Source organism: Oncorhynchus gorbuscha, linkage group LG16, assembly GCF_021184085.1.
Source record: "Oncorhynchus gorbuscha isolate QuinsamMale2020 ecotype Even-year linkage group LG16, OgorEven_v1.0, whole genome shotgun sequence".
NCBI lineage: Eukaryota > Metazoa > Chordata > Actinopteri > Salmoniformes > Salmonidae > Oncorhynchus > Oncorhynchus gorbuscha.
Genome location: NC_060188.1, coordinates 51,834,688 through 51,906,776, shown reverse-complemented (window position 1 = coordinate 51,906,776; position 72,089 = coordinate 51,834,688). Strand labels below are relative to the sequence as shown.

The following is a 72,089-nucleotide window of genomic DNA, read 5'->3' as shown; positions in this document are numbered from 1 at the left end:
CATTTAACATGCACGGCACATACACAAATTACTGATGATTGGCTGAGAGAAACTGATGATAAAAGGATTGTGGGAGCTGTTTTGTTAGACTTCAGTGCAGCTTTTGATGATGTGAATGTATGTGTTATGGCTTTACACCCCCTGCTATATTGTGGATAAAGACTTACCTATTTAACAGAACACAGAGGGCTTTCTTGAAATGGAGCCTCTCCAACATAATCCAGGTATTCAGGCATTCACAAGGGCAGCTGTCTATGCTCCTTACTTTTTTATATCTTTACTAATGACCTGCCACTGGCTTTGAGTAAAGCGTGTAAAGTAAAGTGTGTCTATGTATACGGATGACTCAACATTATACACGTTAGCTACTACAGCGAGTGAAATCACTGCAACAATTATCAAAGAGCTGCACTCAGCTTCAGAATGGAAAGTAAGGAATAAGTTATTCCTAAATATTTCAAAAACTTCACTAAACCCTAAACCTCAGCTAAATCTTGCAATTTATGATGTGGAAATTAAACATGTTGAGGTGACTAAACTACTTGGAGTAACCCTGGATTGTAAACTGTCATGGTCAAAACATATTGATGCAACAGTAACTAAGATAATAAAGCGCTCCTCTGCCTTCTTAAGTTCTTACGGATTGTGGTCCCTGTACAGGGACCAAAATCAGCGGCAATTTCAGAGCGCAACCTGTAGTACTCGATAAAACTCAAACTTTCATTAAAACACACATGCAAGGTACTCAATTAAAGCTACACTCGTTGTGAATCTAGCCGACATGTCAGAGTTGTAAAATGCTTTTCGGCGAAAGCATGAGAAGCTATTATCTGATAGCATGCACCCCCCCAAAATACCTGAACGAGACCTAAAAAAAAGAATTAGCGGTAGCCGGCGCTACACAAAACGCAGAAATAAAATATAAAACATTCATTACCTTTGACAAGCTTCTTTGTTGGCACTCCTATATGTCCAATAAACATCACAATTGGGTCTTTTTCCCGATTAAATCCGTCATTGTGTACCCAAAATGTCCATTTATGAAGGCCGTCTGATCCAGGAAAATTCACCTTTACAAGACGCAACGTCACTTTTTAAAATTAAAAAAGTTGCCTATGAACTTTTACAAATCACTTCAAACTACTTTTGTAAACCAACTTTAGGTATTAATAAACGTTAATAATCGATCAAATTGATCACGGGGCGATCTGTATTCGATAGCAGCAAGTCTTGAAATCATCGTCCATTTTTTCACTTTCATAACTTCCTCAGTGGACCCCAAGACAGGAAGTGCCTATACGTCATCCCACCAAGGATAAACATGCAATGAAATGCCAGTACTGGCAACATCATGTGGAAGCTGTAGGCATTGTAAACGGGACCACATCTATTTTCTACCGCAATAGACAATACATAGACTGGCGGATGAATATTGTTTTTGTGTTTTTGGTGAACAGTTTTCCCTGGGATTTTTACTCCTAAACACATTCTGTTATAGCCACAGACATGATTTAACCAGTTTTAGAGACTTTAGAGAGTTTTCTATACACACATACTTATCATATGCATATACTATATTCCTGGCATGAGTAGCAGGACGTTGAAATGTTGCATGATTTTTAACAAAAAGCTGCGAAGAGCTGCGAAAATTTGCATCATCCCTAACACAGAGAGGTAACATGTCAATTTCTCATGGCTCAATGGCTTTAATGTTGCTGGACCCCAGGTAGAGTAAAAGGTAAAAATACAAATACTGTGTATAGTGTTAAATGTAACCCTGCCTTAAAGAATCTTACAGAACTCCTAATTGCAGAAGAGCACTGTAATCAGATGAACAAATGTGTTTATGACATGCAATTACAACTTTTCTACATTGAAACCAGTCTTGTTTATTTTTCAAATTCCACTGCTTTACATTGTGTTTGTATAAAGTTAAATGCATGTTTAAAGGCATTGTAACCATTCTTTGCATAAAGCTCAGCTCTGCTCTAGTAGTTCCCTAAACTACAGAGTACGTTGTCCATCGAAGTTGTTGTCTCTGGCTCTTTCAATATCAGATGTAGATGAATAATTACAAGGTTTGTGGAAGTTTGAAATCCACCTTAGGCCAGGAGTGTTTCCTGGTTCAGCTGCGGGTAGTGTGGGCGGACTGGAGCAATGAGGTCACACAAAAAACAAAAACAAAATAATAATAATAGCCTGCAATTACACAGAAGAACTTCTTGTGTAATTGCGGGCTATTCTTTGGGTGCTGAAAGCAAATGTTTTTGGTAGCATTTTATGTGACGTCAGAGTTCCAGTCCTCCCACACTGTCGCCGCTGAACTCCATCGTAAATTGTGGAGTCCAGTTTAGTCGGCTAGGAAAAACCCAGCCCTATAGTCATAGTTTCCCTTTTCATCTGTGCTATCTATAATAATAACATTTTGTCAAATCTCACCATTTTGTGATGTGAAGAAACCTTTCTTTCTAGAAGCATAACAAACAAAAAATGTTTAAGCAGCCGAAACGTACCCTTAACATGTGAATGTAACTACGCACCTAAGTAAAGACAGCAAGGATACGTTGTGTATGTATGGTACATGTTCTTCATGTGCTCTTTAAAACAAATGTTTAAAAAAGATTAAAATGGATAAGAATCCTACCCTATCTCCTAACACCACTTACAGCGCATTCAGAAAGTATTCTAACCCCTTCCCTTTTCCCACATTTTGTTACATTACAGCCTTATTATAAAATTGAATTTAAAAAATGTTTAATGATTGTTGGGGATGAATCAGAATTAGTTGGGTAACATAGATAAGATGTTTTATTTTCATAATATGCTTGTGAGATACTTGTCATTAGAATACATCTCTTTGGACTATTGGGTTGGCAGTTTGCAGTTATCCCTTCTCAGCTAGGGCTCAGTTACTTGGGGCCCAGAGAGGGGAGAGGTCAGGTTAGTCTTATCTGTGAATGTGTCTGTAACTATTCCTAAACCATGTGAAGGGATGGCGTGATTAATGGGAAACCAGTTAGTTGGCTCCACAATGTCTGTACACCAGTCACTCCCTACTTTTCCCATTTGGGGGAAGAGTATGGCAGTATCTGGAACCATTGTATGTCCCCTCTGATGTTGCCCTTCTCTTGACCTAGTATAAGACCTAGAGGCTCACTCTCATCCGTGAGCTTGTCCAGGAGGGGGTGTATTTGAGATGGGAGTATCTAGAATTGACAATTGATATATGCCATTGGATGAGGTAATGTTTTGGTAATAGGAAGTACCAAGAACGAGAAGTAGAACCTCGTCTAAGAGAGCAAACTGAATGATAATTTATAGCTAATGCTATCTGGCTATGGGATACTCCTCTTTCAAGTAAAAGACCCTTTGTGAAGTTCCTATTATCGGTGGTTCGTCATTGTGAGTTGAGAGGGGTGTATCTTGGCTATAAAAGATGAAGTATTCTTTTGTAAGCACTCTCGGAATTCATTTATAGACATTGATCTGAGAGTCAAAGGGCTATGGTGAAGCTCATATTATTTAAAGATGAAGTTTAAAGTATAACTCTGACTTGTGTGTGGTTTGTAAACTCTCCTTTCACTTAGTAATAAAGGAAATTACCACGACATGATCAATCTATGCACAATATCCCATAATGACAATGCGAAAACAGGTTTTTATAACGTTTTGCAAATCTATTAAAAACAAGCAAACATAAATAACTTATTTAAATAAATATTCAGACACTTTGCTATGAGACTCGAAATTGAGCTCAGGAGTATCCTGTTTCCATTGATCATCCTTGAGATGTTTTTACCGCTTCAATGGAATCCACATGTGGTAAATTCAATTGATTGGACATGATTTGGAAAGGCACACACCTGTCCATGTAAGGTCCCACATTTGACAGCTCATGTCTGAGCAAAAACCAAGCCATGAGGTGGAAGGAATTGTTCGCAGAGAGCCGAAACAGGATTGTGTCGAAGCACAGACCTGGGGAAGGGTACCAAAACATTTCTGCAGCATTGAATGTCTCCAAGAACACAGTGGCCTCCATCATTTGTAAAAGGAAGAAGTTTGAAACCACGAAGACTCCTCCTAGAACTGTCTGCCCGGCCAAACTGACCAATCAGAGAAGGGCCATGGTCAGGGAGGTGAACAAGAACCTGATGGTCACACTGACAGAGTTCCAGAGTTCCTCTGTGGAGATGGGAGAACTTTCTCTGCAGCACTCCACCAATCAGGCCTTTAAGGTAGAGTGGCCAGACGGAAGCCACTCCTTAGTAAAAGGCACATGACAGCCCACACCTAAAGGACTCTCGTACCATGAGAATCAAGCAAACCTGGCACCATCCCTAAGTTTAAGCGTTGTGGTAGCAGCATCATACTGTGGGGATGTTTTTCAGTACAGAGAGATTCTTGATGAAAACCTGCTCCAGGGGGCTCAGGACCTCAGACTGGGGTAAAGGTTCACCTGCTAACAGGACAATGACGTTAAGCACACAGCCAAGACAATGCAGGAGTGGCTTCGGGACAAGTCTCTGAATGTCCTTGAGTGGCCCAGCCAGAGCCCGGACTTGAACCCGATCTAACATCTCTGGAGAGACCTGAAGATAGCTCCCCATCCAACCTGACAGAGCTTGAGAGGATCTGCAGAGAATAATGGGAAAACCTCCCCAAATACAGATGTGCCAAGCTTGTAGCGTCATACCCAAGAAGACTCGAAGCTGTAATCGCTGCCAAAGGTACTTCAACAAAGTACTAAGTAAAGGGTCTGACAGCCAAGACAAATTGTTTCCTGTGCAAACATTTCTAAAAAACTGTTTTTGCTTTGTCATTATGGGGTATTGTGTGTAGATTGATGAGGGGAAAAAAACAATTTAATCAATTTTAGAATAAGGCTGTAAAGTAAAGAAATGTGGAAAAAGTCAAGGGGTCTGAATACTTTCCGAATGCACTGTATGTCACGCCCTGATCTGTTTCACCTGTCTTTGTGATCGTCTCCACCCAACTCTGGGTGTCGCCCATCTTCCCCATTGTTTCCTGTGTATTTATACCGGTGTTCTCTGTTTGTTGCCAGTTTGTCTTGTTTGTCAAGCTTACTAGCGTTTGTCCTGTCAGCTACTGTCTTTTCACAGCCTCTTTTTTTTCTCACCCTCTTAGTTTTTGACCCTTGCCTGTCCTGTCCCTGAACCCGCCCGCCTGCCATCCTGTACCTTTGCCCTTATCTGGATTTCCCAACCTCTTTGGCCTCACCAACGCCCCTGCTGTGTTCCAGGCTCTAGTGAATTATGTTCTCCGTGACATGTTGAAACGTTTCGTCTTCATCTACATTGATGACATCCTCATCTTCTCCCGCTCTACTCAAGAACACGTGCTCCACATCCACAGGTTATTCAATGCCTTCTGGAGAATCAGCTGTGTGTGAAGGCGGAGAAGTGCGAGTTCAATCGCTCCACCATCCCCTTTCTGGGTTACATCATCTCTACTGGGAGTATCCAGATGTATCCCGGGGAGGTGAGAGCAGTGACGGATTGGCCTCAGCCTAAGGGTGCAAATTTCTATCACCGCTTTATCTGGGGTTACAGCACCATGGCTTCCCCATGTCAGCACTCAACTCGCCCAAGGTTCCATTCACGTGGTCCCCAGCTGCTGACCGGGCGTTAACGTTGCTTCACCACAGGTCCCATCCTGGAGCAATAGGGGTAAGCAATAAAGGTTAGGCAATAAATAGGCCATAGAGGCGAAATAATTGCAATGTATCATTAACACTGGAGTGATAGATGTGCAGAGGATGTTGTCCAAGTAGAGATACTGGGGTGCAAGAGGGTAAGTAATAATATGGGGTAGTTGGGTGTGCTATTTACAGATTGTCTGTATACAGATACAGTGATCGGCATGCTGCTCTGACAGCTGATGCTAAAAGTTAGAGAGGGAGATATAAGACTCCAGCTTCAGTGATTTTTGCAATACGTTCCAGTCATTGGCAGCAGAGTACTGGAAGGAAAGGCGGCCAAAGTAAGTGTTGGTTTGGGGATGACCAGTGAAATATACCTGCTGGAGCACGTGCTATGGGTGGGTGTTGCTATGGTGACCAGTGAGCTGAGATAAGGGCTTTACCTATAAGGTTGTAACATAACAAAATGTGGAAAAAGTCAATGGGTCTGAATACTTTCTGAATGCACTTTATGTTCATGTCCTGTTGTACTCCTCTGTTAACTCTAAAGAGATCCACAGAACATTTTAATATTTAATTGCAATAAACAATGTACACCAGGGTGGCCCACGGGTGGTTTTATTTGGCCCCCCAAGTTTTCGGAGAAAAACCTTTTTATACAGTATACTGAACACAAATATAAACGCAACATGCAACAATTAACGATTTTAATGAGTTACAGTTCATATAAAGAAATCAGTCAATTGCAATAAATTCATTTGGCCTTAATCTATCGATATAAAATGACTCGGCAGGATAGCAGCCATGGGTGGGCCTTGAAGCGCAAAGGCCCACCCACTTGGGAGCCAGGCCCACCCACTTGGGAGCCAGGCCCACCCACTTGGGAGCCAGGCCCACCCATTTGGGAGCCAGGCCCACTAGAATTAGTTTTTCCCAACAAAAGGGCTTTATTACAGACAGAAATACTACTCAGTTTCATCAGCTGTCCGGGTGGCTGGTGTCAGACGATCCCGCACGTGAAGAAGCCGGATGTGGAGGTCCTGGGCTGGCATGGTTAAACGTGGTCTGCGGTTGTGAGGCCGGTTGGACATACTGCTAAATTCTCTAAAACGAAGTTGGAGGCAGTATGGTAGAGAAATGAACATTAAATTATCTGGCAACAGCTCTGGTGGACATTCCTGCAGTCAGCATGCCAATTGCACGCTCCTTCAAAACGTGAGACATCTGTGGCATTTTGCTGTGTGACAAAACTGAACATTTTAGAGTGACCTTTTATAACACTAACTGTGATGTCATTTATGCACAAAATTTGAGTGGCCTTTTCTTGTCCCTAGCACAAGGTGTACCTGTGTAATGATCATGCTGTTTAATCAGCTTCTTGATATGCCACACCTGTCTGGTGGATGGATTATGGATTATCTTGGCAAAGGATACATGTTCACTAACAGGGATGTAATTTATGCAAAAAAATTGAGAGAAATAAGCTTTTTGTGAGTATGGAACAATTCTTGGATCTTTTATTTCAGCTCATGAAACATGGGACCAAGACTTTACATGTTGCGTTTCGATTTTTTTTTAGTGTATAAATATATTTTTGTTGTTGAATTGTCATTGTTGGACATAAGACTGTAAAAACACCAGGAAATCAGCTCCAAGTGATTTTAAATTTGGAAATCTCTTCAAGTATTCGCAAGCATAATATAGACATGATTGTATAGAAATAATATTAATAAATAATTGATTTTCTACCAACTGAGGTACTCAAAGTGCTTTATATAGTAGGGGGAAACTCACCTCAGCCACTATTAATGTTTAGCACCCATCTCAGTGACGCACAGTGGCCATTTTGTGCCAGAACACCCACCCCACATCAGCTATCAGGTGAAGAGTGATATATGCCAATTAGGAATAAAGGGGATGATTATGTGGCCATGATGGAATGTGGCCAGGTTGGTAATTTAGCCATGACTGGAGTGAACACCCCTACTCTTACAATAAGTGCCATGAGATTTTGAATGACCGCAGAGAGTCAGGACACCCATTTTAGCGTCCCACCCTTAAGTCGGCACCCTACGCATGGCAATGTCACCAAATGTAATCAAGGTTTGAAATTATGTTTTAGTCAAATACTACATCTGTTTAGGCTTCTTGCGGTCAATTTCAATCTAAAAATATTTGTTTTATTGTGTTCCGGCCCCCCGACCATCCGCTCAAGAAAATAATTGCCCCTTCGGCTGAATCTAGTTGATGATCCCTGATGTACACTCTGTATCCTTTCAAGTAGTTCTCTGCTGCAACGTTGCACAGCAATCCTATTGCTCAATGTTGACAGGACATTAGCATGAACTTAGAGACGTTATGTCTGAAGGAGAGAACATTTAGTACTTCTCAGTAAAATAATCACGTGAGGTCTGTTGGGGAATCATCAGAATTAGTTGGTAACATAGGGAAGATGTTTTATATTCATCATATGTTTCTAAGTTACTTCTCATCAGAATGTTTATTTTTGTATAATACTGTGACCGGGTTTGCAGTCATCTGTTCTCTGTCAAGACTAAGTTACTTGGGCCGCAGAGAGGGGAGAGGTCAAGCGTGTATCTCTTGGCTCCACAATGTCTGTGTGCCAGTCAATGTGTTTCTGTGATCTTGTCAAGACAGGGTGGATGTTATATATGCCTGTTCATATGAGGATTGGTTTATGGTTCTGAGTTTGAGAAAAGAAACATAGTTTAGGAGACAAAGCTGAACGATAAATTCTGGCTATGTGTGTTTTTGATATAAAGGATCTCAGTTGCAATGTTTAAGGAACTCTCAGAGAATTCATTAATAGACACTGAATTGATCTGAGAGTGCCACGGTTGTGATGGAGCTCATATAATTAAAGATGGACTTTATGATAACTCTGACTTGTGTGTGGTTTGATCTCATGATCTGGTAAATACAGGAAATTTCCACGACAGGTCTCGTGGTTGTTTATGCCTCCCTGCATGATAAATAAACATATTGATCCACACCATCTAAGAAGATTACGTCACCCCCCTTCAGTTAGCTTCTTTCCCAGTTTTCCTAACCACAACCATAGGAATAAAGTTGTCATTAGCTCCTGGCAATTGACAACTTCACTTCCCACCATGTTTCCATCTATCCCAATGTCACAGTTTGAAGAGAGGCGATACAAGTCTCTCTTCACCTGAACTGCACTGTGTCCCTTTTTAGAGAGTTTGCTTCGAGTGATGGAAGAAGCCTTCATCATATTGTAGGCAGCCAGAGAGTGTGCTGTTATTGTAATATCGTTGCTGTCGGATGAAAATTGTAACTACATTTTGGCAATTTTAATTTTCTTGCATGTATTGAAAGCAGTAACGCCCCTCAATGTACTCAACATTTCATGGCTCTAAGATTTTTTTGGGGTCAAAACAGCTTCTGAAGTTTCATAACTGTGTTTATTAAATTCCGGTGTTTATTAAATTCCGGGGGGGGGGGGTTGGGGGGTTTCTATTTCCTGAAAAGTTTATTTTTGGGAGATAAGGTTCATCCGACAGCAACAATGTACCATTTAGAACTTCATCCAAAGCAACTTACAGTCATACATATGAGTGGTCTGGGAAACAAACCCAATATCTTGGTGTTGTTGCATGCACCATTCTCTTCCAACTGAGCTACAGAGGACCACCAATACATGTGTTGTGTTCAGCTGCAGTCACAGTGACTCACCCTGGGGGCCTTCCTGGCTTCTGTTTGGCTGTCACAGTGATTTATCTGGCACTGATAAAACATATGGAGGAAATGACAGGAGGAATCAGTCCCCGACAATATGCCTCTCCCTTCCTCATGATTTAAATCATTTTGAGTCAGAGTAAATGCATCCCTTTCAACTGGTCAGTCACTCCGTGGTGGGAATGTCCTCAAAGACGAACTGCAGCTGTAGAAGATGGAAGAGGGGAAGGAAATGAATATAGATTAACTTGGCACATTATTCTGTCTCCTATTGGGGAACCAGACCATGACCACACCAATGACTAATGATTCTAAACATCTATTGGGATGTTTTCCTGTAAAATATGAAGGCAGGTTATGATCATGATATTATTACAATCATTAGAGTCATGTGGTTGTAACAGAGACATACTGTATTAAAACAAATTACACTTTCAATTAGAGTGTTGGGTTAGGCTCACCCTAGTTAACCCTAAACGTAGACTTGTAAAACATTGCACTCATAGCAGTAGCACTAACCCTAACCCTTATCTTGGCATAACCCTAACCCTACAGGGTGACTGGTAGCCTAGTTAGAGTGTTGAGCCTGTAACCAAAAGATCACTGGTTCAAATATCTGGGTTGACAAGGTGACAAATCTGTTGATGTGCCCTTGAGCAAGGCACTTAATGCTGATTTGCTCCAGGGGTACTGTAGTACTAAGGCTGACCCTGTAAAACAACACATTTCACTACACTTGTCTGGTGTATGTGACAATAAAACATATTTGTATGTCCTCAGCTCACCTTGTAAATAACTAACTGGGGCCATTTAGCAGACTTGTATTCCCTTCGTAACCCCATAGCAATATCTGACTTGAATATAATTTTGTATATATAAGACTTACATGTTTGCACTGGAAAGCAACCAAATGTCGCATTATGGTATATTGTAATTACTTTGCCACCATGGCCTATTTACTGCCTTAACTCCCTTAACTCCCTTATCTTACCTCATTTGCACTCTCTGTATACACACTTTTTGTTTTCTTTTGTTCTACTGTATTATTGACTGTTTTGTTTATTCCAAGTGTAACTCTGTTGTACGTGTCGAATTGCTGTGCTTTATCTTGGCCAGGTCGCAGATTTATGGAAACACTCATGTATTACGGAGGCAATCAATACAGTGTGTGTGAAGTAAAGGTGTGTTTGTGCACTGCTGCACTACACTGAGTGTACAAAACATTGGGAACACATCTTTCCAGACTGACCAGGTGAATCCAAGTGAAAGCGATGATCCCTTATTGATGGCACTTGCTAAATCCACTTCAGTGTAGATGAAGGGGAGGAGACAGTCTACCCTTTAGCTCAGTGCGGGTGTTGCCTGTAATCCATGGCTTCTGGTGGGGATATGTACGTGTGTACAGTCATTGTGGGGACGATGTCCTCAAAGCACTTATTGATGAAGCCAGAGACTGATGTGGTGTATTCCTCAATGTCATCAGAAGAATCCCGGAACATGTTCCAGTCTGTGATAGCAAAACAGTCCTGTAGATTAGCATCTGCTTCATCTGACCACTTTTTTATAGACCGAGTCCCTGGTTCTTCCTGCTACACACCGGCTGAGGCCTCCCAGGCAGCTCTGATTCAGACACCCAGACCCGACATTAATCCCAACACAATTGTATTTCTTTTCTTTTTTAGACACTCCCTGATCCTCATTCTGTAACAATGTATGCTGAAAGTAATGAAGCAAATTCAGGGAGTGAATACATTTACTAAATAAAAGAACAAAACAAGAAACATGAACAGCGCACCAGCATAGAACAGGAACAGTGACAACTGGGGAAGAAACCAAAGGGAGTGACAAAGTGCAGGTAATCAAGGAGGTGATGGAGTCCAGGTGAATGTCATTATGCGCCTAACGCCGGTGCCAGGTGTGCTCCCTAACGAGCAGCCTGGTGACAGAGAGGAAGCACATGTGACAATCGCTTAAGTTGTCACTAAATATTATTTTAATGTTATTGAGATTTGTGAGCGTATTTATCTGCATTTGGTTCCTATGAAATTACCATGTATGTTTCCGAGGTAAACAGTTGGGTTGGGCATCTCCGGCGCGGCCCACGCTTGGATTGCGTCCTACCTGACAGGTCGCTCCTACCAGGTGGCGTGGCGAGAATCTGTCTCCTCACCACGCGCTCTCACCACTGGTGTCCCCCAGGGCTCTGTTCTAGGCCCTCTCCTATTCTCGCTATACACCAAGTCACTTGGCTCTGTCATTACCTCACATGGTCTCTCCTATCATTGCTATGCAGACGACACACAACTAATCTTCTCCTTTCCCCCTTCTGACGACCAGGTGGCGAATCGCATCTCTGCATGTCTGGCAGACATATCAGTGTGGATGACGGATCACCACCTCAAGCTGAACCTCGGCAAGACGGAGCTGCTCTTCCTCCCGGGGAAGGACTGCCCGTTCCATGATCTCGCCATCACGGTTGACAACTCCATTGTGTCCTCCTCCCAGAGCGCTAAGAACCTTGGTGTGATCCTGGACAACACCCTGTCGTTCTCAACCAACATCAAGGCGGTGGCCCGTTCCTGTAGGTTCATGCTCTACAACATCTGCAGAGTACGACCCTGCCTCACACAGGAAGCGGCGCAGGTCCTAATCCAGGCACTTGTCATCTCCCGTCTGGATTACTGCAACTCGCTGTTGGCTGGGCTCCCTGCCTGTGCCATTAAACCCCTTCAACTCATCCAGAACGCCGCAGCCCGTCTGGTGTTCAACCTTCCCAAGTTCTCTCACGTCACCCCGCTCCTCCGTTCTCTCCACTGGCTTCCAGTTGAAGCTCGCATCCGCTACAAGACCATGGTGCTTGCCTACGGAGCTGTGAGGGGAACGGCACCTCAGTACCTCCAGGCTCTGATCAGGCCCTACACCCAAACAAGGGCACTGCGTTCATCCACCTCTGGCCTGCTCACCTCCCTACCACTGAGGAAGTACAGCTCCCGCTCAGCCCAGTCAAAACTGTTCGCTGCTCTGGCCCCCCAATGGTGGAACAAACTCCCTCACGACGCCAGGACAGCGGAGTCAATCACCACCTTCCGGAGACACCTGAAACCCCACCTCTTTAAGGAATACCTAGGATAGGATAAGTATTCCCCCCTTTAAGATTTAGATGCACTATTGTAAAGTGACTGTTCCACTGGATGTCATAAGGTGAATGCACCAATTTGTAAGTCGCTCTGGATAAGAGCGTCTGCTAAATGACTTAAATGTAAATGTAAACATCCTTGTTAATCATCCAATCCTTACATCCTCAACCTTGCCATCATTAGTCATCTTCAACGATTCAACTGAAATCATAGACCGGGCAACAGTTACAGCAAGACAGTCTTTTTACCACCACAATTTTGATCAGTTTTTTCATGGTCCTTCTGCACCGGATCGGGCTATCATGGTGGAAAGAATCACAATGCAGGAAAACAATAACATCTGGACGGGGATGAGCAAGGCCAAGGAGAAACACAAGGCCTCCACTTCACCTGTCTGACTACCATGTTCAAACTCCATGGCTCCAGCTTTAGCCCTCAACCAATCCAACCCCTTCAATAAAGGCCAGAAGAGTATGAACCAGATCAAATGGAGCCCCAGGCTCAAGCTGAGGCCTACTCCTATATCACCACAATTCAAGAGCTAACCACAGCAAAGGTCAGCATGTAGCAGGAAATGGAGCATCTAAAACAAACTGTTTATGCAATGGCAGAGCCATTGGCAGAGTGAGGGTTCAATAACTATGAGTCTGACAGTGGTCCTCTTTCTCAATGCACTAGCATTTCACACATTTGTGCAGCAGCAGCTAACCCTTGAGCTTCAGCATTGGCCAATCAGGGAGAGGGTACTCTTCCCCTCCCTACAGGTCCATATTACCAACCCCTCAGTCTGAACATCAACATCCTCACAAGCTCCATCCCTACCAGCTCCTCTCAAGGCATTCATTCAGCTTTGCCCCAGCCCCAATGTGCAGATTCTCCACTCAAATGTAACCAAGTCTGTGCCTCATATCCAGTCTAAGCCACCTCTTCAGACTAAACCTCCTGTCCAGCCTGCTCTGAGTACTCAGTAATGTGTGACCAGCCGCCCGTGGACTCGCCAGCCGCCCGTGGACTCGCCAGCCGCCCGTGGACTCGCCAGCCGCCCGTGGACTCGCCAGCCGCCCGTGGACTCGCCAGCCGCCCGTGGACTCGCCAGCCGCCCGTGGACTCGCCAGCCGCCCGTGGACTCAGAATCAAGAGCACTAGCAGTTCTAGCCTTCTGATGTGTACCGGCCTTCTATGCCCTATTGACCTCCTGTGGACCATCATGAACTCTCAACCAACTGTGCAGTTTCACCAACAACCACAATACTACCCAGAGCCTCCTCAAGTCTATTCCAACCAATACCAGCCTCCTCCACACAGTCACAGAGGTTTACTCTACCCTGTTCTATGCAACACTTGCACCAAGTCAGCCTCGTTACCCAGCACGCCAGCCTCAAAACGTCACCACTTCTCAAACCCAGAAGGTTCTGTATCCCAGAAAGACCTCCAGTGAACCCCCCAGTGTGCTACCCTACAGCATCCTATCAGGCCCTTCAGCAGTATGATATACCCCAACCAGCTTTTCCAGTTTCACAAGCCTTCGACGTGCCTACTGCTCGCTACTACCAACCGTCCGACCAACGGCTAGTCCCAGTAGTACCAATTTACAGCCCTGAAGTGGCGCCACAGAGACCCACGTGATAATCCTGGGTAGAGGGACCTACCTTCCAACTTAGTTCATGGCCCTGGCTTATGCTAATGACCCCCAGTCATACTCTTCAGCACTAGCTACACTGGACCAGAAGTATGGCCATCACCTGACCGAATACAAACAGTGCAGGTATTCCCTCCGCAAGGCTATCAAACAAGCTAAGCGTCAGTACAGAGACAAAGTAGAATCTCAATTCAACGGCTCAGACACAAGATGTATGTGGCAGGATCTACAGTCAATCACGGACAACAACAAGAAAACCAGCCCAGTCACGGACCAGGATGTCTTGCTCCCAGGCAGACTAAACTTTTTTGCCCGCTTTGAGGACAATACAGTGCCACTGACACGGCCTGCAACGAAAACATGCGGACTCTCCTTCACTGCAGCCGAGGTGAGTAAGACATTTAAACGTGTTAACCCCCGCAAGGCTGCAGGCCCAGACGGCATCCCCAGCCGCGACCTCAGAGCATGCGCAGACCAGCTGGCCGGTGTGTTTACGGACATATTCAATCAATCCCTACACCAGTCTGCTGTCCCCACATGCTTCAAGAGGACCACCATTGTTCCTGTTCCCAAGAAAGCTAAGGTAACTGAGCTAAACGACTACCGCCCCGTAGCACTCACTTCCGTCATCATGAAGTGCTTTGAGAGACTAGTCAAGGACCATATCACCTCCACCCTACCTGACACCCTAGACCCACTCCAGTTTGGTTACCGCCTAAATAGGTCCACAGACGATGCAATCTCAACCACACTACACACTGCCCTAACCCATCTGGACAAGAGGAATACCTATGTAAGAATACTGTTCATCGACTACAGCTCGGCATTCAACATCATAGTACCCTCCAAGCTCGTCATCAAGCTCGAAACCCTGGGTCTCGACCCCGCCCTGTGCAACTGGGTACTGGACTTCCTGACGGGTCACCCCCAGGTGGTGAGGCTAGGCAACAACATCTCCACCCCGCTGATCCTCAACACTGGGGCCCCACAAGGGTGCGTTCTGAGCCCTCTCCTGTACTCCCTGTTCACCCATGACTGCGTGGCCACGCACGCCTCCAACTCAATCATCAAGTTTGCGGATGACACAACAGTGGTAGGCTTGATTACCAACAACGACGAGACTGCCTACAGGGAGGAGGTGAGGGCCCTCGGAGTGTGGTGTCAGGAAAATAACCTCGCACTCAACGTCAACAAAACTAAGGAGATCATTGTGGACTTCAGGAAACAGCAGAGGGAACACCCCCCTATCCACATCGATGGAACAGAACAGTAGTGGAGAGGTTAGTAAGTTTTAAGTTCCTCGGCATACACATCACAGACAAACTGAATTGGTCCACTCACACAGACAGCATCGTGAAGAAGGCGCAGCAGCGCCTCTTCAACCTCAGGAGGCTGAAGAAATTAGGCTTGTCACCAAAAGCACACAAACTTCTACAGATGCACAATCGAGAGCATCCTGGCGGGCTGTATCACCAACAGGTATGGCAACTGCTCCGCCCACAACCGTAAGGCTCTCCAGAGGGTAGTGAGGTCTGCACAACGCATCACTGGGGGCAAACTACCTGCCCTCCAGGACACCTACACCACCCGATGTTACAGGAAGGCCATAAAGATCATCAAGGACAACAACCACCCGAGCCACTGCCTGTTCACCCCGCTATCATCCAGAAGGCGAGGTCAGTACAGGTGCATCAAAGCTGGGACCGAGAGACTGAAAAACAGCTTCTATCTCAAGGCCATCAGACTGTTAAACAGCCACCACTAACATTGAGTGGCTGCTGCCAACACACTGGCACCGACTCAACTCCAGCCACTTTAATAATGGGAATTGATGGGAAATGATGTAAAATATATCACTAGCCACTTTAAACAATGCTACCTAATATAATGTTACATACCCTACATTATTCAGCTCATATGCATACATATATACTGTACTCTATATCATCTACTGCATCCTTATGTAATATATGTATCACTAGCCACTTTAACTATGCCACTTTGTTTACATACTCATCTCATATGTATATACTGTACTCAATACCATCTACTGTATCTTGCCTATGCTGCTCTGTACCATCACTCATTCACATATCTTTATGTACATATTCTTTATCCCCTTACACTGTGTATAAGACAGTAGTTTTGGAGTTGTTAGTTAGATTACTTGTTGGTTATTACTGCATTGTCGGAACTAGAAGCACAAGCATTTCGCTACACTCGCATTAACATCTGCTAACCATGTGTATGTGACAAATAAGATTTGATTTGATTTGATAATGAAGTTGGTCAATGCTGACTACATTACAAACACAAAAAGATCAAGTAGATGACGTTACCAAAGAATCCTGGTATATCCCGCATCATCTCGTCAAACACAATGGCAAGCACCGAATGGTATTCAATTGCTCATTCCTGTACCAATGAACACCTACCTGGACCCATCCTGGGACCATCTTTGATCGGTGTTCTCCTCAGATTCCACCAGAACGGCATCGCCATCAGTGACAACATCAAGTCTGTTTCACCAGGTACGACTGCTTTCCAAAGACCGCTCTCTCCTGTATATGGGTGGCAAGTCTTACCCTTTGGCACCACATGCAGTCCATGTTGTGCCACATATGCATTGCAGAAACATGTAGACATCCAATTATGTAGATAATTGTCTAGAGCCTTCCCACCTTCCAGGATGGTCTTCCGAATACAGCACAGGCCAGCAACCCGGCCATCTGTGGTTGATCACCTACCTCCTGAAGCACAATCTGAAAGTGCTGGACTCTGGTTGAGTCATGACTGAACAGAACCATGAGAGAGTAACCTGGGCCTGAGTTGGCACTTTCCATCGGAAAGTCAGTACGACCCACCGGGGTTCATGTGGATGAATAACAGAAAGTGAGATGACCCAATCCCCCACCCCCAGAGAGCACTATACATCAGGCCTGGACTGAGTGTGAAGGTGAGCAGCTGCCTGATGCTATAGAGCCCCACAGTGGAGGTGTCATAATATCCATAAATCCTAGCGATCAAATAGGGAAATGGTTCCAATAGTTTTCTCACCATTCATTTTTCTCATAGGGGATTTTAGAAACCCTGAAACCAGGGGTGGGTAATTCCAATCCGAGGGCCTGATTGGTGTCACAGTTTTAACCCCAGCCCCAGCTAACACACCTGACTCCAATAATCACCTAATCATGCTCTTCAGTTCAGAATGCAATTTGATTAATCAGCTGTGTTTGCTAGGGATGGAGAAAACGTGTGACACCAATCAGGCCCTCAAGGACTGAAGTTGCCACCCCTGCCTTAATGGGCTGTGTTTCGTGTAGGTTTATCCTGGCATGACGTTTTGATTACAATGTAAATCTCTCATGGACAAGTTGAATTATCAATATATCCGACTCTATTTAGTCTGATTGGAAAATGCTAATTAGCATCAAAGTAGACATCATGCAAAACTACAAATCCCTGCAAGCTCCTGCAAGTCATCTTTAGCTGACAGCTTTGCTAATAGTTAGTGTCAATTGAGAACTTGCACAAGACAGTTCACAGAATTGTTCATTTAAAGAAATGCAACCAATTTACATTTAGCTAAGATTAGATAGTTAATCCAGAGATTCTTACCTTTCCCTCGATTCGGCAGTCTCGTCCAGATCATTATGGTATTTACAGTTCTTTATGATAGCCACATTAGCAGCTAATTTGCGTTTTGTTTTTGGTGGGGGTAAATACAGGCGAATATATTGATAAGTCACATTGTCCTTGAGAGATTTGCACGGCAGGGTAAACCTACACGTGTTTCTAAAATCCCCTGTGGGAAAAACAGAAAAAAACAATTGGAACCATTTCCCTGTTTGACTGCTAAGTTTTATGGGTATTATGACTCACACTATGGTACTCTATAGCCCCAGTGAACATTCCACAGAGTCCCTTTCCAGAGTTGCATGTGTTCCGTGATACGTCAGAGCAAGCTTATTGGTCAGTGGCATACCTCAGGATGGAAACCCAGCAGCCACAAGTCCAGGTCTTCTTTATCATGGCTCGCTCAAGAGTAGCTCCTAAACATCCTATCCATTCCTTGCCATGGACTGTGCACTGCCCTTACAGGTGCCCAGCTGGCCAAACTGTTACAGACCGAGATCACCTTATCTGTGGACAGGACAGTTCGGTGGTTAGACTCCACTACAGTGTTGACTTGGGTGCACTCAGAGTCCTGTCGATACAGTCTTTGTTGCCAACCGTGTAACTGCAACCCTGGACCACACATCACCTCGGGACTGGAGGTATGTCGACACACAGAACAACCCAGCAGATGACATCACCAAAGGAGTCTGGCTGAGTTGTCTACTCCGCACAGGTGGAATCATGGCTCTCATTCCCTTCACCTACCCCCTCATCAGTGGCCAAAGACTTCCTCTGTAGCACCACATCAGCAACTATCAGAGTTGAGGAAACCACTGTTCTGTGGACTCACCCAAGCCCCCAGGAAGCTGTGTCTCCTCTGCCTGACACCACTCACTTCAGTACCTAGAAGGAACTGACTGATTGCCCTACCAGCCATGGAGGATGAAGATGGAAATTGCAATTCTTAGGAGAGAAATATGTTGCCATATTTGGAGGTCGGCTGTGGTCGAATTGTCCCTACCCTGACCGACAGTCCCCTCACCTTATCACCATCCCCACTCAATCAAGACCCCCCTAGCTCTGCCAGCCAGTACATACAATAATTATACCACCAGATACAAGTAGGCTACTACAGAAATTATTGGCTTAGTCTTCTTCAATTATGTTCGCCTCCACACTTCGACGCAGACTCCCAGTGATTGTGGTGTTGCACCTTTGAGTATTTGTGGCTGTCTGTTTTTATTTGTCTGCGTCTCATCCGTGCTTGCGTCATTGCTGGCTCTGTTAGATTTGTAGCCAGCTGGCTGTGGTGGTAACATATGTGCCAAAACGTTGATCTGGAGGTCTAGCTGTTAGCAAGTTCGGGAGGAGAGAGAGAGAAAGGTGTGTCCATCCCTCATAAAGGGAGCCAAACAGGTGTGCCCATTCAGGTACTCCAAGGCAACCTAACGTGATTTGGGCTCACACACAAATGGGCGGGTTAATAGCATGAGATTGACACATCCTATACAAATCACATTTGCCACATATGACATGGGGACATAGTGGATTTGGGGACTCAGAGTGTAAAACAAAACATGAAAATAGCTTGGTTTTCATTCAATTGGCAACACATTTTCATCCAAATATTCTCAAATCTGTATAAAGAAAATATAATTTTCCCACTATTGGTGTGCTTCCACCAAACTGACTTGTTGTGGATAAAAATCAGTGCGTGATGACGTAATGCACACAAAATGTACTTATTCAGTTTTCATGTACAGAATAAAAATCTAAAGTTCAATGTGTTTACTCTACTGATAACTCTACTGTTTTGTTACAAAGATTGCTGCATTAAATAGCAAATGTGCCAAAAACAGCTTGCAAATACATTGTGGGTAGGCTAGTCTACATGATGAGATTACTATGGATGAGAGCGAGAATATATGTCAAACGGCAGTCAATCATCGATCATCAAATCACCAGAATCGAACCCTCGATATTTATTGGAAAGGAGCATCAAGATCACCATGCACTTTCACCACCCTGTGAAGTTGATCAATTATTTCATCTGTAGCCTACTAAACTACATGGTTTCACGAGTCGTAGTGGGAGGACCACACACCTTATCATGACGTGACACCAAGTTTACTTCGATATGATAATTATTATATCAATATTTGCGCATAAAGGCGTTTGCCACTTCTCGCATAATTCATTTTACAAACACAAAAAGATCACACCTGTCGAACGAACAAATAATCTGTCAGCATTTATACCTAAAATTCCTGTTTCCATCACTGCTGTCATGACTTGTTTTTTATACGGTTTGACTTTGCTCACATAAAAACAGTGGCTGGAAACATGGTTAGTGAGCACCTATTTAGATGGAAATAAAAGAGACCAGTCATACCCAGGTGACTATTTAGGAGAAACATTTTGGTATGAACCATGTCCCTTACCCGGCTGTGAATATCCCATCCGATTCACTGCACGAGTACTTCAATTTCTGGGGTTTAGCCTAACACTTTCACACCATGAGGTGATGTGGGTGTTCTATCTTCTACCCGAAATGGGCACATACTCACAGACACGCAAACAGGATGTTAGGAGTCAGATTGGGATGAGGAGGAAGGGGTAGGAAGGGGTGCCAACCAATGCGTCAAATCTTCGCATTATTCCAAATTACACTGACCTTTTTGCTCCCTTTCCTCCTGTTCTATCTAATCTCCTTGTTAGGCTCTACTGGTTCTGGTAATGGCCTCATAAGCCTCTAGGGCTAGATATAAACCCACCCAATAAGAATGAACTTTAACCACTCAATCTTAAATTAATCTATTTGCCACATACTGTGTCACCTGAATGATTATTCTATGGGTACAGGAACAAAGGGGTGTAGAACATTCTTATCATGAATGAACGAGGGAAACATGAAGGGAATTAAGTATTTTGTATAAAATGTATTTGATTCTGTCACTCAGCTGCAAGTGGTGGACACACATTGGTTGAATCACTGTTGTTTCCATGTACTTGACTAACATGGCATTACATTATTACATGACAAATGACATTTTGAAGTACCAGACAGGAGACGCCTCTCAAACATACCTACCCAGTGCATCTGGGTCTGTACAAGCTTTGTACTTCAAAGAGCATCGCTGTGAATAAATACCTTATGTACAGTACCAGTCAAATAACGTTGGACACACCTACCCATTCAAGGGTTTTTCTTTATTTTTACTATTTTCTACATTGTAGAATAATGGTGAAGACATCAAAACTATGAAATAACTCATAGGGAATCATGTATCATCATAATATATATATATATATTTTTGGGTGTGAATTTTTACCCCTTTTTCCTCTGAATTTCGTGGTATCCAATTGTTAGTAGCTACTATCTTGTCTCATCGCTACAACTCCCATATGGGCTCGGGAGCCACGAGCACAGTCAGTGTAGTCAGCTCAGCTATCCCCATTGAGACCGTGTCTGTGCCTCGACCTTGGTTGGGCAAAACTAAACATGGCGGTGTTCGCCTTAGCAATCTCACTAGGATAAAGACCATCTCCATTCCTGTCATTATTGAAAGAGATCATGATACCTCACATCTCAAAATAGGGCTACTTAATGTTAGATCCCTTACTTCAAAGGCAATTGTAGTCAATGAACTAATCACTGATCATAATCTTGATGTGATTGGCCTGACTGAAACATGGCTTAAGCCTGATGAATTTACTGTGTTAAATGAGGCCTCACCTCCTGGCTACACTAGTGACCATATCCCCTGTGCATCCCGCAAAGGCGGAGGTGTTGCTAACATTTACGATAGCAAATTTCAATTTACAAAAACAAAAATGACTTTTTCGTCTTTTGAGCTTCTAGTCATGAAATCTATGCAGCCTACTCAATCACTTTTTATAGCTACTGTTTATAGGCCTCCTGGGCCATATACAGCGTTCCTCACTGAGTGCCCTGAATTCCTATCGGACCTTGTATTATAGCAGTTAATATTCTAATCTTTGGTGACTTTAATATTCACATGGAAAAGTCCACAGACCCACTCCAAAATGCTTTCGGAGCCATCATCGACTCAGTGGGTTTTGTCCAACATGTCTCTGGACCCACTCACTGTCACAGTCATACGCTGGACCTAGTTTTGTCCCATGGAATAAATGTTGTGGATCTTAATGTTTTTTCTCATAATCCTGGACTATCGGACCACCATTTTATTACGTTTGCAATTGCAACAAATAATCTGCTCAGACCCCAACCAAGGAACATCAAAAGTCGTGCTATAAATTCACAGACAACACAAAGATTCCTTGATGTCCTTCCAGATTCCCTCTGTCTACCCAAGGACGCCAGAGGACAAAAATCAGTTAACCACCTAACTGAGGAACTCAATTTAACCTTGCGCAATACCCTAGATGCAGTTGCACCCCTAAAAACTAAAAACATTTCTCATAAGAAACTAGCTCCCTGGTACACAGAAAATACCCGAGCTCTGAAGCAAGCTTCCAGAAAATTGGAACGGAAATGGCGCCACACCAAACTGGAAGTCTTCCGACTAGCTTGGAAAGACAGTACCGTGCAGTACCGAAGAGCCCTTACTGCTGCTCGATCATCCTATTTTTCTAACTTAATTGAGGAAAATAAGAACAATCCGAAATTCCTTTTTGATACTGTCGCAAAGCTAACTAAAAAGCAGCATTCCCCAAGAGAGGATGACTTTCACTTTAGCAGTGATAAATTCATGAACTTCTTTGAGGAAAAGATTATGATTAATTAGAAAGCAAATTACGGACTCCTCTTTAAATCTGTGTATTCCTTCGAAGCTCAGTTGTCCTGAGTCTGCACAACTCTGCCAGGACCTAGGATCAAGAGAGACGCTCAAGTGTTTTAGTATTATATCTCTTGACACAATGATGAAAGTAATCATGGCCTCTAAACCTTCAAGCTACATACTGGACCCTATTCCAACTAAACTACTGAAAGAGCTGCTTCCTGTGCTTGGCCCTCCTATGTTGAACATAATAAACGGCTCTCTATCCACCGGATGTGTACCAAACTCACGAAAAGTGGCAGTAATAAAGCCTCTCTTGAAAAAGCCAAACCTTGACCCAGAAAATATAAAAAACTATCGGCCTATATCGAATCTTCCATTCCTCTCAAAAATTTTAGAAAAGTCTGTTGCGCAGCAACTCACTGCCTTCCTGAAGACAAACAATGTATACGAAATGCTTCAGTCTGGTTTTAGACCCCATCATAGCACTGAGACGGCACTTGTGAAGGTGGTAAATTACATTTTAATGGCATCGGACCGAGGCTCTGCATCTGTCCTCGTGCTCCTAGACCTTAGTGCTGCTTTTGATACCATTGATCACCACATTCTTTTGGAGAGATTGTAAACCCAAATTGGTCTACACGGACAAGTTCTGGCCTGGTTTAGATCTTATCTGTCGGAAAAATATCAGTTTGTCTCTGTGAATGGTTTGTCCTCTGACAAATCAACTGTACATTTCGGTGTTCCTCAAGGTTCCGTTTTAGGACCACTATTATTTTCACTATATATTTTACCTCTTGGGGATGTTATTCGAAAACATAATGTTAACTTTCACTGCTATGCGGATGACACACAGCTGTACATTTCAATGAAACATGGTGAAGCCCCAAAATTGCCCTTGCTAGAAGCATGTGTTTCAGACATAAGGAAGTGGATGGCTGCAAACTTTCTACTTTTAAACTCGGACAAAACAGAGATGCTTGTTCTAGGTCCCACGAAACAAAGAGATCTTCTGTTGAATCTGACAATTAATCTTAATGGTTGTACAGTCGTCTCAAATAAAACTGTGAAGGACCTCGGCGTTACTCTGGACCCTGATCTCTCTTTTGAGGAACATATCAAGACCATTTCAAGGACAGCTTTTTTCCATCTACGTAACATTGCAAAAATCAGAAACTTTCTGTCCAAAAATGATGCAGAAAAATTAATCCATGCTTTTGTGACTTCTAGGTTAGACTACTGCAATGCTCTACTTTCCGGCTACCCGGATAAAACACTAAATAAACTTCAGTTAGTGCTAAATACGGCTGCTATAATCCTGACTAGAACCAACCAATTTGATCATATTACTCCAGTGCTAGCCTCTCTACACTGGCTTCCTGTCAAAGCAAGGGCTGATTTCAAGGTTTTTCTGCTAACCTATAAAGCATTATATGGGCTTGCTCCTACCTATCTCTCTGATTTGGTCCTGTCGTACATACCTACACGTACGCTACGGTCACAAGACGCAGGCCTCCTAATTGTCCCTAGAATTTCTAAGCAAACAGCTGGAGGCAGGGCTTTCTCCTATAGAGCTCAATTTTTATAGAATGGACTGCCTACCCATGTCAGAGACGCAAACTCGGTTTCAACCTTTAAGTCTTTACTGAAGACTCATTTCTTCAGTGGGTCATATGATTGAGTGTAGTCTGGCCCAGGAGTGGGAAGGTGAACGGAAAAGCTCTGGAGCAACGAACTGCCCTTGCTTTCTCTGCCTGGCCGGTCCCCCTCTTTCATTTACATTTACATCTTTCCACTGGGATTCTCTACCTGTAACCCTATTACAGGGGCTGAGTCACTGGCTTGCTGGGGCTCTCTCATGCCGTCCCTGTCTGGGTTGCCCCCCTTGGGTTGTGCCATGGCGGAGATCTTTGTGGGCTATACTCAGCCTTGTCTCAGGATGGTAAGTTGGTGGTTGAAGATATCCCTCTAGTGGTGTGGGGGCTGTGCTTTCGCAAAGTGGGTGGGGTTATATCCTTCCTGTTTGGCCCTGTCCGGGGGTGTCCTCGGATGGGGCCACAGTGTCTCCTGACCCCTCCTGTCTCAGCCTCCAGTATTTATGCTGCAGTAGTTTGTGTCGGGGGGCTAGGGTTAGTTTGTTATATCTGGAGTACTTCTCCTGTCCTATTCGGTGTCCTGTGTGAATCTAAGTGTGCGTTCCCTAATTCTCTCCTTCTCTCTTTCTTTCTCTCTCTCGGAGGACCTGAGCCCTAGGACCATGCCCCAGGACTACCTGACATGATGACTCCTTGCTGTCCCCAGTCCACCTGGCTGTGCTGCTGCTCCAGTTTCAACTGTTCTGCCTTATTATTATTCGACCATGCTGGTCATTTATGAACATTTGAACATCTTGGCCATGTTCTGTTATAATCTCCACCCGGCACAGCCAGAAGAGAACTGGCCACCCCACATATGCTCTCTCTAATCCTCTCTTTCTTTCTCTCTCTCGGAGGACCTGAGCCCTAGGACCATGCCCCAGGACTACCTGACATGATGACTCCTTGCTGTCCCCAGTCGACCTGGCTGTGCTGCTGCTCCAGTTTCAACTGTTCTGCCTTATTATTATTCGACCATGCTGGTCATTTATGAACATTTGAACATATTGTCCATGTTCTGTTATAATCTCCACCCGGCACAGCCAGAAGAGGACTGGCCACCCCACATAGCCTGGTTCCTCTCTAGGGTTCTTTCTAGGTTTTGGCCTTTCTTGGGAGTTTTTCCTAGCCACCATGCTTCTACAACTGCATTGCTTGCTGTTTGGGATTTTAGGCTGGGTTTCTGTACAGCACTTTGAGATATCAGCTGATGTACGAAGGGCTATATAAATACATTTGATTTGATTTGATTCGATTCACACCATCTCCTCTGAACAGTTCATGTTGAGATCTGTCTGTTACTTGAACTCTGTGAAGCATTTATTTGGGATGCATTTTCTGAGGCTGGTAACTCTAATGAACTTATCCTCTGCAGCAGAGGTAACTCTGGGTCTTCCTTTCCTTTTGGGGGTTCTCATGAGAGCCAGTTTCATCATAGTGCTTGATGGTTTTTGTGACTGCACTTGAGAAACTTTCAAAGTTCTTGACATTTTCTGGATTGACTGACCTTCATGTATTAAAGTAATGATGGACTGTCATTTCTCTTTGCTTATTTTAGGTGTTGTTGCCATAATATGGACTTGGACTTTTACCAAATAGGGCTATCTTCTGTATACCAACCCCACCTTGTCACAACACAACTGATTGGCTCAAACGCATTTAGAAGGAATGAAATTAACTTTTAACAAGGCACACCTGTTAATTGAAATGCATTCCAGGTGACTACCTCATGAAACTGGTTGAGAGAATGCCAAGAGTGGGCAAAGCTGTCATTGAGACAAAGGGTGGCTTCTTTGAAGAATATCAAATATATAATATATTTTGATTTGTTTGACACTTTTTTGATTACTACATGAGTCAGTAAAAACTAAAACCAGTTAGTGGACCACTGCCCAAGGCATGCCAACAGTTACAGCAACACACAACAAAGTGCTAATGTCTGGCTGGAATTCTATGTCATCCATTACAGGATGATGATGCCATCACAATCTCACCCAGCCTGTATTAAACAGCCCTTTACACATGCCCTTAATATACTCTACTCATGAGAACTTCTGGATCATTATTCCATTGAACCTTTATTTGACAGCAACGACAGGGTTTGTCCTACTGAGAGATCATCTCTTTCTGAGGAGAGACCTGGAGCTGTAATGAGAGACATTACAGCTCCCTTTTCCTCCAGCACTGGGTTGATGTGATGAGGCACTTCCTTGGTTGGCTGTTCTCTACACTGTGTCACATTTATCACAAGGATGGATACTGATGTTTTGACACCTTGCGCATTCCCTCAGCAGGAAGGCAGAGATCACCAACTCAGAGGGCATCACAGTCTCACAGTCTCCTTGGGTTAGAAGACAGTATATAGCAGACATTGAATATCTGTTGATACACCATTAAGGGTTAATTTGTAAAATTATTCATACACACACATTGCCAGGACATCTCCACATCCCACAAGTCACTTCTTTCCTCAATCTTTTCAAATCCACAATATAAATAGCAGGCAACCTTTATAATGACTAGGAGTGGTGGGTGGTTGTTGTAGTTCCACAGAGAAAATGGATTTAAAAGCGTGGTTTCCATGGTGTGCCAGCAATCACCCTCGCCTTCTATCTCCCCATGTCTTTCCTGTTTCTTTTCACCCAGTATCACCTCTATCAATGTCTTTAAAATTAGTCCCCAGAAACCTGGCATTGACTAAATAATGACACTGCACAGACAGCATCCTATCCCATCATGGCAGCTGTATACAGCCTCTCTCCATATGCAAGCTAGTATCTATCAGTGAGGGGGCTTTGCTGAAATAGCGGATGACAGACTTTCTATGCAGGAGGCCTATATGTATTGTCTTATACTGCCATTGTCTTCAAGAAAATTGCTTGTCATCTCACAGTGCTGATTGGCAATATAATTATGTGGCACAGCATGCCGCTTGAGATAGTGTGAGTGAGGCAATGGCATAACTATCCTCTGAGAATCACTCTGGGGCTATACAACACATCGATGAGAGATTCCATGATAGTAAGAAATGTGTAACACAGTGAGAAAGAGAGGGAGTCTAAGCTAAACTTGATCTAATCTAATTTAATAGCTAGAACACAATAGCATTATTTGAGGAATGACTGCAATTTGCATGCCCCATATTCACTTAAACACATGGCACCCATTAAAAGGTATCCTATCCCATAAAACATGTTTTCCAGTTAATGTATTCCTGCAAGGACTTACAGTGCACTGCACACCAGAGATGCGTAGCTATTTTGTGTAAAGTTCCATATTACATCTCAAAAACATTTGGATATCACGCTTTCTTTCCAATCTTGGCAAATAAAGAAAAATTGCATTATTACAAGCAGGCCAGCTTGGCTAGAGTAAATCATTGATTTCCATCTGTGACAAAGCAGAGATCCGATGGAGGCACTTATGCTTTTGTTCTGTTACAACCTGCATTTAAATGGATTCAATTTAGATTTTGTGTCACTGGCCTACACACAATAACCCATAATGTCAATGTGGAATGATGTTTTAGAAATTCTTACTAATTAATAAAAAATGTAAAGCTGAAATGTCTTGAGTCAATAAGTATTCGACCCCTTTTGTTTTGGAAAGCCTAAATAAGTTCAGCAGAAAACATTTGCTTAACAATTGACATAATAAGTTACAAGTACTCACTCTGTGTGCAATGATAGTGTTTAACATGATTTTTGAATGACTACCTCATCTCTGTACCACATACATGCAGTTGTACATACATACAGTAAGGTCTCTCAGTCGAGCAGTGAGTTTTAAACACAAATTATTTTTTATTTTTTTATTTCACCTTTATTTAACCAGGTCGGCCAGTTGAGAACAAGTTCTCATTTACAACTGTGACCTGGCCAAGATAAAGCAAAGCAGTTTGACACATACAATGACACAGAGTTACACATGGAGTAAAACAAACATGCAGTCAATAATACAGTATAAACAAGTCTATATACGATGTGAGCAAATGAGGAGAGATAAGGGAGATAAAGGCAAAAAAAAGGCCATGGTGGCAAAGTAAATACAATATAGCAAGTAAAACACTGGAATGGTAGATTTGCAGTGGAAGAATGTGCAAGTAGAAATAAAAATAATGGGGTGCAAAGGAGCAAAATAAATAAATAAATAAAATAAATACAGTAGGGAAAGAGGTAGTTGTTTGGGCTAAATTATAGGTGGGCTATGTACATGTGCAGTAATCTGTGAGCTGCTGACAGTTGGTGCTTAAAGTTAGTGAGGGAGATAAGTGTTTCCAGTTTCAGAGATTTTTGTAGTTCGTTCCAGTCATTGGGAGCAGAGAACTGGAAGGAGAGGCGGCCAAAGAAAGAATTGGTTTTAGGGGTGACCAGAGAGATATACCTGCTGGAGCGCGTGCTACAGGTGGGCGATGCTATGCTGACCAGTGAGCTGAGATAAGGGGGGACTTTACCTAGCAGGGTCTTGTAGATGACATGGAGCCAGTGGGTTTGGCGACGAGTATGAAGCGAGGGCCAGCCAACGAGAGCATACAGGTCGCAATGGTGGGTAGTATATGGGGCTTTGGTGACAAAACGGATTGCACTGTGATAGACTGCATCCAATTTGTTGAGTAGGGTATTGGAGGCTATTTGGTAAATTACATCGCCGAAGTCGAGGATTGGTAGGATGGTCAGTTTTACAAGGGTATGGTTGGCAGCCTGAGTGAATGATGCTTTGTTGCGAAATAGGAAGCCAATTCTAGATTTAACTTTGGATTGGAGATGTTTGATGTGGGTCTGGAAGGAGAGTTTACAGTCTAACCAGACACCTAGGTATTTGTAGTTGTCCATGTATTCTAAGTCAGAGCCGTCCAGAGTAGTGATGTTGGGCAGGCGGGCAGGTGCAGGCAGCGATCGGTTGAAGAGCATGCATTTAGTTCTACTTGTATTTAAGAGAAATTGGAGGCCACGGAAGGAGAGTTGTATGGCATTGAAGCTTGCCTGGAGGGTTGTTAACACAGTGTCCAAAGAAGGTATGCTTGCCATCCGCAATGACTAGGAAGTGTTTTAGGCCAAAAATAAATGCAATAGAGCTGAGCTAAGCACAGGCAACAATCCTAGAGGAAAACTTGCTTCGGTTTGCTTTCCAACTGGGAGACAAATTCACCTTTCAGCAGGATGATAACCTAAAATACAAGGCCAAATATACACTGGAGTTGCTTACCAAGATGACATTGAATGTTCCTGAGTGACTTAGTTACAGTTTTGACTTAAATTGTCTTGAAAAGGGCTGTCTAGCAATTGTGAAGACAGACACTGGGAGATGAGAAGCTTGTACAGGGAGTGAGCATTTTATAAAAAACGGACAAGAAACAAACAAGGGCAGCATCTGGACAGGGGAAAACATAACATCAATAATGCTGACACAGAGATCAAACTGAGGAACAGACAGATATAGGAGGGACAATCAACAACGTAATGGAGTCCAGGTGAGTCAAAAGACGTGCTGGTGCGCATAACGATGGTGACAGGTGTGCATTATGATGGGCAGCTTAGCACCCTCAAGCGCCAGGGAGGGGGAGAAGGAGCATGCGTGACAGCAATGGTCAACAACCAACTTGACAGAGCTTGAAGAATTTTACTTACAGCTGTAATCGCTGCCAACGTTGATTCTAACGTGTTGACTCTAATGTTGACTCTAACGTTGATTCTAACGTGTGAATACTTATGTAAATGAGATATTTCTGTATTTAATTTCCAATAAATTAGCAACATTATTAAAAACATGCTTTCACTTTGTTATTATGGGGTATTGTGTGTATATATTTTGAATTCAGGTTGCATGAATACTTTCTGAAGGTACTTGTTCCTCAGCAGGACTTCACCTCCATCCCCAAATCTGGCCCAGTCATCTGGATAAGGAGCAACCCTCCTGGAAACACCTTCTCTTTCCTCACCCCCAAGTCAGTCAGACCCTTATCTCTCAATGAAGCTGGTCTTGCTGTGTAAACAAGTGATATGTGGTGATGCTGGGCAAGCACTGGCTATTATCAAAGCCAGATTTAATCACAAATAAACCATGATGAATCCCAAGTTCACCATACAACAGATCACTCCAACAACCAGAGTGACATAGGCTATTAACAGAAATTGGCAAATAATTTTAGCCAAATGTAAATAGCAATGTAGTCAAGATACACAAGCAATAGCCTCCAATGGGTGTATATTTCATATCATCTGTCAAATTGACACACTACTCAACTCAACTGCATCCACAGTTATAACTGATAGGTGGCACTAAAATATATGGACACATTTAATCCAAATAACTGTGACTCGTTTCAGGAAACTAGGTGTATGTCGCACGTCATTACTTCACAGGAGAGCTATTTGAATGTAAACTTTTTATTTTTATCAAAATGCGTTTGTCACGCCCTGACCTTAGTTAGCTTTGTTTTCTTTATTATTTTTGTTAGGTCAGGGTGTGACAAGGGTGGTTGGTTTAGTCTTTGTATTGTCTAGGTGTTTTTGTCCTGTCTATGGTTTTTGTAATTCTATGGGGTTTTAGTATGTCTAGGTATATGTAGGTCTATGGTGGCCTGAATTGTTTCCCAATCCTCGTATTGGCCGGGCTACAATGGGCATCCAGCCAGGAAGGAGGGTGCCGGCTCAGCGCTCCTGGTCTCCAGTATACCTCTTTCCAAATCAAATCAAATCAAATTTTATTTGTCACATACACATGGTTAGCAGATGTTATTGCGAGTGTAGCGAAATGCTTGTGCTTCTAGTTCCGACAATGCAGTGATAACCAACAAGTAATCTAACTAACAATTCCAAAACTACTGTCTTATACACAGTGTAAGGGGATAAGGAACATGTACATAAGGATATATGAATGAGTGATGGTACAGAGCAGCATACAGTAGATGGTATCGAGTACAGTATATACATATGAGATGAGTATGTAGACAAAGTAAACAAAGTGGCATAGTTAAAGTGGCTAGTGATACATGTGTTACATAAGGATGCAGTCGATGTTGTAGAGTACAGTATATACATATGTATATGAGATGAATAATGTAGGGAGCCTAACATTATATAAGGTAGCATTGTTTAAAGTGGCTAGTGATATATTTACATCATTTCCCATCAATTCCCATTATTAAAATGGCTGGAGTTGGGTCAGTGTCAATGACAGTGTGTTGGCAGCAGCCACTCAATGTTAGTGGTGGCTATTTAACAGTCTGATGGCCTTGAGATAGAAGCTGTTTTTCAGTCTCTCGGTCCCAGCTTTGATGCACCTGTACTGACCTCGCCTTCTGGATGATAGCGGGGTGAACAGGCAGTGGTTAGGGTGGTTGATGTCCTTGATGATCTTTATGGCCTTCCTGTAACAACGGGTGGTGTAGGTGTCCTGGAGGGCAGGTAGTTTGCCCCCGGTGATGCGTTGTGCAGTCCTCACTACCCTCTGGAGAGCCTTACGGTTGAGGGCGGAGCAGTTGCCGTACCAGGCGGTGATACAGCCCACCAGGATGCTCTCGATTGTGCATCTGTAAAGTTTGTGAGTGCTTTTGGTGACAAGCCGAATTTCTTCAGCCTCCTGAGGTTGAATAGGTGCTGCTGCGCCTTCTTCAGACGCTGTCAGTGTTGGACCAATTCAGTTTGTCTGTGATGTGTATGCCGAGGAACTTAAAACTAGCTACCCTCTCCACTACTGTTCCATCGATGTGGATAGGGGGTGTTCCCTCTGCTGTTTCCTGAAGTCCACAATCATCTCCTTAGTTTTGTTGACGTTGAGTGTGAGGTTATTTTCCTGACACCACACTCCAAGGGCCCTCACCTCCTCCCTGTAGGCCGTCTCGTCGTTGTTGGTAATCAAGCCTACCACTGTTGTGTCGTAACAAACTTGATGATTGAGTTGGAGGCGTGCGTGGCCACGCAGTCGTGGGTGAACAGGGAGTACAGGAGAGGGCTCAGAACAACACCCATGTGGGGCCCCGTGTTGAGGATCAGCGGGGAGGAGATGTTGTTGCCTACCCTCACCACCTGGGGGCGGCCCGTCAGGAAGTCCAGTACCCAGTTGCACAGGGCGGGGTCGAGACCCAGGGTCTCGAGCTTGATGACGAGCCAACTTGGAGGGTACTATGGTGTTGAATGCCGAGCTGTAGTCGATGAACAGCATTCTCACATAGGTATTCCTCTTGTCCAGGTGGGTTAGGGCAGTGTGCAGTGTGGTTGAGATTGCATCATCTGTGGACCTATTTGGGCGGTAAGCAAATTGGAGTGGGTCTAGGGTGTCAGGTAGGGTGGAGGTGATATGGTCCTTGACTAGTCTCTCAAAGCACTTCATGATGACGGAAGTGAGTGCTACGGGCGGCAAGTCGTTTAGCTCAGTTACCTTAGCTTTCTTGGGAACAGGAACAATGGTGGCCCTCTTGAAGCATGTGGGAACAGCAGACTGGTATAGGGATTGATTGAATATGTCCGTAAACACACCGGCCAGCTGGTCTGCGCATGCTCGGAGGGCGCGGCTGGGGATGCCGTCTGGGCCTGCAGCCTTGCGAGGGTTAACACGTTTAAATGTCTTAATCACCTCGGCTGCAGTGAAGGAGAGACTGCATGTTTCCGTTGCAGGCCGTGTCAGTGGCACTGTATTGTCCTCAAAGCGGGCAAAAAGTTATTTAGTCTGCCTGGGAGCAAGACATCCTGGTCCGTGACTGGGCTGGATTTCATCTTGTAGTCCGTGATTGACTGTAGACCCTGCCACATGCCTCTTGTGTCTGAGCCATTGAATTGAGATTCCACTTTGTCTCTGTACTGACGCTTAGCTTGTTTGATAGCCTTACGGAGGGAATAGCTGCACTGTTTGTATTCAGTCATGTTGCCAGACACCTTGCCCTGATTAAAAGCAGTGGTTTATTCCAGTTTCACGCGAATGCTGCCATCAATCCACGGTTTCTGGTTAGGGAATGTTTTTATCGTTGCTATGGGAACGACATCTTCGGGAACGTTCTAATGAACTCGCACACCGAATCAGCGTATTCGTCAATATTCCCATCTGACGCAATACGAAACATGTCCCAGTCCACGTGATGGAAGCAGTCTTGGAGTGTAGAGTCAGCTTGGTCTGACCAGCGTTGGACAGACCTCAGCGTGGGAGCCTCTTGTTTTAATTTCTGCCTGTAGGCAGGGATCAGCAAAATGGAGTCGTGGTCAGCTTTTCCGCCCAAAGGGGGCGGGGCAGGGCCTTATATGCGTCGCGGAAGTTAGAGTAACAGTGATCCAAGGTTTTACCACCCCTGGTTGCGCAATCGATATGCTGATAAAATTTAGGGAGTCTTGTTTTCAGATTGGCTTTGTTAAAATCCCCAGCTACAATGAATGCAGCCTCCGGATAAATGTTTTCCAGTTTGCAAAGAGTTAAATAAAGTTATTCAGAGCCATCGATGTGTCTGCTTGGGGGAATATACGGCTGTGATTATAATCGAAGAGAATTCTCTGGAAGATAATGCGGTCTACATTTGATTGTGAGGAATTCTAAATCAGGTGAACAGAAGGATTTGAGTTCCTGTATGTTTCCTTCATCACACCATGTCCCGTTAGTCATGAGGCATACGCCCCCTCCACTCTTCTTACCAGAGAGATGTTTGTTTCTGTCGGCGCGATGCGTGGAGAAACCCGTTGGCTGTACCGCCCTGGATAGCGTTTTCCTAGTAAGCCATGTCTCCGTAAAGCAGAGAACGTTGCAGTCTCTGATATCCCTCTGGAATGCCACCCTTGCTCGGATTTCATCAACCTTGTTGTCGAGAGACTGGACATTGGCAAGAAGAATACTGGGAAGTGGTGCGCGATGTGCCCTTTTTCGGAGTCTGACCAGAACACCGCCGCGTTTCCCTCTTTTTCGGAGTCGTTTCCTTGGGTCGCTGCATGCGATCCATTCCGTTGTCCTGTTTGTAAGGCAGAACACAGGATCCGCGTCGCGGAAAACATATTCTTGGTCGTACTGATGGTGAGTTGACGCTGATCTTATATTCAGTAGTTCTTCTCGACTGTATGTAATGAAACCTAAGATGACCTGGGGTACTAATGTAAGAAATAACACGTAAAAAAACAAAAAACTGCATAGTTTCCTAGGAACGCGAAGCGAGGCGGCCATCTCAGTCGGCGCCGGAAGTATAAGACCAGGATATCCTGCGCCGGCTCTGCGTACTGTATCTCCGATGAGTCTGCACAGCCCAGTGCATTTGCATCCAACCAGGACGGGTTGTGTCAGCTCTACACTCCAGACCTCCAGTACGCCTCCACAGTCCAGTACGTCCTGTGCCTGCTCCCCGCACTCGCCCTGAGGTGTGTGTCACCAGCCCAGTACCACCAGTGCCAGCAACACACACCAGGCCTCCAGTGCGCCTCCAGGGTCCAGTATGCCCTGTTCCTGCTCCTCGCACTCGCCCTGAGGTGCGTGGTCCCAGCCCGGTACCACCAGTGCCGGCACCACGCACCAGGCCTACCAGCCCGGGGTCTCCAGCGGCGGTCCTCAGCCCGGGGTCTCAAGCGACGGTCCCCAGTCCGGGCCCTATGGCGAGGATCCGCAGTCCAGAGCCTCCGAAGATGATCTACAGGTCAGTGCTACAAGAGAGGACAAGAGGTTAGATGCCCACCCAGACCCTCTCATATAGGTATTATCATATTATCATGCTGCGCCTTGGTCTCCTCCTTATGACGACCATGACAGCTTTGTTGGGCAGACATGTCTTCTGAAACATGTGAACCTTCATGTGCCTTAATAAGAAACTTGTATGCCATCTGTAAATATGAATAATATTTTAAAATTACGAGCCTAGTTGGTTTAGCCACAGAAAAAGTTAGCAAACTTTCTGCTATCCATGATTGGCTGAGATAATGAATGAGCTGGACATGCCGAGAGATGAGATAGGATTGGTCTGCCATGTAGCAGCTTCTGTCTATTTGAGCTGGTCAGTATGTGTAGGTAATGCTTTCTAATGTTCCTTTTTTAAAGTTTTCACGTAGTAGAACTGCATAAGTGTTGCTCTCCACTTTCTGGAGGACCGAGTTTTGAAATCAGTTGAATTAGAGTATGATACCTAAGGGGATGGAGAAAACACCTGTCTCCGGATTACATCTTCAAACTAAGGCTAACCATGGCATCTGTGACAGAGGGAGAAGCATCCATCCATGTATAAGTCTATCTAGCTACATTTTCAGATATGACATGTTTCTAATTTTGTCAGAAAGTCATTTTAATTTCAAGTTAGTGTACTGTTACCTATCTAACTAACGTTAGCTGGCTGGTTTGCTGGCTAACATGATGTGTAGTAATATTATCTGTATGATCTGTGCCATTTGATTTGATAGTTATAGCCTTATGTTTGCTAGCTAGCATTGAACCTGGTTGGTTAGCTACCTGCAGATTCATGCAGGGTAGAAACATCATAAGTTGGAATTATGGTTCATTGTTTAACTAGCTAGCTACATGTCATAACAAAAGACTCCATGCAAGTAACCATTTCAATAGAATGTTCATGATGTCACTGTGACAACTGTTGATAGACGTAGCTGGTATAACTGACAAATTTACGAAAGCTCAACACCCATTGAGTGTGGCCGGTGTCAGTGAACATGGGCAAAAAAGCAGAATTAAATTGTTGCCAGCAGCACAGGTGCAGTCACCAAAGCTCTGGATAACATAAAAACAGCCTAACCAGCTCTACTAGGGTCAGTAAAATGGTCAGAATGAGCTGTTCTCTCATTTGTGTCTAGAAGTAGCTAGCAAGCTAGCCAACCTTAGCTAGTTAGCTTGGGTGTTTGACTGCTGTTGTTAGGACAAAACGCTCGGATCAACCCTACTCCTTAAAGAGATGGCTGGGGCTAAAGCTTAAGAGGGTGTGACCGATGCTGACTGGGTGTAGACAAAGAAGAGCTCTCCAGTAGGTGTACCAAAACATTTGAAGGCCATTTTCTCAAAAGTGAGGTTACAAGTGAATCAACTTTTAAAGCAGAATTACTTTCCCATTGTTCTTCAACTGTAGTCTATGATATACCATTTTCTAGCTCTGAGTCTCTACTTTTATCAAATGTAAAAAACATCATTTCAAATTTTGCTACATAAGACCGAATCGAGACGGTCAGTCACAATTCGCAAGGCAAACTCCATAGCCTTTCACAAGGAATGTACAATTCTTCCAAGGCGCAGCATGCACAAACATATACACACACACATAATAATAATAATAATAATATTATGTGAAATATTATTACACACATGTACACTGAGTGTACAAAACATTAGGAACACCTTCCTAATGTTGAGTTGTGCCCCATTTTGCCATCAGAACAATGTCAATTTGTCGGGACATGGACTATACAAGGTGTCGAAAGCATTCCACAGGGATGCTGGCCCATGTTGACTCCAATGCTTCCCACAGTTGTGTTAAGTTGGCTGGATGTCCTTGGGTGGTGGACCATTCCTGATACACATGGGAATCTGTTGAGCGTGAAAAACCCAGCCATGTTGTAGTTCTTAGCACATTCAAACCGGTGCGCCTGGCACTAACTACCATACTCCGTTCAAAGGCACTTACATCTTTTGTCTCGCCCATTCACCCTGTAAATTGTACATGTAACAGAATAACTTTACGTCCGTCCCCTCGCCTGTTATGCAGGTGAATGAGGACCCAAAAGCGATTTAACAGAAACAGAGTTTATTCCAGTCCAAACAGAAAACGACTAATCCTGAATTCTTAACAGGTAATGTCCAAACGGGGAATAACAGAAATCCTCTAGTCTGTAGAGGGGAACAACAGGAGAAGCGGCCACCGACTGCAGGTCGCTCCGGGTAGGCGCAGGCCGTAGCTGATAGAGACACCTGCTCACACGCAGCATCTGAAGAAGACAAAAACACGACAGGACGGAACAAGAACACAGTACAGCAAACAAGGATTCGACAAGGACAGAAGCAGAAACAGAGAGAGAAATAGGGACTTAATCAGAGGGCAAAAATAGGGGACAGGTGTGAAAGAGTAAACGAGGTAGTTAGGAGAATGAGGAACAGCTGGGAGCAGGAACGGAACGATAGAGAGAGAGAGAGAGAGAGAGGGAGGGGGAGAGAGAGGGATAGAGAGAGGGAAAGAACCTAATAAGACCAGCAGGGGGAAACGAATAGAAGAGGAAGCACAGGGACAAGACATGACAATCTATGACAAAACATGACATCGCCCATACCCGGGCGCGAACCAGGGACCCTCTGCACACGTCGACAACAGTCACCCACGAAGCATCATTACCCATCGCTCCACAAAAGCCGCGGCCCTTGCAGAGCAAGGGGAACTACTACTTCAAGGTCTCAGAGCATGTGACGTAACCGATTGAAACGCTATTTAGCGCGCACCGCTAACTAAGCTAGCCGTTTCACATCCGTTACACTCACCCCCCTTTTGACCTTCCTCCTTTTTCCGCAGCAACCAGTAATCCGGGTCAACAGCATCAATGTAACAGTATAATTTTAAACCGTCCCCTCGCCCATACCCGGGCGCGAACCAGGAACCTTCTGCACACATCGACAACAGTCACCCACGAAGCATCGTTACCCATCGCTCCACAAAAGCCGCGGCCCTTGCAGAGCAAGGGGAACTACTACTTCAAGGTCTCAGAGCAAGTGACGTAACCGATTGAAACGCTATTTAGCGCACACCGCTAACTAAGCTAGCCGTTTCACATCCGTTACATACACATGCACAATCCATGTCTCAATTGCCTCAAGGCTTCAAAATCCTCCTTTTACCTGTCTCCTCCCCTTCATCTACACTATTGAAGTGGATTTAACAATTCACATCAATAAGAGATCATAGCTTTCTCCTGGTTAGTCTATGCCACAGAATGGTGTTCCTAATGTTTGTACACAGTGTATATTAAGGTTCTAACGAAATGTCCATATCAACAATCAAAATGACTGAAACATGCAGTTTCTCATCCAAACGAAATTCTAGCTCGATAAATCAATCAAATGTATTTATAAAGCCCTTTTTACATCAGTAGTTGTCGCGAAGTGCTTTACAGAAACCCAGCCTAAAACCCCAAAGAGCAAGCAATGCCAGGCCGTTCTTCAAAATGTGCAAATGTTCATAGATGACCTTCAGGGTCAACTAATAATCACAGTGGTTATATAGGGTGCAACATGTCAGCATAGGGTGACCACATTTAAAATATCCAGATGCTGGGACAACCAGGATGTTTTGCGTAACATTCGAGGGACAGCGTAGCCTACCTACATAATAATATTTGGGGGGCGTATTCTGCCTAGTGGTGCATGCGTTTGAGTTTTGGGGGGACTATTCAGCTAACCCTAAATGAGGTGGTGTAAACAGTAACATCATACTCTGTTATTACATTGATTCAGCTTTGATCTTACTTTTCTAAATGAGCACAGTGAGAAGTGGTGGATTCTTACGCTGCACTGAACAAGCTAATTGAAGAGCACCTAGCCTACTTTTTGCGTGTAGAAAAAAATGTGGTAATGCAGAAACGAGAGAACCCATGTGTGGCTGTTTTATGAAAAATTGTGAATATTTGGCCAAGGAAACATTGCTGGTTGGTCTCAGCTCTCAGGGAACGTAAATCAGTTACAAAGGGAGACATAACAGAAAATATGTTTAATGAGCATGGAGAGCCTCAAGTTTGACGAAATTTACTTATATCTTTAAGTTTAATATCAAATGTATTTATGAAGCCCTTTTTACATCAGCCGATGTCACAAAGTGCTGTACAGAAACTCAGCCTAAAATCCCAAACAGCAAGCAATGCACATGTAGAAGCACATTGGCATGGAAAAACACCCTAGAAAGGACAGAACCTAGGACGAAACCTATAGAGGAACCAGGCTATGAGGGGTGGCCAGTTCTCTTCTGGCTGTGCCGGCTGGAGATTATAACAGTACATGGCCAAAATGTTCAAACATTCATAGATGACCAGCAGGGTCAGATAATAATAATCACAGTTGTGGTAGAGGGTGCAACAGGTGAGCACCTAAGGTGTAAATGTCAGTTGGCTTTTAATAGTCGATCATTCAGAGTTAGAGACAGCAGGTGCGGTAGAGAAAGAGTCCAAAACAGCAGGTCCGGGACAATGTAGCACGTCTGGGGAACAGGTCAGGGTTCCCAACTGCAGGCAGAGCAGTTGAAACTGGAGCAGCAGCACCACCAGGTGGACTGGGGACAACAAGGAGTCATCAGGCCAGTTAGTCCTGAGGCATGGTCCTAAGGTTTAGGTCCTCAAAGAGAGAGAGAACGAGAGAGAAGGAGATAGAGAAAGAGAAAAAGAGAGGCTGAGAGGGAGCACACTTAAATTCACACAGGACACCAGATATGTAACGGCCGTTGGTGGAAGAAGGTGAAGACCAAGGTGCAGCATGGTACGTGTTCGTCATTTATTTTATTTAACTGAACACTGAATAACCAAAACGACAAAAGAACAACCGAAACAGCTCCGTCAGATGCAAAACACACTAAACAGAAAATAACTACCCACAAAACCCATGTGTGCAACAGCTACCTAATTATGGTTCTCAGAGACAACGACAGACAGCTGTCCCTGATTGAGAACCATACCTGGCCAAAAACAAAGAAATATAAAAACATAGAAAACATAGAATGCCCACCCTAGTCACACCCTGGCCTAACCAAAATAGAGAATAAAAAGCGTCTATGGCCAGGGCGTGACAAGACAGGAGAAATACTCTAGACTGACCCTAGTGTTACGTTTTTTTTCTACCTCCTCTGAAGAGGAAGTGTAGCAAGGATCGGACCAAAATGCAGCATGGTAATTTTCATACATGTTTTAATAAACAAAAAACCACAAACAATACAAAAACAAGAAAAGTAACACGAAAACCGAAACAGCCAATACTGGCGCAAACTAACACAGGAACAATCCCCCACGAAACACACAAAGAATATGGCCGCCTAAATATGGTTCCCAATCAGAGACAACGATAAACACCTGCCTCTGATTGAGAACCACTTCAGGCAACCATAGACTTTTCTAGATAACCCTACTAAGCCACAATCCCGATACCTACTAAAATCCCAAGACAAAACACCACATAATAAACCCATGTCACACCCTGGCCTGACCAAAATAATAAAGAAAACACAAAATACTAAGACCAGGGCGTGACACCTAGCCCCCCGACACAAACTATTGCAGCATAAATACTGGAGGCTAATAATGCTATTTACTTACTTTTGTAGCTCTTCATCAGAAACACGCTTTTTGAAAGTAGTTAGTCCCAACCTCTCCAAGTTTAGATTGAATTTATAACGAATGGATTTGAGAAATGTGATTGGTTGACGATAGGTCTATGGCATTGATCTACGTCTCATCTTGCACTGTGCAGAATATCAGATCTCAACAACGATTGGAGAAGTGTTTAAAATCACCAGTACCACCATATCATTATGATATATTTATTTTCATAAAAACAACGTCATTGCAAGACATAGAATGTCTGATCAAATCCACTCCCTTTTCCCAGGGATAAGTAACCGCGAGAAACTGGTAAATTATAGTCAATTATTTATATGAACAGCAGGACGTCAAATGGAACTGTTAAATTATATGTAATGTCTAAATCTGGCTTCTCTACGGCCTCTGCATGATGGACCAACACTCAGGGTGGCGACAGACAGCCCATCTCAGTATGGAGTGCAGTTCACAATGCATGTAGACCTATTATCTCATCATGGTAACTTTTTTTCATGTGACAGGTAGGCCTATATTTGCTGCAGAATAGCATAAGAATAGTAACCTAAAGACCGAATGCGCGTCTAATTTACCCATCACCATCTGGATTTCAGGGATCGCCATGTTTTTTAACTGTAAAGATTATAATGTTTTCAAATTGCAGCTGCAGAGTTTTAAAACAGCCTATCGTTCGAATATCATTGCTTAACGAGAAACCCTCAAAAGGTTTTACAGATGCATCATCGAGAGCATCCTGACTGGTTGCATCGCTGCCAGGTATAGCAACTGCTCGTCCTCCAACCGCATTGCACTACAGAGGGTAATGTGTACAGCCCAGTACATCATTGGGACCAAGCTTCCTGCCATCCTGAACCTCTATACCAGGTGGTGTCAGAGGAAGGCCCTAAAAAATGTCAAAGACTCCAGCCACCCTAGTCATAGACTGTTCTCTCTACTACCGCACGGCAAGCGGTACCAGAGCGCCAAGTCTAGATCCAAGAGGCTTCTAAACAGCTTCTACCCCCAAGCCATAAGACTCCTGAACATCTAATCAAATGGCGACCTAGACATCAACTCCACATCAACTCTGTACCGGTACCCCTGTATATAGCCTCCACATGGACTCTGTACCGGTATCCCTGTATATAGCCTCCACATGGACTCTGTACCGGTACCCCTGTATATAGCCTCCACATGGACTCTGTACCGGTACCCCTGTATATAGCCTCCACATGGACTCTGTACCGGTACCCCTGTATATAACCTCCACATGGACTCTGTACCGGTACCCCTGTATATAGCCTCCACATTGACTCTGTACCGGTACCCCTGTATATAGCCTCCACATTGACTCTGTACCGGTACCCCTGTATATAGCCTCCACATTGACTCTGTACCGGTACCCCTGTATATAGCCTCCACATTGACTCTGTACCGGTACCCCTGTATATAGCCTCCACATTGACTCTGAACCGGTACCCCTGTATACAGCCTCCACATTGACTCTGTACCGGTACCCCTGTATATAGCCTCCACATTGACTCTGAACCGGTACCCCTGTATATAGCCTCCACATTGACTCTGTACCGGTATCCCTGTATATAGCACAGCTATTGATATTTTACTGCTGCTCCTTAATTATTTGTTACTTTTATTTTTTTAATGTATTTTTCTTAAAACTGCATTGTTGGTTAAGGACTTGTAAGTAAGCATTTCACTGCAAGGTCTACTCCTGTTGTATTCAGCAAATGTAACAAATAACATTTGATTTGATTTGAATGACTAGGCCTAGGCTAATCCCCAGTGGACAGCCAGTGAAAAATGTAACAGCTGCATAGTGTGGATCCCAGCCTATGGAATAAAAGTTTGAGTTCCTCCCTTCTAAACTCCCCCATGGTATTGTTCTTCATACTGACAAAAACAAGTTTAATAATTATAAATCTTCTTCAGGCTCAGGTCTATATTTCTCCACTTCCTATTTGACTGATGTACCCAAAGTAAACTGCCTGTTACTCAGGCCCAGAAGCCAGGATATGCATATAAGTGGTACCATTTGATAGAAAACACTTTGAGGTTTGTAGAAATGTTAAAATAATGGATGAGACTATAACACATTTGATATGGTAGCCAAAAATCCAAAGTAAAACCAAATTTGAAAAAAAACAATTGAGCCCATGCTCTTTCAACGGAAAGCTATGCAATTCCAGCTCCAATATTGCAATTCCTATGCCTTCCACTAGATGTCAACAGTCTTTGTTCTAGGTTTCAGGCTTGTTTCTTCCCAAACGAGGAAGAATTTTGGGTTTTGGTACAGGGAGTCAGAGTTGGAAATCAGTCTGGTGGGACTTGCCTAATTTAGCTTTTCTATTGAACATACTTCTTTCCGTATGAAAAATGATAGGTACCCCAAAATGTCATTAAACTAAGGTTTGAATAGAAACATACTTTAACCTGTTTAAACATAGTGGGAGCTTTTTGGATTCCTTTCTCTGCAAGTTGAAAGAGTGGATTACTCAAATCGATGGCGCCAACTAAACAGACTTTTTGGGATATAAAGAAGGATTTTATCTAACAAAACGATCATGCATGTTGTTGCTGGGACCCTTGGGATTGGAAATTAGAGGAAGATTTTCAAAAAATAAGTGAATATTTAATCACTTTTTGATTTTACGAAGCCTGTGCTGGTTGAAAAATATCTCGATGTGGGGCGCCGTCCTTAAAAGAAATCGCATGGCATGCTTTCGCAGTAAAGCCTATTGTAAATCGGAAAATGCAGTTAGATTAACAATAATTTAAGCTTTAAAACGATATAAGACACTTGTATGTACCTAGATGTTTAAACACAGAGTCTGTCAGATTTCCAGTCATTCCAGTTAATTTAATACACCTTGATCTTCAAGAATAGGACTTGGAAATATAGATGACCAAATTGTTTTAGCTGAGCATAACCCCAAAACTAAGGGCTAATTAGCCTACTCTGCTGTTCATGATTTTGTTGTCTTGGAGGACTCACAGCTTTGAGTTGAAAAATAAATTCTACTGTCGGATTGACATGCTTTGTGCACTAACAAAAAGTGCTATTTTTAACGTTTTTATTGGTGACTTTTTTGATATCTCAAATAATAATTTGCAGATGTTGAAGTCTGTCAAAGGTGCACAATTTTGAGCATGTGTCAGTTAGGCCTATGCAATTTTTTAAAATCATGCCTAATTAGATTGAGAAAAAAAACACCACTCATGGTCTTCTTAATTAGGGCTAGGCGTCCCGTCAGCTGGACACCTGCCGACAACTTCCGGTGAAATTGGAGGGCACTGTCACGCCCTGACCATAGATATCTTTGTTTATTATGTGGTGTGTTTTGTCTTGGGGTTTTAGTAGGTATTGGGATTGTGGCTTAGTAGGGTTATCTAGAAAAGTCTATGGTTGCCTGAAGTGGTTCTCAATCAGAGGCAGCTGTTTATCGTTGTCTCTGATTGGGGACCATATTTAGGATAGCCATATTCCTTGGGTATTTCGTGGGTTATTGTCTATGGTTAGTTGCATGTCAGCATTCGTTTTATATATATATATATATATATATATATATATATATATATATATATATTCACGTTTGTTTAAGTGTTATTCGTTTTCATTAAAGAAGAATGTATTCATATCACGCAGCGCTTTGGTCTCCTCTATACGATGAAAGTGACAGGCAAATAAATAATTGTAAAAATTATGGATATTATAAAGGTGTACAGCAATTTTGAGAACAAACAGAAACACAGGCACCGTTCAATCGAACTTGGAAAAAAGAGAGGACTTGACCACTGCGCACATAAAAGTGACAGTTTTTTTTGAGTGACTGGGAGCTTACCACGTGCTCAAACTCTCGCGAGCAGGCGATTCTCACAATGAGAAGCCCCATTGAAAGCTGAGATCACGCTGAACATGTGGAGACTGTTCCTGGCGCTGTAACTGTTTGGGGAGGGTGTTTGCGATGACGTCAAAGGTGGGCCAACTTTTCAGATGAGAAGAGATAGTTTGGGAGAATGCATATTTTGAGAGTTCTGCTTTACATAGAGACAAAATTTAAACGGTTTTAAAAGCTTTAGAGTGTTTTCTATTCAATAATATTTTTTATTTGCATATATTAGCAACTTTTGACAAAAAATAATTATGTTTACTATGGGCACGCAATTACTCCAGCGGGGGCAGTAGATCAAGGTGTATTAAATTAACTGGAATGACTGGAAATCTGACAGACTCTGTGTTTAATGTAAAGATATAGCCTAATCGTATAATTATCTGTAGTATAAAGCAATAGGCTAGAAGAAGCCTACATAACCAACCCATAAAGTAAAATGCAGCATCCATTTATGTCCAGCTATGTATATTCTAACATTGATTTATCCTGCAATAGATGGAAAAATATTCTAATGCCTGTTAAGCAGGTTGCTGTTTATTGGGATGAGTCTTGTCTCTTGAGGCAGAATTGAGAGATTTCCACAAGATGGGCCAGCTGTAAATAAAAAATGGCTATATTGTCAAAATATATGAAAACATTGACCTATCAATGTGCTTGATTGGTAGGTTACACTATATTTAGGTACCTCAGAAGACTGCCTGAGACACCTTTGCTATTTGTCTCTGTACTCAATAAATAGTGAAACACTCTTTGTGATGGTGTTCTTTGTTCGAATGTCTATGCATGAAACATACATTATGGAAAACATGTCTCACACTCAGTCATAGGTAGTAGAATAATTAATGGATTGACATGTTTTTGGCACATTTGTCTTCTAGAAGGTTAGTAGGAAAGTTATTTATATATATATGTCGTGTCTTTACTATCATTAAATGAAGACTTTTTATCAAAGATTCTCTGTAATTAGTATTATGCGATTAAACTGATTAATCATGTAACTGCAATTAACTAGGAAGTCAGGGCACCAAGGAAAATATTCAGATTACAAAGTTATAATTTCCTAATATAACCTTTCAGATATTTGATATCTGATCAATTAGTCTTCGAATTAATGAATGATTTACTTTACCTCACGTTAGTCTCATTCCAAACGTCGCAAATTGTTGGTTATCTGCACGAACCCAGTCTTCACTATGAGTCATCCATACATCAATTGTCTTAAATCATTGATTTACGAACAAATTAATTCACAGAAATGCATAAACAAACAGTAGATAGTAACAAAGAAAGGATAACGGAGTTTCCCCAGTGGGATAAACCGGTATCGCGGCGTGGTGGACAAAAAGCGAAGTGGGGGTCAACTGAGATGAAACACTACAAAGTTGATAATTATAACAATTTAAATGCTAATCCTTTGCACCTGAACGCTCACTGATTCGGGAACAATTGCAATCAATATATATAATTACGCTCAGTGTGTCGTCGGGATCTTTGTTGAAAAGTTTGTTTCTGTTGGAGAGTTTTCGTCCTCTCTCTCTCTCTCTCTCTCTCTCTCTCTCTCTCTCTCTCTCTCTCTCTCTCTCTGTCATGGTTAGAGTGGTTTTGTTCAGAGTGACATTCATTCATTTTGTTATAGAATAGTTGTTTCGGCGGTTGTCGTTCTTCTGTATATATATAAATATATATATATAACCTTTATTTAACTAGGCAAGTCAGTTAAGAACAAATTCTTATTTACAATGACGGCCTAGGAACAGTAATATACTCACATTCACTGAACATTTACTATTTAAAACTCAAACAACACTTTTTCTATAATCCTACAGGCTCTTTATAATTTTCCATACTTTATATTCCAATGCATCCAATGGTATGGTATTGGGCAGATGGTTATCTTATTGCAGAGCAGATTGTTTTGCAAGGTACAGCATGCTACATGTGTAGGCTATGCCATATGTTTTGGCTAATATGCATATGCAGCTGTCGTTTTTAAACCTCCATTATTGCATACATGACACATATCTTTCTATCTACATGCTTTTATTTGGGTTTCTATGAAAATAATGTGATTGAATGTTTCTTTAAGCCAGCAGCGTGTTACTTGAAATGAGACAATCATCCCAAATTCACTGACTTAAAGATAGCCAATGAAACACTAGCTTCCTGAGCAACATATTGATGTTTACAGTATTTTTTTGTTTTTATTTTACCTTTATTGTCACACCCTGACCTTAGAGAGCCTTTTCATGTCTCTATTTGGTTTGGTCAGGGTGTGATTTGGGGTGGGCATTCTATGATTTGTTTTCTATGATTTTGTGTTTCTATGTTTTGGCTGAGTAAGGTTCTGAATTGATTGGGAACCATACTTAGGTAGCCCTTTTTCCCTCCTTTCGTTGTGGGTAGTTAACTTAGTTTGTGGCACTAATGAATGCCCTGTAAGCTTCACGGTTGTTTTTTCATTTGTTGTTTTGTTGGTGACATTTTGAAATAAAAAGGAAAATGTACGCTCACCACGCTGCACCTTGGTCTTCTTCTAGCAACGGTCATGACAGAACTACCCACCACCAAAGGACCAAGCAGCGTGGTAAAGAGGACTCCTGGACATGGGAGGAGATCCTGGACGGAAAGGGACCCTGGACGCAGGCCGGGGAGTATCGCCGTCCGAGGGAGGAGATGGGGGCAGCTACGGCAGAGAGGGGGCTATATGAGGAGGCAAGTCGGTGAAGCAGGCATGAGAGGCAGCCCCCAAAAAATTTTTGGTGAGGCACACGGGGAGATTGGCGAAGTCAGAGTTTAGACCTGAGCCAACTCCCCGTGCTTACCGTGGGGAGCATGTGACTGGTCAGGCACCGTGTTATGGGGTGATACGCACGGTGTCTCGAGTGAGCATTCACAGGCCGGTGTGCTCTGTGCCAGCGTCCCGCATTTGCCGGGTGGAAGTGGGCATCCAGCCAGAACGGGTTGTGCCAACTCTGCGCTCGAGACCGCCAGTGCGCATTCACGGCCCAGTGTATCCGATGTCCGCCCCATGCACCAGGCCTCATTTGTGTCTCTCCAGCCCGGTGAGTCCTGTGCCTGCTTCAAGGACCAGGCCTCCTGTGTGTCTCCCCAGCCTGGTGAGTCCTGTGACTGTGCCCAGGAAGAAGCCTCCAGTGATGATCTATGGCAAGAAGCCTCCAGTGATGATCTATGGCAAGAAGCCTCCAGTGATGATCCATGGCAAGAAGCCTCCAGTGATGATCCATGGCACGAAGCTTTTGATTTGCACGAAGATTTGATATTGCAACCTTTTGGTTACTAGTCCAACCACTAGCCTAGCCGCCCATTAGCTGGCTAGGCTAGTCAACTGTAACATTGACTCTCTTCATATGATCAAGACCATATGATCAAGACCATACCGCATATGTCAAGTGCACTCAAACAGATATTTATCTTATTTCAGTCTGTGAGCTGACATTTGTTCCTCTTAACACACTGACAGCTGATCAGAGGCTGTGATTACATCTTAGAAGCAGGCCATTGGCTGCCTTCATCATGAGCGGTAATTATGGGAGCTCTGATTGGTTTAGCAGTTTGCAAATTTGCATGAGCAGACAGTGTTGAAATTGACTTTTTCTGAAAAAGAATTGTAATAATTGAACATGCCCACAAATTTTACAGCAAAAAAATATTGTACAAAAATCAGCTCCTCCCTCCACGTATATTGATCAACTTTTTGGTGTGGGCCCTTTCTATGTTGATAGCTAAAAAATAAGAGCACCCCTTATTAAGCTAGGATGGAGTCTGTCACTCTTCAGCAGGACAGGCTTGGTCCTGTTTGTGGGTAGTTCCAGAAAGGAGGGGCAGAAAAAAAGTTTTCAACCAGCGATTGAGTTGACTTGGAGGGGGTCAGGGACAATTACTGGAGCTCATCACTCCCCCTAACTGGGAGGGGGCCAGAGACAATTACTGATTGCTGACAAATTTTATTACATAAATGACATGCTGCTCTTGGTGACCTCTGACTGTTTCATCCTAACATTATTGGTGCCAATGTGGATAACAGTATCCCCTATACTCTCTGCAGTTGCCAGCACAGATTCAGATTAGCCCCTATGTCAGTAGCTTTGCCCCCTGGTAAACAATTTATGATCGCTGGATGATTCTTTTTAAGTCTAATATGACGGGTAATGGAGTCCAAAATGACTAGGGTCTTACATCTTTCAGAGCTAATGGCGAGAGGCTTCTGCGGCTCAGACCCCGTAACTGGTGGAGGAAAGATCTGAGAAGGCTTAGGCTCTGACTCCCCGGTTGAAAGCTTCGGCTGAAAGAATGACACAGGTTCTGGCAGCGGAGACTACTACCTGTACTTACTGGTGGCACAGATGCTGTTTTATCTTTTCCTACACTTAATTTGTGCTTGCCTAATTTAATCAGCAACTGTACAACTGCAATAAAAGAAAGCATAATGTTACTTAGCTACATCTGGTGGAGGTCCTGCAGATCCGTGTCCACATAAAGCGTCCAAAATAAAAATGATTAATCGGTAGTGATGTTTCAGACAAGTGGACTGTCCAGTACTTACTGTTCGCCTACGCGACAGCTAGCAGTGAGGGAGATGATGGCTGCCTTGCCTATCATGAATAAAGTCAGGGCGCGTAACGTTATTCCAACTTGGAAAATTGTTTGAGGCGCAATATAGTAGTGTTCATTTGTCAGGTTGTTTTTTCTCGATAGCTTTGTTCAGTTCATGGGATGAAAGCACCAAATTATGTAGACAGGTCCAAATGTGCACAGTTTACCCCAGGCAACACCCACACAACATGTTTGGCAATATGCATGCGCAAAAAATGTAATCGACTGAAGTTACTTCAAGCTAGGCAAAGCAGTGACAGTGACACCAAAGCAGTGACAGTGACACCAAAGCAGTGACACCTTGTCCATTAAAAGTCACTGGAGTCAGGAAAGGCAGCATGCGTCAAGGATTTGAATGGTTTTGAGTGGATGTAAAGAAAGGTATGAATTTCCTGGCACCTTCCCTCAGGTTTTGATGCAGTTTTAGCACATTTAGAGATTTTTTTTGCATAAAACCAACAGAATCATTGAGAATTTTTATAGAACTGCATTTTTTATTTGGCTTTTCATAACAGTTTTTTTATTCGATTATCACAGGTTAAGTATTGCCTACCCTGCATACTCAGACTGCATGTCACTGGTGTAATCTCACATCAGCACATGTTGACCACTGCTCAGTTTATGTAGCCAACAGAAAACAACAATGAACCTGCTCACTCTCTGTCCAAACACAGAGCTGTCTTGCAGCAGGATATCATATAAAGCACCTGGTCGCCAGTTCCAGGAGTGGTAGAAGCCTGGTAAGATCATGGGTGTACTCTCTGGATTACACTACTGTATTTTATTTCCTGTTTCAGGGGAAAGAGCAGTGCATTCCTTTGATGTGAAAGTAAGTTGCGCCTGTAACCATGAGGGGAAAAATATTTCCCCTTTCTGTAGCCCCCACTCCCAGGATGTTAGTGAGTACTGTGGATGCCGGCTGCTGTGAAATAGGACAGAAAGTAGTTGATCAGTAAGCTAGAGAGCCGACAGCGACAGTATATCTCGGCAGGAGCTCTGTGAAGGCCCATACAGGTTTTGGATTCATAAACTTCTGATTCAAAGATGTCTCACTAACTCACTCTCTCTTCCTCACCCCAACCTTCTCGCTCTTTTTTCTCTTTCTCTCTCGATCTGTTCTCTGATTTTTGCTTTCAGTCATCTCATTCTCTCAGACTCACACCTTAGGGAGCCTGGAAAACCTTTTTCCAAAACAATGACTCTGGGGAGGTATTTTTCCAGATGCTGTCACAGACTATTCCCCTGTGACCATGCATAGAACATATTGACCTTTTACGTCATTCAATAGTAACTCCCAATAGAGACAAACACTGCAAAATAATAGGTTAATTCTAGGTTAGGGCCAATTCAGTTAAATTTCTCTAATGAATAGGAGTAAAGTCAACTAATCCTTGTCAATCTGCTTAGATTTTGTTTTCTCATGTATTGTGTTCGTTGCAACTCTCCTCAGCTCATCTGGTCCATGTTAAGTTATGCAGAATCGAATATTCAGCCAGGAGTTAGGGAGTTAGGGCTTCTTAATCACACTGATGGAGAGATAATATAATCAAATAAACATAGTTCACTAAATCAACCATAGCTCATTATCACTGTCAGGATTGATGGCGGGAAGAACTTTTCTCTCATCAAAATGATGAATAAGTGCCCACACAGTATGAGGATGTAATGGAGATTAACTTTACAATAGCAGTGTGAACAGAATGCTCACAAGCCAGGGCAGGAAAATCACCCCAGCAACGTTAACCGAAAGATCGAGGGAGAGAGCGGGAGAATGAGAGAGGGGGTAGAGAGCGAGAGAGTGGGGCGTTAATGGCAGGAACTATGTGATTTGTCAGCCAGTGAGGAAAGTCTCGAAGGAGAATTAAGCTTCGGTGCTTATGTAAGCCGCCTCCACAAGCGCGGAGAATTTATGTAACAGGAAGGGAGAATGCACCTTCTCACAGAGAGAGCTCAGCGGGAGAGGAGGGAAATGTCTGGCACAGCGCCTACCACAGCTTCCTGCTTTCTACTCCCCTCCTCCTACAACTAGCACCTGCCGTTAGTCCAGTTACTGTACTGAACCTAAAGCGTGTAGTGCCTCTGCCCTCGGTGAGACCAGACCTGGTCAGTGTGTGTTGACTGCTGTCTCTCTCTCTCTCTCTCTCTCTCTCTCTCTCTCTCTCTCTCTCTCTCTCTCTCTCTCTCTCTCTCTCTCTCTCTCTCTCTCAGCTCCCTTTCCCATTGTCGTGTGTTTCCATCGGTAGGCCTACACTGTTTCCATGACAACAGCTTCATCCTGAGAAGCAGCTCTCTCTCCTGCATCTCCATGGATGGAAGCTATATTGTCTCCTTGGGGATAATAAGGGACAAACTCATGCATTGGTGTAAGCTAACCACAGACTCCTGTCATTGGCGTAAGCTAACCACAGACTCATGTCATTGGCGTAAGCTAACCACAAACTCATGTCATTGGTGTAAGCTAACCACAAACTCATGTCATTGGTGTAAGCTAACCACAGACTCATGTCATTGGTGTAAGCTAACCACAGACTCATGTCATTGGTGTAAGCTAACCACAGACTCATGTAATTTGTGTAAGCTAACCACAGACTCATGTCACTGGTGTAAGCTAACCACAGACTCATGTAATTTGTGTAAGCTAACCACAGACTCATGTAATTTGTGTAAGCTAACCACAGACTCATGTCACTGGTGTAAGCTAACCACCGACTCATGTCATTGGTGTAGCAGTCTGATGTCAACAGTAATGGGGGGTGGTGGCCACTGGAAAAATATGTCTAAGTTGATTTGTCCCCACAGTGAAAAGAACAGTGAGATGGGGACAAACAACACATTCATTGCAAGGACCAATAGTGATATCATTGTCATATGATACTACTGCAACATCACAAAACCTTTGATTGTTGTTTAACTCGTTTGACCCTCAAATGGTCAGAGAATAAACCGTTTCCTCAAGAGGCAGTATCATGTTCATCCGGTTGAGTATCTCAGACAGGGGACAGGGGTGGATCACTCTGTCTCAACCATGGTGATTAATGCTCTCTAGATGGAGTGCTTACTAATGTGGGATCTAAGGGTGGAGGGTGACTGGCGGTGCGTAGGAAGTGGGGAACATCGCCTTGCTCTGTTGAGCACAGCTGCGACACGTCAAGCGCATTCCGCTCCGAGGAGATGGAGAGAAAAAATAAGGGCAAGAAAGGGGGGCACCGATTTGTGCACTGATGTGAGATGTGCCTATAATCTCTGAACAAACCCTCTGGGCTTTTATGTTCAAACCTTAGGAATCTGTGTGTGTAGGTGTGTGTGTGTGTGTGTGTGTATGTGTGCGTTCTGCATAATTCTCAAAGTTCCATGCACTATAGGCACTTCAATTTCCATCCATTCCAGGCTGACGCTCTCCCTTCTTTTGCCATTTTCATGAAACCACTCACAACACTCAGTGACAAATTCAAAATACGAGTGACTCAGTACAAAGTTGCATCACGGCCATCACAGTGTGTAGAGTACAATACTAATAGTATGTCTGTATTCCTCATCATGTCAGCTTTGTGTCCGGTCTAACGGTCTAATGGGGCAAACATGAGATTCTACCTCTAACAGTTGTGGGATGCTGTGTCTTGCAGTTTCACTTTCAAAGGGTCAACAGACAGCCAGTTATTTTCATGAGAAGGGCAGTACTAACTAAACTACAGAATAGAAAACAAAAATAACTATTTCTGCATGGACTACAGTGTGTCTCTTCACCTGTTATTGAATCCTTATTGTCATCCCCTCAAGGTTACCTCTTCACAAACATTTCATACACTGTCTGACTGAGCAGATAGCAATATTTGTAATACTATTCTGAATGCAAATGTTTTCTGTCCTCTCAAATCCCCCCCATTAACAGGATGCTCAGGATGAAGTGGGCCTGTGTGACTAGAAGTGGTCTGCAGAGCTCACTCTCTCTCTCTCTCTCTCTCTCTCCCCCTCTCTCTCTCTCTCCCCCTCTCTCTCTCTCTCTCCCTCTCTCTATCTCTCTCTCTCTCTCGACAGTGAAGGATTTGGTGAAGAGTGGTAACAGGGTCAACCAGGTTGTCTGAGTGTGTCTGACTGACGCAGACATTGAGTAATGCAGAGTGCAAGAAGTAGGGATAGAATTTTGGACACAAAATCTGAAGTTATGTTAGTTAGTGCAGAGCATAACTAAAAATGATTTACACTGCTCTCTAGTGGACAGATATGAAAACTGCTTGACAAAAATACATTGATGGTATGACAGCAGGGCTGGCTCTAGCCTTTTGGGGGAGCTAAGCTAGATTTGGTTGGCCCCCCTTTTGACTGCGGAGACATAAAATTACATTTTAAAGTACATTTCCTGCAATTCTACTAATTTTGCCATTACTTATGCCATGTTAATATCTGAGTGAGAGTGACTAACAAAATCAATGGGGGGCTCCATGGAGGTCAGGGCCACTGGGTACCTGGTCGGTATTCGGCCATGATTACGACAAGTTTAGATCACTGGCTACACTAATTTAGCCATGTTTAGCTGACATGGCTAATTGAGTGACTGTCAGTGAATGACATAGCAAGAGAAAATACACCTGGTCTATTCTACTATTCTAACTCTTAGCAGTAAGTTGAGACTGACTGAGTTCCTAATTATTTTTCTTTTCAACACTTATGTTACTTATGCCTGGAGCCAGCCCTGTATGACAGTTTTACCAGATTTTCACCAGACATGAGGCTTGGCATTCAGGCCAAATAGTTCAATCTTGGTTTCATCAGACCAAAGAATCTTGTTTCTCATGGTCTAAGAGTCTTTAGGTGCCTTTTGGCAGACTCCAAGCGGGCTGTCATGTGCCTTATACTGAGGAGTGGCCTCCGTCTGGCCACTCTACCATAAAACCCTGATTGGTGGAGTGCTGCAGAGATGGTTGTCCTTCTGAAAGGTTCTCTCATCTCCACAGAGGAACTCTAGAGCTCTGTCAGAGTGACCATCGGGTTCTTGGTCACCTCCCTAACCAAGGCCCCTCTCCCCCGATTTCTCATTTTGTCTGGGCGGCCAGCTCTTGGAGGTTCCAAACGTCTTCCATTTAAGAATGATGGATGCCACTGTGTTCTTGGGGACGGACCTTCAATGCTGCATAAATGTTTTTGTACCCTTCCCCAAATCTGTGCCTCGACACAATCCTGTCTCTGAGCTAGCTCTACAGACAATTCCTTCGACCTCATGGCTTGGTTTTCGTTCTCATATCTGTGGGACCTTATATAGACTGGTGAGTGCCATTCCATAACATGTCCAATCAATTTAATTTACCACAGGTGGACTCCAGTTGAAGAACGTTTTAGAAACATCTCAAGGATGATCAATGAAAAAAGGATGCACCAATTTCGAGTCTCATGGCAAAGGGTCTGAATACTTATGTAAATATTCTGTTTTTTATACATTCGCAAACATTTCTAAAAAAAAACATGTTTTGCTTTTTTATGGGGTACTGTGTGTCGATTGCTGAGGACATTTTTCTTTATCTTATCCATTTTAGAATAAGGCTGTAATGTCACAAAATGTGGAAAAAATCAAGGGGTCTGAATCATTTCTAAAGGCACCGTATGATCAAACACACTGCCAAAGTGAAACGATACTCAGACAGATGCAGCCCTCAGTTCACCTGATCAGACATACAGACCAGGGTTAAGTGAGTCTGTTGGTAGGAGGCCTAAATACATGTGGCAGGGCTTTACTCACACTAATATTTAATGTGCTCTGACTCCATCTAATGGTGAAGATGACATTTCCCCATAAACACCATCAGTGATGATCATGAAGTGTATGGACAACGCATTTGAAATGTCTCTTTTTTCAGACATATTTGGATATTCATATTGACTGCAGGCCTAACTATAACATTTCAATTGGCCATGCGTTATGTGGACCCTTCAGGAGTTTGTCGGCATCTAACGTAGGCATACTATTGTTAAATAATGTAACAATGTCATGAAACTGAGAGGTCTCTGTCATATTGGCATCGACCACCTCAAAACACTAACGGAATGTGTCCCAACCCAGCCTGCCCCACCCCAGCTTAACAGAGACCCTGGACCCTGTCAACAGCTGTGTGTGTCTGATTAACTGAGACCTCTTGTTCTTATTGACTAGCCAGGATGCAGTAGCCTGGTCCCAGATCTGTTTGTGCTGTTGCCTACGCCATTGTCATTACCAAGCATGACAATTCCATAAGGAGTTGGCAAGAGAGCAGAAACAGACTGCCACCCAGGCTAAGGGTGCAGCTGTCAGACAAAGAATCACCATGCGTCTAATGTGCCAGAGCCCCTCTTCATGTGTGCAGCACAGAGGCTGACGACAGAATGTAGGCCCCTCTATCTTGAGCAGCCATACAGTTGACCAGGAATGAGGAGAATGAATATTGCTATTTGTCCATCTGCTCAAAGAAATCCGTCTTCATCTCCAGCTGATTCCACATTGTCTCAGCGTGTGCATATTTATTTTGGATGTATCACAGTATATTTCTATGGATTTTCAGAATAAATGTCTTTGAAACCTTGCCCCTTGCCAGTCTGACGGAAAAGCACAGTATACACTGAAGTCATTAGATGAGACGACACACAACAAATGGCAGAGGTGAAGATCTGCAAATCTAACAGGCAGGACTGATCCTTGTATGTTTCCCACCAGACTACATGCCCCTTGACGAAGTTCTGTTGCTTTAAAACTAACTCATATCAGCATTGACTGCGTCTTTTAAAAATCATGATGTTCATCCATTACATAATTGCCTTTTATCCCCAACATAATGCAGCCTAATATATTTCCTATCAGTGTGGAATCAGCAGTTTTACTCTGGAAGCTGCTGCTACCCCTCCTACTACGTGGCATGAATATTTCATGATGTGTCAAGAGAGAGAGAAAAGAGAGAGAGAAGAGAGAGAGAGAGAGAGAGAGAGAGAGAGAGAGAGAGAGAGAGAGAGAGAGAGAGAGAGAGAGAGAGAGAGAGAGGATAGAGAGATGGACAGTAGAGAGAGCAAAGGTAGAGAGAGGGTGTAGAGAGAGGTAGAGGGAGAGAGGGTAGAGAGAGGGTGTAGAGCGAGGGTAGCGAGAGAGAGGGTAGAGAGAGAGTAGAGTGTAGAGAGAGAGAGCGAGAGAGTAGAGAGAGAGGGTAGAGAGAGTGTTTAGAGAGAGAGGATATAGAGAGAGGGTAGAGAGAGTGTAGAGAGAGAGGGGGTAGAGAGAGAGGGTAGAGAGAGGGTAGAGAAAGAGAGAGTGTGTAGAGAGAGAGGGTAGAGAGAGTGTAGAGAGTGTAGAGAGAGGGTGTAGGATAGAGAGGAGGGTAGAGAGAGAGAGAGAGAGGGGTAGAGAGAGAGAGAGAGAGAGAGAGAGAGGGTAGAGAGAGAGAGTGTGTAGAGAGAGAGGGTAGAGAGAGTGTAGAGAGAGGGTGTAGAGAGAGGAGAGAGAGAGAGTGTGTGTAGAGAGAGAGGGTAGAGCGAGAGAGTGTAGAGAGAGAGAGGGTAGAGATGGAGAGAGAGAGATCAATAGCCCCCTTCCCTGCCCACACCCTGCAGGAGGTACACACGCAGTGTCAGACGCAGCTCTGGACCACTCATAGACAGACACAGGCACGTGTAGCTTTTGGACACCGCACACCCTGCTCTACGGTAAGACATTCTCTGCATTAGATCTGTAGCTTCATATATTACATGTATGTCATATATATTCCATCTGTGTCTACATGTCATGCCATATCTACTACAGTCCATGTGTCACCCTTTTACTAGGATGATAAAGACAGTTACTATACGTGCCACAGTAGGCTGGCTAGTAAACAGCATTATCCAAAAAGACAGTGATTGTTTTAGGATATTACCACTATACTGTAATATGATAGGGCACTTATTCTCAATCATTTGTCCTAGCACTCCCTGGGTGGAAGTGGAGCACATGCAACAGGACTGGATTTACAAGGAGGATGAGGGGTAGAAAGGGGGGAGAGAATGAAGGATGAGTACATGGGAGAACAAAGGCCAAGCCCAACAATACATGGAGGGTCTAAGGGGTGGGCATTAGTGATCAGAGAATAACACTAATCCATGAAAATCTTACAACAGCTGTCCTTCACACCCACATACACACACGGGTAGCAGTCTTGAAACCCTGTTTGGCTGAAACTATTATGAGTAATGTTTCATTCTAAGGCGTGTCCTTACTCATAGCCATTCGGATGGAAACATATTGATAGCAACTACTGTGTCTCATTTGCATCTCCCTCTTCATTTACAGCTATCATGTCTGACAAACCCAATATGAGAGAAATCTCCAGCTTTGACAAGACAAAGCTGAAGAAGACGGAGACCAGAGTAAAGAACCCATTGCCAACCAAAGAAAGTGAGTGAATCTTGTCCATCTAGCTCTGTGATGAATCTGCTTGAGGTAGGGCTCAGCCCTTTAAGGTGTTCCATGGGCTGTCAGATCAATCTTATTGCTGGCATCTCTCCCTAGCAACAGATGACCAGGCAAGAAGATGGGCCATTTACTACCCATCCATGCAAGAACTGTGCATGTAACTGTGTAACTGTGTGTTCAGGGGAGGGGTTTTCTTTAAATTGATTAACAAAGGAAATGCAAATATGTGAGATTAACCATAGCGTTAAACACAGATGCTGTATAAAAGACACCTTGTACTGTACACTGGCCCAAAGGGGGAGGGGTGTTCTCTCAATTTAAATACATTTTACATGGTGACAGCATGAGTCAATATCTGTGCTTCACTCAAGAACTGTAATCTGGAGAGGTGGTTTTATTAGTCAGGAGCTGTAGGCCATCACACTCAACCACAGGAGGTTGGTGGCACCTTACTTGGGTAGGATGGGCTTGTGGTAATGGCTAGAGCGGAATAGGTGGAATGGTATCAAATACATCAAACACATGGTTTCCAGGTGTTTCATGCCATTCCATTTTCTCCATTACAGCCATTCTTATGAGCTGTCCTCCCCTCAGCAGCCCCCACTGTACTCAAACATTTTGCTTTGATCATTGGATCATCCAATAATAGAAATATGCATAGAAATGAATATCTGAGATAGCCTTTTTCTTCAAAAAGGGTTTAACATTTGTTTCCATGTTGTAGCAATCGACCAAGAGAGGAAACGAGAGCCATCGCCTTGACCAGAGGAAGAGGTGTTTCCACCCAGCTACTTTAATTTGATTCTCTGACCTCCATCTGTCAAGAACCATAACTATGAAGGGAGAACAGGACCTTGACTTTTATCACACTGGTGCTCAACGAAATTGTAAAATGAGGGGTATTAGGATTGGTTGCTAGTCAGAGGATGTTTTCGAAACACTTACTGCTCAATGTTTTGTATGTCTCTTAAGTCAGAGTAATAAAATATGACAAAAATATTTTTGGGTTGTGTACATTCAAGTAGACTACAGGCCTAAACACAAGTCGCCAAGACTCCAAAGGTACAATGGTGCCACAGCCACACTCGCAGATATTTATCAGAATATTGAGGTATACTATCCTCTTCAAAGCTAGTCACATTTCCCAAAACCTCGAGAATAGCAGCTGCCGTTCAATAAACTTTGATTAGTTGCTAGCCTGGGTGCAAGTCTCTGTTATCCTTAAGGAATTTGCTTCAGTTGACAATGAACAGCTCCAGGGAAATTAGTTATAACCTACCTCATGTTTTTCAAGCCATATTAGCAGTTTAATTACATGCAATACTGCTGATTTACAATGTGAAATGAAAAGGACATTTCTGCCCAGTTTCGAACCAGTGTGGTGACAATGGTTTCTCAGAACCGATGGCTTCTATGGTTGTGGCTAGATGGCGTACAGCTACGGACCAAGTGCTGCATGTTTCAGTTGCATCCGGGACAACTGCTTCATTTTAGTAAAGCCTAACCTAGTTCTCCTTACCTGCCATATTCAGTATCCTATCAGGCTACAAAAACTCAAGCTATCAATCAGGTCCAAGAAACCAGTCATCACCACCAGGGACCTGCAAAACCACTGAAGACTAAGTGGGCCCGTACGGAATCAACTCAGATTGGCGCCAGTGAAATGACATAAGACATATTAAATTCCTAGCGTGAGTGCCAGTTTGTGCCATCATGCCAAACAAAAATTGTTTTGCTTGACAATGAGCAATGGTGTTGGCAAGAGCACAAACAGACCTGGGACCAGGCTGTAGGAGACAGACCTGGGACCAGGCTGTCAAAATCACACATCAGAATATATATTTTTTTTTTACTATGCCGTGAAAGATCCTTTTCAGTGCAATTAAACTAGTGCATGGAAATGTTTTACACACAATACATGTAGAATGCTACTGTAGAAAAGATGCTGTAGAGCTGACATGCACATCTCCATCAACATTACACAGTTGTTTGCCATTACAAACCACTGTCCAATTTAGATGTTGCCCCTCAAACATGTTAGTGAGAATGTCATGTATAACTACACATAGGCTGCTTTTACACAGCTAGCCCAATTCTGATGTTTGGCACCAATTGGTCTTTTGACAATAATTGGCAAAGATCAGAATTGGACTTCCTGTATAAGTAAACACAGCCATAAACAAATCTAATGAAACCAAAATGAGGCATCAAAGAGCAGTCAACCTAGTAAAATACAGCAGGAGACTTTCAGCAACAGTAGGGAAAGGGCAAATAATGGTCTACAAATATGGAATTAATCTCAAATAAAAAATGTCCAAGAAATTATTAAAATGCTAATCAAGCATTAACATTAGACAGTATCTGTAAGTTAAACATTAAAGAGACAAAATTATAAAATCAATTTTATTTCTAACAATTAGCCAAAGACAATGACGTAGCAATATTCTGCAGGCTTTAACTATATTTTCTATAAATGCCACTTAACAGGTCAAAATTAAAATGAATCCAAAATATACTGGTTGGTTCCATCTACAAGTTGACATTCGTAAATGAATTCAGATTTAGGTAAATCCCTTTTACATCATACCCCAATCCCACACTGAATTCCTTGTTGCAAGTCCAGAGCCAGAAAATAAAGTCATCTAGAAACCAGAAAAAAATTACTCAAAATTGGTTTATTTCAAAAGCTCCGACAGCTTCTGATTCTCATGTAAATCCAGTCGACATGTAAAATACAACCATACAATACATTAGATTCAAAAAAGGTACCAAAAAGTACAGTAAAAATAACACTTCCATCTCTGGAAATGTGGACCCCCCCAAAAAAGATAAAATAAAAACATGGAAAAGTGGCATTTACTTCTCCAGTTCCTCAGATGGTCTGTACAAATGGAGCATGAATCTCATCCCACAGGAAAGAATCAAGTCCTGCATACTTCTGCCGCGCCCATGGTCTTTCAAATCTGTGTTTACTTGAGTCCTTTAAGAGAGGAGAAAAGGGAATTGTTGCACACCACTTAAGACATGAGCCCACCACCCTGCATCAAAGAGCAAGCAAACAGCTAGGGCAACAAGCATGCAAGAAACAGGGGATGGATTAGAAAGTCAATGCTGCCGGTTAGAGTGGTTATGGCATAGCATTAAGGGAAACAGCAGACATTGTTAAATTTGCTGTGCAGCTTTAAGCAGATAGTCACCCATCTCCCACTCTAGAAAACCCATTGTGGTCCACCGCAACATCAACCCTTATTGATCCAGTAGTGTAGTTGTAGGGGTGCATCTGATGCATATTTTGTGCTGGCAAATTTGAGGGTTTGAGGTTGTGTACTTTCAAAACAAGTTTCCTATCCCCAACAGCACTGTATTTACTTAATCCAATTGATGAAGAGTGGAGTAATTTCATTATAATCTACAATAGCCTTCCCCTGAGCCAGACTGTAAATCTCGGCAAGGAAATTTTTGGGCATCAATGCCACAAATCTAACAGCTATATCGCACCACAATGTTACAAAGCACTAAAATGCATACCTGCACTACATGTGATCAGTATGGCTTGTAGCTACCCTGGTGGCCTCCACGTCTTGGAGTTTTCCCATAGCTTGTATTGCCCTGGTCTGCAGGAATAGAGAGAGAGGACTGAGTGCTTCTGTGCAAAGACAAGTCAAACAATCAGGTAGGCGCTTGCCAGAGGTCTATACTCACTGTAGTCGTAGCCCCCTCCATAATATCCAGCGGAGTAGTCATAGTTGCCGTAACTTCCATAGTTTCCATAGCCCTGCTGCCCACCATAGCCATAGCCCTGGTTGCCATAGCCTTGGCTCCAGTAATTACTATAACCCTGGTTCCCATATTGGTTTTGGCCTGAGGGAAAGAAAATGTGGTTAAGTCAGAAAATAATTTTGCACAAAAATTATAATCCAGATATTTATGGTCCAAGGATGGATGTCCATTAGCAACCCATTTCTCAGATCCTTCCATGCGTTGTGAGCGCAACACCTGTCATGCACCCTTAAAGCTGAGGTCTTCCTGCAGGTACAACCCATTGCACCCTGCCCTTTACTTGAAATGAAACTAGCATTATACAAATACTCTGCATACCTTCGTGATGCCTTAAGTCACTCATAACTACGTCGGACTGCTGTCTTTAATACGCACCACCACGACCCCTGCCTCCCCGGCCTCCTCCATAGCTCCCGCCACCACCACCACCACCACCACGGCCTCCGAACTGCTGCTGCTGGTACACCTCCTTGGGTTGGGCGATTTTGATCTCACACTGGAATTAAATCAAGAAGGATGGTTTAATAATAGATGCGGTAAAGACATGACAGCATGCAGTACAAACACGCAAGACCTATTCACACCCATCTTTTAAGTTGAAGATTTGTAATCTAGTGTCAAGTTCACACTGGACCCCCACTTCAGTCAGGACACTGCAACACAATCCATTTGAACACCGACGTGCAAAAATGAAATGGTGTTTAATTTGGACATAATAATTATAGTAATTTCACACCATGCAAGTGGGTCTGAAACTCTTGCATGCAATGTGCATTTCAGTGAGGAAATGCATGAGCATGGCCCAAAGCATTTCAGGAGGGAATAAACAAATGTACAGACTAAGCAATTAGACAAGTTTGCATTTCACACAAATAAGATTCTTAGCCAGACCGATGTACACTGAACAAAAATTATAAGACGCAACATGTAAAGTACTCATTGCATGAACAGAAATAAAAAGATCACAGAAACATCCCTTAATGTGTGCGCAAATTTGTTTACATTCCTGCATTTGTCCTTTGCCAAGATAATCTATCCACCTGACAGGTATGACATATCAAGAAGCTCATGAAACAGTGTGATCATTACACAGGTGCACCTTGTGCTGGCATCTGCCGACATCTCATATTTCAGCATGATAATACACTGCCCCATGTCGCACGGTTCTGTACACAATTCCAGAAAGCTGAAAATGTCTCGTTCATGGCCTGCACACTCAGAAACCCATTGAAGGTATTTGTAACTAACACATGCATATCCGTATTCCCAGTCATGTGAAATCTATAGATTAGGGCCTAATGAATTTATTTCAATTGACCAACTTCCTTATATGAACTGTAACTGAGTAAAACAGTAGAAATTGTTGCATATTGCATTATATTTTTGTCAGTATAGAATTATAACTACAGCATACACATTAACCCACATATCCCACCATCAACCGTAAGTAAAAAATAAAAATAAAATAGGTTTAAGAAATATACATACAAGGCCTTCCTTTCCGTTTGTTACCTTGGTTCCACAGACATTGTGGAACTTTTTTTCAAGGCATTTTTTAACAGTGGCCTCTTCTTTGAATGTGATGAAGATAAACCCCCTCCTTTTTTTGAACTTCGGGTCCACTGGAAGTTCAATGGATTCAATCTGAAGATGTGAATTATGACACATTTAGAACACTGGAAAATCAATAGCTACTAAAACATACAGGAAGGTCAAGTTGAGGCCATCATAGGACAATGACAAACCTCTCCAAAGGTTCCAAAGTATTCTCTTATGGTCTCCTCTGTGGCTTCTGGGTTTAGGCCACCAACAAAGATCTTCTTGGCTGGTTCCTTCTTCATTGCCATCGCCTTCTTTGGGTCTATCTGCCGTCCATCTAGCCTGTGTTCTTTCTGCTCAAGAACCTACCAGGTTAGAGAAAAGGTTAGTATACAAAGCCCAACTTGTCACAATGTAAAACCATGTCACCTTTCTCATGGCACATACCTTGTCTACACTTGCTGCTTCTTTGAACAAGATGAACCCAAACCCACGTGATCGTCCTGTGTTTGAGTCCATCTTGATGGTACAATCAGTCACCTCTCCAAATTTGGAGAAGTAGTCTTTCAGGTCTTTTTTGCTAGTGTCCCAGCTAAGTCCACCAACAAACATTTTGCTGCAGAGAAACACAGATCAGTAACACACATAGGACAATTCTCATAGGCTGACAATTAAACAGCCACTATAAACATATGTTTTTATATTATTTGAGTTTTAAAAAACTCAAATTACTAGGGACATTGTGGCTTACAAACTTGTACAGGCCAGTAACAGACTGGGTGTTCACACATATTTTGGTGGAAATATAGCTGAGAATTCTCAACTCCACGATATGTACATCACATCTCAAGAGATTGAGACAATGAGTTTTGGTGGAGTGTACCTCCAACTACATCGAATTGGTATCATTTAACGCATACCACATTAGTCCTGTGTAACAACGTCATTTTCTACAGGTGCTGCAATCTGTAGTTTTTGATTACTAAATTGTGTGACCTGTCAAATCACGTCACATAATCTGCGCATGAGTATGAACTTAACTACTTAAAACATGCACTACCAAGCAATAGTTTTATAAATATCAATGATTTAACGCTTACTGTGTATTTGTGCTTGTCATAGTTGTCAGTGAGAGTTGGAACCCAGTTTCTCAACTCCACTCCATTGTAGAGTTGAGAATTCTCAGCTAGTTGAATCACTGCAACTCATAACACTAAATATTTCTGAAAAATGAAATGCTATAACTGAATTCTAGCCAGTTGAAGTTCATCTCCCAAATGGGCTGCACATGGCTCCAAAAATAAATAAAAAATATTTTTTTACCAAGGATGTAACATAAACATAAAGTATGTTACATAAATGTTAAAAACCACCATACAGAAACGTACCCAGCGTCATCCTCGCCTTTACTTGCATTTATCTGTCCCCCCTCTGCCGCTCCGTTCTGCGTGACTCCTTCCTCCACCACAGCCGGTTCCTCTGCCACTGGCTCTCCCTCTACCGTGCAGCTCTGTTCTTGTTCCTCTGCCTCGGGGTGTTCTGTGGACTCTTCTGCGCCATTCAGTTCTTCCTCGGCTTCATTTCCATTTTTAGCAGTCTCCATCAGTTGCTGCTCAGCGTCGTCAGACATAGTGATCGCCTACAGTAGGGGAAAAGAACGTTAGCTAGCAGCCCAAGTTATATGAATAGCATTTCCCGTAGACAACCATGAACATTCAAAAAGTAGGCCCCAATGACTGCCCTGCCATACACTAACCGGCTTCTTGAAGCTTGTTAACATCGGGACAATAACATTTGAGTTGATAACACCACAGCCAAAGTTGAATTGTATTGTACTTTATACGGATACAATCAAACTGTACACATAAACAATTCAAAGGCCTGATATTCTAATATGAACAGATGTATTTAGCAATTACGATAGCTCGCTAATGTTAGCTGGTGATTCTGCTCGTGTTTGCGGCCTGCCAGTGCCTGACTTGACAAACCGAGTTAGCTTGCAATAGCTAATAACGTTAGAGCAGCTATACATTATTTAGCTAGCGCGATACCGAGGGACATACATCGTTGAATCACAACGCAATGAGTGCGAGATAAAAACGAAAATAGCGCTTACTGTTTAAAATGTACGCTGCTATTCAAGATGGATACTCTCCGACTCCGCTAACTCGTGGCAATCTTTATACAACCGGATAGAGTACCACAGTGTTGTCGTCATAATACCCATAAAACCTAGCGGTCAAACACGGAAATGGTTCCAATTGGTTTTTAATCATACATTTTTCCCATAGGAGATTTTTGAATCACTTCAAACAAGGTCTGTGTTTTTGTGTATCAAAGTATAATGTAATGATGGGAAACCAAGGCTTTCTGAAGGCATCGGCATTTTCACCAAATTGTACCGAAAAACGGTTATTTTCTCCGAGCTTCATTATCTGTTCAGAATGCACATTAGTGACACCAGCTTGTCAGCAATAAATAGCAGTTTATGATTATCAGACAGTTTTAGCAAATCAAATCAAATTCTATTTGTCACATGAGCCGAATACAACAGGTGTAGTAGACCTTACAGTGAAATGCTTAAAGCCCTTAACCAACAATGCAGTTAAAAAATAAAAATAAAAACCAAAAAATAAGAATAAGAAAAACAATTAACAAATAATTTAGACCAGCAGTAAAAGAACAATAGCGAGGCTATATACAGAGGGTACTGGTACAGAGTCAATGTGCGGGGGTTAGTCAAGGTAATTGACTTATGCATAGATAATGACAGAGAGTAGCAGCAGCGTAAAAGAGGGGGGTGGCAATGCAAATAGTTTTGCTAGCCATTTGATTAGATGTTCAGGAGTTATGGCTCGGGGGTAGAAGCTGTTTAGAAGCCTCTTGGAACTAGACTTGGCGCTCCGGTATCGCTTGCCATGCGGTAGCCGAGAGAACAATCTATGACTAGGTTGGCTGGAGTGTTCACCAATTTTTAGGGCCTTCCTCCACCGCCTGGTAAAGAGGTCCTGGATGGCAGGAAGGTTGGCCCAGGTGATGTACTGGGCCGTACCCACTAGTGCCTTGCGGTCAGAGGCCGAGCAGTTGCCATACCAGACAGCGATGAAACCAGTCAGGATACTCTCCGTAGCCGTAGAACATTTTGAGGATCTGAGGACCCATGCCAAATCTTTTCAGTCTCCTGAGGGGGAATACGTTTTGTTGTGCCCTCTTCATGACTGTCTTGGTGTGCTTGGACCAGGTTTGTTTGTTGGTGATGTGGACCCCAAGGAACTTGAAGCGCTCAACCTGCTCCACTACAGCCCTGTCGATGAGAATGGGGGCGTGCTCGGTCCTCCTTTTCCTGTGGTCCACAATCATCTCCTTTGTCTTGATCACGTTGAGGGAGAGGTTGCTGTCCTGGCACGACACGGCCAGGTCTCTGACCTCCTCCCTATAGGCTGTCTCGTTGTTGATCAGGCCTACCACGGTTGTGTCATCGGCAAACTGAATGATGGTGTTGGAGTCGTGCCTGGCCGTGCAGTCATGAGTGAACAAGGGAGTACAGGAGGGGACTGAGCACGCACCCCTGAAGGGCCCCCGATATAGAGTACCAGTCACAAGTTGACACACCTACTCATTCCAGGGTTTTTCTTTATTTGTACTATTTTCTACAGTGTAGAATAATAGTGAAGACATCAAAACTATGAAATAACACATTATTTACAGTTGAAGTCGGAAGTTTACATACACCTTAGGCAAATACATTTAAACTCAGTTTTTCACAATTCCTGACATTTAATCCTAGTAAAAGTTCAGGGCCTTGTGATGGCCACTCCAATACCTTGACTTTGTTGTCCTTAAGCCATTTTGCCACAACTTTGGAAGTATGCTTGGGGTCATTGTCCATTTGGAAGACCCATTTGCGACCAAGCTTTAGCTTCCCGACTGATGTCTTGAGATGTTGCTTCAATATATCCACATCATTTTCTTACCTCATTATGGCATCTATTTTGTGAAGTGCACCAGTCCTTCCTGCAGCAAAGCACCCACACAACATGATGCTGCCACCCCCGTGATTCACGGTTGGGATGGTGTTCTTCAGCTTGCAAGTCTCCCCCTTTTTCCTCCAAACATAACGATGGTTATTATGGCCAAACAGTTATATTTTTGTTTCATCAGACCAGAGGACATTTCTCCAAAAAGTACGATCTTTGTCCCTATGTGCAGTTGCAAACCGTAGTCTGGCTTTTTTTATGGCAATTTTGGAGCAGTGGTTTCTTCCTTGCTGAGTGGCCTTTCAGTTTATGTCGATATAGGACTCGTTTTACTGTGGATAGAGATACTTTTGTACCGGTTTCCTCCAGCATCTTCACAAGGTCCTTTGCTGTTGTTCTTGGATTGATTTGCACTTTTCGCACCAAAGTACGTTCATCTCTAGGAGACAGAATGCCCTCCTTAATGCGGCTGCATGGTCCCATGGTGTTTATTCTTGCATACTATTGTTTGTACAGATGAACGTGGTACCTTCAGGCGTTTGGAAATTGCTCCCAAGGATGAACCAGACTTGTGGAGGTCTACAATTTTTTTTTCTGAGGTCTTGGCTGATTTCTCTGGATTTTCCCATGATGTCAAGCAAAGAAGCACTGAGTTTGAAGTTAGGCCTTAAAATACATCCACAGGTACACCTCCAATTGACTCAAATTAGGTCAATTAGCATATCAGAAGCTTCTAAAGCCATGATATCATTTTCTGGAATTTTCCAAGCTGTTTAAAGGCACAGTCAACTTAGTGTATGTAAACTTCTGACCCAGTGGAATTGTCATACAGTGAATTATAAGTTAAATAATCTGTCTGTAAACAATTGTTGGAAAAATGTATTGTGTCATGCGCAAAGTAAATGTCCTAACCGACTTGCTAAAACTATAGTTTATTCACAAGAAATTTGTGGAGTGGTTGAAAAACAAATTTTAATGACTCCAACCTTGTTGTATGTAAACTTCCGACTTCAACTGTATATTCCCCACTGTTTCCCTTAAATCCTGCTCAGCTTAAAAGGTACAATGCAGCCGTTTTTTTCTTAATATAAAATAATAACTGGGGAACAATTAAGTACTTTTCTGTGATTCGTTTCAATTAAAATGGTCAAAAAGAAACAAAAATAGCTTCTTAGCAAATAGCAATTTCTCAAGCAAGAATTTTGCTAGGACTGTCTGGGAGTGATCTGAGTGGGGAGGGAAAAATGTGCTGTTATTGACAGAAAGGTTTTTATTATTGTCTATAAACTAATTTACCGCATGGTGACGTCACAATGGAAAGGCCAAAGTTCCATCCGACCAAAAAGGCAGAAATTTCAGGATGTCTTTTTCAAATAGCTCTTACACTAAAAGGACATTATCATAATTTTCTCAATTTCACAGTATTATTCCAACCTCATAGTGTGGAAATTAACACTGAGTGTACAAAACATGCATTTTCCATTACACGCTGTAGACGGACCAAGTGAATCCACGTTAAAGCTATGATCATTTTTGATGTCACTTATTAAATCCACTTCAATCAGTGTAGATGAAGGAGAGGAGACAGGTTAAAGTAGGATTTTTAAGCCTTGAGACAAATGAGACATGGATTATGTGCATGCCATTCAGAGGATGAATGGTCAAGACAAAATATGAAGTGCCTTTGAACAGGGGAGGGGTATGGCAGTAGGTGCCAGGCGCACCAGTTTGAGTGTGTCAAGAACTGCAACGCTGCTGGGGGTTTCACACTCAACAGTTTCCTGTGTGTGTCAAGAATGGTCCACCACCCTAAGGACATCCAGCTAACTTGACACAACTGTGGGAAGCATCGGAGTCAACATGGTTCAGCATCCCTATGGAACGCTTTAGACACCTTGTAGTGTCCATGCCTTGACGAATTTAGGCTATTCTGAGGGGAAAAGGGGGTGCAACTCAATATTAGGAATGTTTTGTACACTCAGTGCATATAAAACCCAGTAAAATCATGTGTTTGACTGCACTGGATCTTTAAACTGAACTGTGCTACAGCCAGCATGGCTATCTGATTGTGAATAACTGCAGTTAATGTTGATGAAGCATCGGCATCTAGTGGATTAAAGGCACACTTTTCCAGCAGTCGCTCAAAGCACATTGGGACTTTAAATTTAAAAAATGTACTTCGATACAAACACACATGCATACATTCTCAACAACAACAACTAAACTCCACGTCTGTACCACGTGGTCATTATTCTCATAATTTGTGCAGTTATTTGGTGGCTTGATCAGGTTAGAGGAGAGTGAGAATTGGGAGGGGACTCCCTTGCACACTAAGGTGGAGTGGAGAAGCCTCCATCTCAAACCCAGGTGCTCATGCTATAGCCTAGCCGCAGGCCCCTTCTGTCCTCAATAGCAAGAAACAACTGGCTGCTGGATGGGAGAGGGAGAGGGAGGCCTGAGCCTGGGGAGGGACATGTCAATCTAGAACTTTCCTACAAAAAATTTCAAAACGTCTGGGTTGGTAGATTCCTCCAATGGTCTTAAACTGTTTTTCAAGTGCTTTTTCAAGTGCTGTTCCCCATAGTAATTGGGTTGTTCAGTGGTCGGTTTGGATTTAAAGGGGAAAGGGTTTGGGTCACTACAAGGTGATTTTACAGTGTAAGGTTGTGAGAGATGAAACACATTGATGTGGTTAGAAATAAAAAGACAGAAAATATAAATACTTTAAAAATGTATTCGTAATAATAGGCACATTATTTAAAACAAAGTCTGGCTAGCATGGATACAACACATTTTCTTTGGATCAGTGTGTAACTTTGGAATGTTTCTATATAAACTTTTCGCCACTTCCATTATTTTCTCATATAGAGTTTCCCTGTGTGGTACTACAGCCAGTCACCCCAACTCTCCGTTTGGTCACATACCAAACAACATCTAACATACCTTCCTCTTGCAGACATACAATCTTCTCCAAGGATCTCAATTTCACCTCAGCAATCTTTGGAGCCTGCCGTGTGGACAAGCTGAGTGGGAGAATGTACTGGAACACACAGAGAACACACAGAGAAACACACAGAGATGGGTACAGTAAGATGGAGACCTGGCTTTCCTGGTTGGCATGCAAATCTAATTAGATGGCATCATGCATGTGAAATATTCCCTTTGCAGATGACTGACATGCGTACAAGTCCAAAATCTGACAAATTACCAAGTGGCCTCATGGGTGGAATTCTATTCATATTTTTAATGATTTCATAATTAATCAACTTTTTTTTTTTTTTTTAAAACCAGTCGAAAATCTGGTGTTTCTCTGTCAAACGGTTTTGTTATATTTCAGTCTTATGTGATGTATATAAAGTGTAATATTGGGATGCAAACTCAACATTGTACACATTTCAACTATATCTGACATGATACGGGTTTCTTATTTTTTTAAGCCCCCATAACCCTGTCTATGAGGTGTATACTTTTGTTACAAATTATATTTGTTTAAGACTACCAAGAAACACTCTGTGACCCTGATTAAGCCCATTGCAGTAAAAGGTTATATCTTATATTCTGAAGTGTTGGGTCTTAGATCACAATTGTGGTTCTGTTTTGTGCCAGACTGATAAACACAGACCCTCAGACTGAAGAGGAGGTGAGGTAGCTGAGATAGTAAACTAACAAGATGCTAAACATACAATACAATGTTGTCTTCCTCTGTGTGTGGAGGGAGCATTGCACCCTCACTGTCTGATTCCCTTTTAACCTAATCAAGGAGCTGTACTGATGGTGTGTGTGTGTGTGTGTGTGTGTGTGTGTGTGTGTGTGTGTGTGTGTGTGTGTGTGTGTGTGTGTGTGTGTGTGTGTGTGTGTGTGTGTGTGTGTGTGTGTGTGTGTGTGTGTGTGTGTGTGTGTGTGTGTGTGTGTGTACGGACTTGTCGTCTCTATGGTGTGAGAAAGAGCAGTATCTGAGAGGAAGGGTGTTGCTTTGGCTCAGAGGCAAGGTGAGGAGGACAAAGAGAGCCTCTGTCCAGGCCTTGAGCAAGCATCACCATCATGTGGCATGACTCTGTCCAGCACCAATGCTAGATAACACAATGACCAAACACATACCTAGGGTTCTTAGTCCACTGCCAGCCTCACACATGCACGTGTGCAAGAATACAAGCACGTACACACACATGTACGCAAGCGTATACCTGCACATACACACACAATTTAAAGTTAAAAGTATAACATTTGGCTTTGCATCATACTTCCAGAACATAAAAGGTTGGGTGTAAAACTGTTCGGCATAAAGCAATCCAAATAGAATCAACTAATTTATTGAACAGTGATTCAAAAAATCCAATAAGTGGATAACCCTCACAATTCTATAATGTTTAGTTGAAAAACATACAATCAAAACATACATCAATCATATACCTATATTGTCATGTTTTGTCATTTATTATCTTGTCTTGTCCCTGTGCTTCCCATTCTATTCGTTTCCCTCTGCTGGTCTTATTAGGTTCTTTCCCTCTTTCTATCCCTCTCTCTCCCCCTCCCTCTCTCACTCTCTCGCTCTCTCTTCTCTCTATCGTTCCGTTCCTGCTCCCAGCTGTTCCTATTCCCCTAATCAATCATTTAGTCTTCCCACACCTGTTCCCGATCCTTTCCCCTGATTAGAGTCCCTATTTCTTCCTTTGTGTTCCGTTCCTGTCCTGTCGGTTCCTTGTTTAGAATTCACCGTGCTGTGATTGTGTATCGCCCTGTCGTGTCGTGTTTTCCTCAGATGCTGCGTGGTGAGCAGGTGTCTGAGTCTGTCTGGTTCGAGTGCCTTCCCGAGGCAACCTGCTGTTCACCTGCTGTTCAAGATCGAGTCTCCAGTTTGTCCTCGTCATTTCGAGTGAAAGTTGTGTTTTTTTGTTTGTATTCACTTTACTGGATTAAAGACTCTGTTTTCGCCAAGTCGCTTTTGGGTCCTCTTTCACCTGCATGACAGAAGGAACCGACCAAGGAATGGACCCAGCGACTTCAGACGCTCGTTACACTGCCGTCAAGATCCAAGGAGCCATGCTCGGTAGACACGAGCAGGAATTGTCTGCTGCTCGCCATGCCGTGGAGAACCTGGCCGCTCAGGTTTCCGACCTCTCTGGACAGTTCCAGAGTCTACGTCTCGTGCCACCTGTTACTTCCTGGCCTGCCGAGCCTCCAGAACCTAGGGTTAATAACCCACCTTGCTACTCCGGGCAGCCCACTGAGTGCCGCTCCTTTCTCACGCAGTGTGAGATTGTGTTCTCTCTCCAACCCAACACATACTCTAGAGAGAGAGCTCGGGTTGCTTACGTCATTTCACTCCTTACTGGCCGGGCTCGAGAATGGGGCACAGCTATCTGGGAGGCAAGGGCTGATTGCTCTAACAAGTTCCAGAACTTTAAAGAGGAGATGATTCGGGTTTTTGACCGTTCAGTTTTTGGTAGGGAGGCTTCTAGGGCCCT

The 72,089-nt window shown here is 43.2% G+C and overlaps 2 protein-coding genes across 4 annotated transcripts; one reads left to right on the top strand and one right to left on the bottom strand.

Moving 5' to 3' along the window:
- Positions 1–56,433: 56,433 nt before the first annotated feature.
- On the top strand, positions 56,434–58,327 carry LOC124000623 (thymosin beta-11-like). The gene is made up of 3 exons (XM_046307137.1): positions 56,434–56,583; positions 57,206–57,310; positions 58,053–58,327. Exons 2-3 carry the CDS (start codon positions 57,211–57,213, stop codon positions 58,088–58,090), a joined length of 138 nt encoding a protein of 45 aa, XP_046163093.1. The 5' UTR covers positions 56,434–56,583; positions 57,206–57,210; the 3' UTR covers positions 58,091–58,327.
- Positions 58,328–59,717: 1,390 nt separating this feature from the next.
- Positions 59,718–64,912, bottom strand: LOC124000146 (heterogeneous nuclear ribonucleoprotein A/B-like). 3 transcript variants are annotated; one of them, XM_046306322.1, is made up of 9 exons: positions 64,764–64,912; positions 64,036–64,286; positions 63,095–63,263; positions 62,854–63,012; positions 62,597–62,752; positions 61,484–61,604; positions 61,031–61,189; positions 60,857–60,942; positions 59,718–60,308 (listed from the first exon to the last, which is right to left on the bottom strand). In XM_046306322.1, exons 2-8 carry the CDS (start codon positions 64,275–64,277, stop codon positions 60,872–60,874), a joined length of 1,077 nt encoding a protein of 358 aa, XP_046162278.1. In that variant the 5' UTR covers positions 64,278–64,286; positions 64,764–64,912; the 3' UTR covers positions 59,718–60,308; positions 60,857–60,871. The 3 variants fall into 3 exon arrangements, with proteins under 3 accessions (XP_046162278.1, XP_046162279.1, XP_046162280.1); XM_046306323.1 differs by having other exon boundaries at positions 62,621–62,752; XM_046306324.1 differs by lacking the exon at positions 60,857–60,942.
- Between the last annotated feature and the right edge of the window lie 7,177 nt (positions 64,913–72,089).

Bases quoted from the DNA above. Each gene is read 5' to 3' on its own strand.
- LOC124000623 (XM_046307137.1), top strand. From the start codon at position 57,211: ATGTCTGACAAACCCAATATGAGAGAAATCTCCAGCTTTGACAAGACA. The intron at 57,311-58,052 runs GTGAGTGAATCT...TCCATGTTGTAG, and splicing joins CCCATTGCCAACCAAAGAAA to CAATCGACCAAGAGAGGAAA.
- LOC124000146 (XM_046306322.1), bottom strand. From the start codon at position 64,277: ATGTCTGACGACGCTGAGCAGCAACTGATGGAGACTGCTAAAAATGGA. The intron at 63,264-64,035 runs GTACGTTTCTGT...GTTTCTCTGCAG, and splicing joins AAAGGCGAGGATGACGCTGG to CAAAATGTTTGTTGGTGGAC. The intron at 61,190-61,483 runs GTGCGTATTAAA...TCTTTCCCTCAG, and splicing joins GGGAGGCAGGGGTCGTGGTG to GCCAAAACCAATATGGGAAC.